Genomic DNA, 72,089 nt, shown 5'->3' with positions numbered 1-72,089 from the left:
TCGCTCCACTACGCCTCGCCAGCCCCTCGTTTGAGCTCGAGGAGCTCTCCTTCCCTCCCCTCCCCGCCATGGCCGCCGTCGGTGCCCGCTTAAATCCGAGCCAACCAAGCCCTCCCCTCCCTCCTGACCTCACCATAGCTCCACCCAGACCCCAGCAGTCCTCCCCGTGTCCTCGCCCCACCACCGGAGCCACCCTGGCCGCGTACCCCGAAGATCGCTGCCGCCTCTTCCTCTTTCTTCCTCTAACCGTCGCCGCCTCCCCACTCCTCCCCTGGGCTTGTTTTCCCCCTGGATGGATGCGGTGGGCTGCGCTGCGCTCGCCGGTGGCCTCCCCTTGGATAAGTGGACACGGTTTTTGCCGTCTATGCTTTCATCCACCGAAAGCATATTTCCCCGAGTGCGCGTTCTGTTTTTCTGTTAAGAGCCTGTTTGTGATGATTTTTATTACAAAGAGGACCCTGGTAGAAAAACAGCTATAACTTTTTACTCCCAACTCCAAATCAGGTGATTCCAAAGCCCACTTCTTCGTTTCGTCGAGCCCGTTCTGTTGGTATCATTTTCACCGTGTTTTGACATTCTGAAAATGACCATTTTTCCCTTGCGCTTTATCAGCCCCCTCCGAGAATGAACGCTTTCCGGTGATTCGTTCCGTGAGTTTCTTGCACTTTCTCCCGGTGATTTCTTCCACCCCAGGCAAGCCACACCCTCCATTTGCATGATTGTAATGCAGTGACATGGTTTATTGATTTGAACTTGTTTAAAATATTGCATTAGCTATGTGTGATCTGTTAATGGCATTTCTCGGGGTATTGATTAGAGCATGATATTGCCATGATATTGCTTGGAGTTCTTGGACTTATATTTTGATGATTATGTGGATGACATGTGCCTCTGGATTCTTAGTGGCTATTATGATTGTTTTCATGATGGTATCGGGTATTATTTTGGAGTATTACTTTGGATATCATGCTGCCATTGGATTATTAGTGGTTAGTATGATTATTTTCATGATGCTAGTTGATGTTCTGTTGCTTGGAGTATTATTTTCGGAGATGATGTTTACGTGTGGATCTTAGCCGAATAGCTTTATTCTTGTTATTGGAGTAGTAGGATTATTGTTCTCGGATTCATCATGACAATAGTGTTGTGCTACCCTTGGAGTATTTTGAGATGATGATATTATGCTTGGATTATTTGTTGGATATTGCTATGACTTGGATTGTTGATATCGGAGTATCAGTTATCACAGTTATATTTTTGGGGTAAATTCCGTCATTAAGTTGGTCAGGTGCCACCGAACCGGGCTTTTCCAGTGCAACCACATTTGCCTTTATGGGAAGGCCCTAATGCGGTCTATTGTCGTGCCTCTCGCCGGTGCCTCCAACAAGGGAAGGTTATGGTCGTGCGGTACCCTGGCCCGGTAAGCAGACATAACCTTGTGTGCCCGTAGTTGTTAGGCGCCTTTTTGTCCCCGTTTGGGACGTTTATGTTTTGGCCACGACGGTGGTCGTTGTGTCTTTGGTAGACACGGGGCCACCCAGGACTAAACCCAGAAGGGGTGTTGGTCGGAGTGGCCGGGAGAGTGTCATGGCAGTAGATCGGTTTTGTCGGAACGCCGTTGGTCCACCCGAATGGGAGTACGAGGCCATGGGTTATGTGGTGTGGGTAAAGTGCGCTACCTCTGCAGAGTGTATTTAATCTATCGATAGCCGCGTCCTCGCTCATGGGCATGGGTTCGTACTAGGTCACACCATTCGATCAACACTCACATGACGGAATGACTTATAGGTGATTTATATGATGATATATTGTGAGCAGTAACAGTTTGGCACGATGTTGATGATGATGTTGGAGACCAAGTGTTGGTCATGGTTGTGATCGCCGGAAAGATCACAGTTTGAGACCAAGTGTTGGTCATGGTAGTGATCGCCGGAAAGATCACCGTTTGGTTTTGATCACGAGTTGATCGAGATGGTATATTGCTTGGCCGGTTAGCCAAGAGAGATATGGTTATGGAGATCTGAGGTGGTGATTTATCAGCATTGTATTAGTTTCATCTCATGCTTAGTAGTTGCTTCATCATGGTAGCTGTTAATTAATTAACCTGTTAATGTTATGTTATTGTCTTTCCTTGATGTTTATGGTTGTTGTGAGCTTGCAAGTACATTCAATGTACTGACCTGGCATGTCATGCCAGATTGCAGGTGATGTCGTGATTGCTTGATTGCTTGTCGTGGTTTCCATTCATGCGAGCTAGATCGTGTCCCAGCCAGAGTCCCTTCGGAGTGGAGTTCACAACCTTCATCGTTGTTCCGCTGCTAGAAGTATTCCGCTGCTACGAGTTGTTCCGCTGCTAGCATAGAGCAAGTGTAGTATCGCAGGCGTAGTGTCACCGTGCTGATGTGCTTCTTTGTATCATCAGACCCTTGTATTATTATTCTTGTAATGAGAGCTAATTTGTTCTATGTCAAGCAGTGCCGTATTCCAGAGACTTCTCCTCGATCTCTGGGCTGGAATACAGGGCGTTCCGGTTTCTCTGAGCCGGGGTGCCACAGGCTTGGTATCAGAGCAGGTCTGGCTGTAGGACGCCCTAGTCAGCGCGAGCGGTAGAAATCGGTAGTACAGAGTCTGGCTTGTTTATTGCATTTCGTTGCTGCATTTGTTTGTTGCATAGCATGCATATAGCCTTAGTATTTATTGCTAACGGTTTATCTGCTGAGTGTAGCTGGCATCGGTTTGGATCCACTACAACTCAGCCTTTTGCATTTCTCCAGTTTTCTTTTCTTGCTTGTTCTTTGGTGTTTGGCATCATTTCCATCCCAGCGGAATGATGCCAAGTGATCCCGACAGTGTTTGCATAAATGGTGCTCAGGTATCGCGTCGAATTCCTTCCTTCAGCCCCATTTTGTTTCGGTGGTAGACATGCTTCTATCCCGGATTGTCCTTTTTATTTTGTCGTGTTGGCAACCCTTAATGATCTTAGTCATCACGAAAGGGCAATGCCAGCAGACTCAGTTTTCCCCCGCTATCCTTATTTCTTGGATGAGTATGGATATTTTCCGTCCGCTTGATAATAATGTGGTCGCGACATTCGTGTCCTGCTACATGGTTACCAAGTACGTCCTCGCCTCCGAACTAGTCCAGGTTGCTACCTGGCTAAGCTAGCACTTGGTGTAGTGCTGTTTACACCAATTCTTCCACACATTTATTCATCCTCGTGCACATCGTCACAGCATGCTAGATCGTAGAACCGGAGATCCCGCGAGATTTGTGTGCTTAAGTAGGCATGCATATTGTGTGACTAGCAGTAATATGTGACATTGATTGTGTGTGAATTGATTGTTGTTGTGTGCTTTTGTTTAGTTGAGTTTTCTTTTGCTTCCTTCTTTTTGGCCCCGGTGTTACATTATTTTTCCCCTATAAAGAGTTGCTCATCACTGACACCAGACTCGAAGAAGTAATATGGAGTTCGAATATTTGGAAACTCACCTAAACAGAATGGAATTCTCAGCCGACTGCAGTGAAATAGGGAATATCTGATCTTGGGGATGATAATCAATTTTGCATTAATATGCACTCCTCGCCACAGTACGGATAACTCAAGTCTACATCGGTACAAATCCTCACAACAGTAATGATCAAGTCAGCAACAAGACAAGTCAGGTACAAGTCCAACGGTATATTTTCAGACAGAGGTATGGATCATATACAAAGTTTTGGCTCAACAATGCATGATGCTTGAAATATGTTATCATCCGAAATAAAGTCAGAATGTGATATGCTCGAGGAAGACAGTCAAACCATTTTTCTCATGCAAATAATCAGCCCCAGAATATTATGGACGTGTGTGTAGATTTCAGTCTACATATTAGTATGCAGCTTTGGATGTAAGAAACTCAGTCTTCTTCCACACGTTATCGGAAGAAATTTATGATGCAAGGCTCCTAAATTTTCCTCGGCATGATATGTGAACAATTTCCGGCACACGATACCCGGTCTTTCTCAACAAGATACCTTGGTAAAAGCTTCTGACAGACGGAAATGAATCTTTCTCAATAAGCAAAACCTGAGGAGAAGCTTCTCAAGTACGGAACTCAAGCTTCTCTAGCACAATACTCAGGACAAGCTTCGTGCGTAAGCTATAGAGCCTTCTTCTACACGATACCCAGACAAAAGATTTGAGTAGAAGTTAACAAGTCTTCCTCAACAAGCTACTCGGATGGCTTCTCTCGTAATCCACCCAGTCCGCGTCAGTACCACAATATTGCACCATCCACGATTATATGAAGAGTTGCCAATATATGGCAGTACCGCTCAAGAACCAGACTTGCAATAATTTGGTCAAAGGTAAATTTCAGTCAAAACATATGCCTACCGCAAGGATCGAGTGTTCGGTGGCATATCCTTCTTATATATGGTGAGCATGTATCCCCAGTCATATCAGTCACTCATACGAGATGCGGCAAGGATCCAACAGATATACCTAAGGAAAGTAAGGATCCAACAACCTCACGAATCAGGCAAAGGAAAATAAGCAGAGATACATCTCATGAATTGCAAGGATCGACAAGATCTGGGGATGACATCACAGAATCCACAGTCTTGACAATGGTCATCACGGTCATTATTCCCGCACCAGACAAGGTGATATCATGAAACCTTGTCACCTTCTTGTATGATTGGCCTCAGCAATGAGCTCCATTCAACTACAAACCCCGGGTATATGTCATACGTGAGCGGACCTAGGTCAGAAAACAGGCACAAGGAATAATGTCAAAAATATTGCACTAATCACATCCCTGGTCATATGAAGAATCAAGGACATGTGTGGCCAAGTTATTTCAGTAAGGTATCCTGACAAAGAAAATCATGACCGTAAAAAGGGCGAGACTGACAGCAAAGGTATGATGATTTTTGCACGACCATCAGGGTCCGGATGCCCGAATCAGTTGGAGGCCGTAGTTCCATATGGATCCACAAAGGCATACCCTCAACGGCTTACTCTATTTACAAGGATTTTCATATTCCGCTGACCCGCTTGACATGGTTAGTGTGGAATATTCAAGTCTGTTCTGTCAGATCCAAGATTTCTTTTGCAACCTCAACAGTTTGACCTCAGCGGCAGTGTTAAAACATAGCACAACGTATTACCAAAGATGGGTATACCGACAAAATGAGAAAGTCAAAAGCCGAATAATCAGCTCAGCCCCGGTATACTCGCCGACGAAATCAAGAACACGGTCAGTCTGTCAGGAAAAGCATTTGTCCGTCAGCCCCCTGTCAGGCTAGTCTCAAGATGTAAATATTTGAGGTATGACACAGCTATAACTCCATACACCGTTATATTGCTGACGCCTGAAGGCAGTCAAATCACTGGTATATGCCACATGCTTGAGCCAAAGGAAATAAATCAAGATAAATCAGTGCCACTTATGAGTAGTCAGATCCCATCAAAAGATGGCCATGATTAATTCTCAGCATTTATTAAACCAGAAGGCCTGCATTTATTTGAAGCAACACCATGACAGAAGTAAAAAGGTTTTCATGACCAAAGAAAAATTTATGCTCGGATCCATTGGATATCACCGCAGATATGAGAAAATCACGTCAGCAAAATGAAGTGGTATATGAGCAAAAACCCATCAGAATTAGGGGAAAGGTGAAGCAAGCCACCCCAGAGCAAGGTAAGTTGATCATCTAAAATTCTTGGGGGAACAATAAATAAAGGAAAAAGGATACCTGAGTTGGAAACGGTATCCTCAAGACATACTGGTTCTCAGAGCAACTAAATCTCGAGGACGAGATTTCTTTAAGGGGGCAAGAGTTGTAACAGCCTGGATTTTGGCCCTTTTCTTTTTTTTTGATTTATTAGTTTTTGCTCTATTTTTCTTTTTGGAGTGGTTCTGTGGCCTTGCCACCTGGGAAATCATCTTCATTTCCTCTCCCAAGTGGCTCATCAGTCTCAACACATTGCCAAGATCATGTCACTCCACTGCTTGACCAAACCCTAAAATCTTTTTCTAGGGAATATTCCTTTTCTATTAAGGGAATAACCCTGTCTGCCCTAGGTTGTGAAGCAACCTATATTTCTGTCCATCCAAAAATTCCCAAATAATTCCCATAATTTGTTTGGGTCATATGTTGCTTAAATATGCCCAAACATCACCTTGGCCAGTTCAAAAATAATTCTCCAATAATTATTCTTCTATTATGCCCTAAATGGCACTTTGTGAAGGAAGTGTCATTTATATTTTTCCTAGTGGCTCCCAACCTTTTTGGCCATGCTTTTATGTCCAACTAATTGCCCCATGCACAAGTTCAACTTTATTTGCCCAGCCAATATTCCTCAGTGCTTTTTCAAAGTTTCTGTCAAACTGAAGGCTTTGTGAAGGAGGTACTAGCTAGGAGTATCCAAATGAGTTGAAATTTTGCGCACTCCTTAATGTGCTCATATCAACCCCCTCCACCCATTTGCAGCTCCATCCAACAATCTATGTGAGCACAGGAGCAAATCTTTGATTCTGGCAATATTTTCAGGTTGTGAAGCAAGTGTATTTTATATTGCTTCAAAACTCCTGATAAATTACCAGATCATTCTTATACCCAAATAACTTCTCTCCACCAAATTTGGAACCATTTAACCTAGCCAATATTTCTCCAAAATTATTGCAAGTTTCTGGACAGAAATGATGTTTGTGAAGCAAGTACCATTTTGGATTGTCCATTTGGTATGAGCTTTTTACATCATCTTTATATGTCCATATCATGAGGATTTGCAAAGTTGCATCCCATTCCATAACTCCATGTGAGTGCATCATCTTAATCTAGTTTCTGACCAGATTATGTGGTTGTTAAGCAACTACATTAAATCTTGATCCAAATCTTCTCATAGTTACCAGGATGAAAGTCCTTCTTACCCTAAACCTCCCAGGCAACTCCATTGACCCCAATCAAGTTTCTGTGGATCACCAGTGCACGTCCAAGTTTACTGAAGTAAACTTCAGAGCTTGATTACCATTTAACCGTAGCAGTTTTCACCGAACTACCACCGTAGTTGACACCTACCCTGGAAGGACTTACCACTAGACAACATGTTCAAGCCCATCTCCCCGGCTATATGCCAGTGCACGCGGTGACCGTGTTAATGGCACCACAGTGCACGCGCTCTGTGCACTGCGGCCGCGCCCAGTGGCTGTTTGTGCTTCGGCCCCTCCTCCTCTCGTCGTCTTCGCACGCGTGAGCATGTCCAACAGCTAGCCTGCATCGTCGGCGTCCCCCTGGACCCCTCTCCCCCTCCGGCAGCTTCCTCACCAACGCCTACCGACGCTCGCCGCCGAACGCCCACAGGGGCACAGTGCTCCGTTTGGCTCCAAGCTCACCTCGGCCTCTTCCTCTGCTCTCCGGCGTCGCCTACCCCTCTGTGAGCTCTGAATCAATAGCTCGTCGTGTTCCCGCGCCCTCCCGTGCTTGCTAGCCGTCGCCAGAGCCTCGGCCGGACGTGCCCGGCGGCACCCGAGCTCATCTCCCTCGCCCGGCTATAAATAGCCATCCCCGAGCCCTCCCGAGCACCTCACCAGCCTCCCCTCGCTCCACTACGCCTCGCCAGCCCCTCGTTTGAGCTCGCGGAGCTCTCCTGCCCTCCCCTCCCCGCCATGGCCGCCGTCGGTGCCCGCTTAAATCCGAGCCAACCAAGCCCTCCCCCTCCCTCCTGACCTCACCATAGCTCCACCCAGACCCCAGCAGTCCTCCCCGTGTCCTCACCCCACCACCGGAGCCACCATGGCCGCGTACCCCGAAGATCGCCGCCGCCTCTTCCTCTTTCTTCCTCCAACCGTCGCCGCCTCCCCACTCCTCCCCGGGGCTTGTTTTCCCCCTGGATGGATGCGGTGGGCTGCGCTGCGCTCGCCGGTGGCCTCCCCTTGGCCGGAGTTGGCCGGAGCCGCGAGGCCAGCGCCGATGCCGGCGCCCCTCCCTCTGTTCTGCGCCGCGTCGGGGAAGAAGAGAAGGAGCGGGAGGAGAGAGAGGAGGGACTTGACCCAGCTGGCCAGTGGGCCCGCGGCCCCACCTGTCGGCGGGTGGGCGTTGACCCTGCCTGCCTAGCTGGATAAGTGACGGGCCCCACAGCCCGTGGGACCCGCCCGTCAGCGACCCAGAGGCTGGCCCCGCCCCCTGCTGACGTGGATAAGTGGACACGGCTTTTACCGTGTACGCTTTCATCCACTGAAAGCGTATTTCCCCGAGTGCGCGTTCTGTTTTTCTGTTAAGAGCCTGTTTGTGATGATTTTTATTACAAAGAGGTCCCTGGAAGAACAACAGCTATCGGGTATTATTTTGGAGTATTACTTTGGATATCATGCTGCCATTGGATTATTAGTGGTTAGTATGATTATTTTCATGATGCTAGTTGATGTTCTGTTGCTTGGAGTATTATTTTCAGAGATGATGTTTACGTGTGGATCTTAGCCGAATAGCTTTATTCTTGTTATTGGAGTAGTAGGATTATTGTTCTCGGATTCATCATGACAGTAGTGTTGTGCTACCCTTGGAATATTTTGAGATGATGATATTATGCTTGGATTATTTGTTGGATATTGCTATGACTTGGATAGTTGATATCGGAGTATCAGTTATCACAGTTATATTTTTGTGGTAAATTCCGTCATTAAGTTGGTCAGGTGCCACCGGACCAGGCTTTTCCAGTGCAACCACATTTGCCTTTATGGGAAGGCCCTAATGCGGTCTATTGTGGTGCCTCTCGCCGGTGCCTCCAACAAGGGAAAGTTATGGTCGTGCGGTACCCTGGCCCGGTAAGCAGACATAACCTTGTGTGCCCGTAGTTGTTAGGCGCCTTTTTGTCCCCGTTTGGGACGTTTATGTTTTGGCCACGACGGTGGTCGTTGTGTCTTTGGTAGACACGGGGCCACCCAGGACTAAACCCAGAAGGGGTGTTGGTCGGAGTGGCTGGGAGAGTGTCATGGCAGTAGATCGGTTTTGTCGGAACGCCGTTGGTCCACCCGAATGGGAGTACGAGGCCATGGGTTATGTGGTGTGGGTAAAGTGTGCAACCTCTGCAGAGTGTATTTAATCTATCGATAGCCGCGTCCTCGGTCATGGGCATGGGTTCGTACTAGGTCACACCGTTCGATCAACACTCACATGACGGAATGACTTATAGGTGATTTATATGATGATATATTGTGAGCAGTAACAGTTTGGCACGATGTTGATGATGATGTTGGAGACCAAGTGTTGGTCATGGTTGTGATCGCCGGAAAGATCACAGTTTGAGACCAAGTGTTGGTCATGGTAGTGATCGCCGGAAAGATCACCGTTTGGTTTTGATCACGAGTTGATCGAGATGGTATATTGCTTGGCCGGTTAGCCAAGAGAGATATGGTTATGGAGATCTGAGATGGTGATTTATCAGCATTGTATTAGTTTCATCTCATGCTTAGTAGTTGCTTCATCATGGTAGCTGTTAATTAATTAACCTGTTAATGTTATGTTATTGTCTTGCCTTGATGTTTATGGTTGTTGTGAGCTTGCAAGTACATTCAATGTACTGACCTGGCATGTCATGCCAGATTGCAGGTGATGTCGTGATTGCTTGATTGCTTGTCGTGGTTTCCATTCGTGCGAGCTAGATCGTGTCCCAGCCCGAGTCCCTGCGGAGTGGAGTTCATCACCTTCATCGTTGTTCCGCTGCTAGAAGTATTCCGCTGCTACGAGTTGTTCCGCTGCTAGCATAGAGCAAGTGTAGTATCGCAGGCGTAGTGTCACCGTGCTGATGTGCTTCTTTGTAACATCAGACCCTTGTATTATTATTCTTGTAATAAGAGCTGATTTGTTCTATGTCAAGCAGTGCCGTATTCCAGAGACTTCTCCTCGATCTCTGGGCTGGAATACAGGGCGTTCCGGTTTCTCTGAGACAGGATGCCACACTTCGACAATCCAGAGCAGAGTCTTGGCAGAGTTCATTGCGGAATGGACCTCAACACCCAACGAAGAAATCCATGAGACCACTCTCCCTGGCAAGGAAGCAAGTCGCAACTAGATCATGTACTTTGACGGGGCTTTCTCGCTGCAAGGCGCCGGTGCTAGTGTGCTGCTCATCGCACCCACCGGAGAGCACCTCAAGTATGTAATCCAGATGCACTTTCCCAGGGAGATGTCCACAAACAACATTGCTGGATACGAGGGGTTGCTTGCCGGTCTCAGGATTGCGGCAGACCTCGGGGTTAAGAAGCTCATTGTCAGGGGTGATTCACAGCTTGTCGTGCGGCCAGTCAACAAAGATTATCAGAGCCCATTGATGGAGGCCTACGTAGATGAGGTGAGGAAGCTGGAAGAGCGCTTTGACGGTATACAAGCAGAGCACGTTCCCCGAGTGGAGAACAACATCGCCGATTAACTGTCGAAGCGCGCTGCCTTCAAACTACCTGTGGAACCAGGTACTTTTGTGCTTCGGTTAACTCAACCATCCGTTGAACCATCGACAGAGCAGAACAAGCAGAGGAAATCAGGCCCCGGCAAGTACTTTCCCGCCGAGCTCCCAGGAGCCGCCGGCAAGGATGCTACCGTGGACACTGAGCCATCTATGGGGCAACCGACCCCGGCAGGGCGCCAAGCCCTGGCCGTAGAGACAACCGCTCCCATGGCGGAGGAAATGCCTTTAGTCCTTGCCGTCGAGCCCCAGGCTCCGGCATGGGCACAACATACCGTCTGATTCCTCCAGACAGGGGAACTTCCTGAGGAGTAGGAAGAAGCGGAGAAAGTAGCCCGTTGGTCTACCATGTATCAGTTCATCGACGACGTCCTGTACAGAAAAACACCGAATGGTGTGAAATTGAAGTGCATTCCCCGGGAGGAAGGACTAGAGTTGTTGGCAGAGATACATGGAGGCATATGTGGCTCCCACATAGGGACGAGGGCCCTTGCCGGCAAGGCATTCCGGCAAGGTTTGTTCTGGCCCACTGCCCTCCAGGATGCAACAGCACTAGTAACCAGGTGTGAAGCGTGTCAGTTCCATTCGAAGAAGCTTCATCAACCAGCTCAAGCCCTTCAAACAATTCCTCTCTCCTGGCCATTCTCGGTCTGGGGGCTTGACATACTGGGCCCTTTCCCCCGCGCTGTCGGGGCTTTGAGCACTTGTACATTGCAATCGACAAGTTCACAAAGTGGCCGGAGGTGATAGCAGTGAGGAAGGTGACAACACAGTCAGCTGTCAAGTTCTTCAAGGGGCTAGTCTGCCATTTTGGTGTGCCAAACAGAGTCATCACCGACAACGGCACGTAGTTCACAAGCCACACCTTCATGCAATACATCCAGGACCTCGGCAGCAAGGTATGTTTCGCTTCCGTGGCACACCCATGGAGCAACGGCCAGGCGGAGAGGGCAAATGCTGAAGTACTGCAAGGCCTGAGAACAAAGACTTTTGACAAGCTGCACAAGAGCAGAAGGCGCTGGATTGATGAGTTGCCGGCGGTTCTTTGGTCAATCAGAATGACGCCAAATCAAACCACCGGCCAGACACCCTTTGCCCTGGTATATGGGGCAGAAGCAGTTCTCCCCACGGAACTCACATACGGGTCACTTCGAGTGCTCGCTTATGACAAGCTTGAGCAAGAGCAATTGCGGCAAGATGACGCAATGCTCCTTGAGGAAGATCGTCTTCGGGCGGCTGTGAGAGCAGCGTGCTACCAGCAAGCCTTGCGCCGCTACCATAGCCGAAAGGTTCATGCCCAAAGCTTTGAGGAAGGCAACCTTGTTCTTCGGCGCGTTCAATCGGCCAAGAATTCCAACAAGTTCACGCCGAAGTGGTAAGGCCCTTATCGGGTAATACGAGTCACCAGGTCCGGCACAGTCTGCCTGGAGACCGGAGATGCTATTCCGATGAGCAACTCCTAGAACATTGAACATCTTCGCAAGTTTTACCCATAAGGCGCGGTTGCCGGGCCCCCCGGCAAACCACCTTTTGTACAAGCCTTGCCAGCAAGGTATGTAACCCTCTGTACAAAGCCAGGCGCAGACCCTGAGCATAAATAAATGAAGTGCTGGCGCCCTAAGTTTTAGCATGCATGCTAGGTTAAGTCTCTCCATCGGTTAGGGTTGATAGTGCTCAGCGGCGACTAACCCCTAGCATAGAGGTCGAGTATGCGTTTCTCTATCCCTTTCCGTCCTCTTTGGTTCGCAGGGTACATGGACATTTTTGCTGAGCTGTTTGGAAGAAAGGGAACAAGCCGGCATTCCGGCCCTGGCAAGCCAAGGTCGTCGGGGGCTGCAGATACAAGAATCCAACCATGGCAAGCCAAGGCTGCCGGGGGGCTGCAGATTCAGATAAGTCTTTTATCCCCTATTGTACATTTTCGTATGAAGTTGGGACGTATGAAACCTAGTTTTATTCCTAGGCCACCGTGCTCCCCCTTTTTTTTCCTATACCCAAGAACTATTCCCTAGGTCGGAACTGGGTCGTAGTCGTAGTGACAAGGAAATAAACGAAGGGCCTAACTCTACTTCGCCCCTGCCTCCGCCAAGAGCGTGAGAATGGTCGAATGAAGTCAGGGGACGACAGGGCCTGCCGCCGGGCGACAATGTCTATCTTAAAAATAACAAGGATTCAATCCTTGGCATGGGCCTCGCTCACGCACAAAGAACCCGACAAGCACCCTTTTGCATTAAAAACATCCCATACAGGAACAGTTCATACGGAATGAAAAGCATGAGCAAGGGGATTACAAGTTTCAAATTCAACAAATGCCCGCAGGCTTACAAACTAAAAAGAGATAAGATGCCCATAATCCCTTTCTTGTCCCTCTCCTCAGAAGGTGGAACGAGATGGCAGGAGAGCAAAAAGAATGCCTAGGCGAAGTACGAGCAGCAGAAGATGAGGCAGCGGGCCGACAATACGCGATGAAGGCATCGGCGCCCGCGTACTCTGACATGGCGGCGTGCCACCCACCTTCTTCGTCTTCTTCGGCCGTCCTATGCCAGTCGCCCAAGGAGGCGACGGGGAATGCGCCGATGGAGAGCTTGACGAGGAAGGCCCTCGGCAGGGCGCGTGGCCAAGGGAGGGGCAACGCGGTCAGTCGGAGTCGAGGTCGACATCCCCCCGCACGACACCCTCATCATCGCTGTCGCTGTCCTCCTCGTCACTCCCGCTTGAGGAGGAATCTTCATCATCGGAGGAGCTCTCCACGCAACACTTTAGGTGAGTTCGAAGGTCCCCGAAGACCTTGACAGAGAGCAGGCCGTTAATTTGAAGTAGAAAATGAGCCCCGCCATCAAGCTGTGGACACGAGCGAAGGTCTTCCATCCGTGACGAAGGTACATGACGTGAGGAGCGGGAAAGTTGACGTCGACCCGCGTGCTGCCGTTCCGCAGCCCCTCATATGCAGCCTGAGGGTCTGCGGCGGGTCGAGCTCCATCTCCCGAGCGAATGGAGTAGGGAGACGAAGACGACAATGCGGTGGCCGGCGCAGCCTGATGAAGAACTCACGGGGCTGGTCCCCGACGCGGCCCTCCATTGGGGGAGGCATCACCGACGGAGGCAAGGCCGGTGCGCCGCCCCGCCCCCTCTTCCTCGAGCGCCACGGCGACCTCGGCCTCGCCCCCTCCCCCTTCCTCTCGTGGCCGGCTCCACCGTCGCATGCTCTTGGGAAGGAGGGACACGCTGTCGAGCAGAGACCCTCGCCGCCACCATCGAAGGGCCGGCGCCCCCTCTCGCCATGGCAGGTGGAAGGAAGGAGACGGGGTGGAAGGAGATGGATGATGAGAGAATGTGGGATGCCATCCCCCTCCCCCTCCCCCTCCATATAAAGGGGCGGGTCGGGGCCCGGCCGCCCCACTCAGCCAATCCGGCCTTCGGGGGCGCTGGGAATCAAGACCGACCCGCCGCTCCAATCAGCGACGGCCCGGTTTCCCGCCTGCCACCTTGGGGGCATGGGGGACACGTGGCGAGCAAGCGGAAATCTAGGGGACGGGCGAGGTGACCGTTCTCCACCCCGTGATCGTGGGGCGCGGATGCCTTGAAGACCACGACCCGAGTCCGCTCAGTAAATGAGTCGTGCCTCTGTGTTTTCTTCTTTTTATGGGGAAGGCGCGAGCCGCCTCTTTACTAGGATGTGACGCATGAGGGCAGCGGCCGCCCCACGCATGCCCCCCCCCCACGTCACACACGACCCTCCACGACGCGCGTTCAACACGGGTCGTGGGGAAGCGCAAGCGAGCAAAGAAATTACTGCGGTAAAATTCCCGCCCCGCCTGCCCGCGCACCGTTCTGGGCCGAGCCCAACAACGCGTTGCGCTTATGTGTAGCCCCGGCCCGGGGGCTCCTGTCGGTGTACAAAAGTAGGGGCTCTCCTTTTTACCCCTTTACTTGTGCACGGGCAGTCGGAGCCGCGCCCACGGCCACATTAAGCAGGGCAGAGGAGGGAAGCCGAAGGTGCAAGACAACCAAAGCAACGCCAAGATCAGAGACCACAAAGAGCAAAGGGGCGAGGCGGACTCCCCCGGCAAGGCCCTTGCCGTGCGGCCTCCGCGGCCCCGGCAAGAGCCTTGCCGGGGCAACTTGCCCGACGCCAGCGGGGCATGCCACCCTCGAGCCCTAGGGTTCCAACAACCACATTGGAATCAAGGCTCGGGAAGCACCTCCGTGGTGGCATGCAGATCTTTGTCAAGATCATAAACATAGGAGATCAGATGAGGACCAGAAGACGACGATCCTCGGCGAGATCCTTGCCGAGGAGATCCACGAAACCCCCGGCAAGACCCTTGCCGGGGACGACCACAATGCCGCAGCAAGACCCTCTCCGGGGCCCCGGCAAGGCCCTTGCCAAAGACACTTACGGGGCCATGGCCAGGCCCACGTCTACCAAGACTACACCGTCGCTCCCATACAGGAGCTAGCTCGACTAGCTGGGCAGGCACCTGCGTGGCAGCATGCAGCCTCTATGCCGACTCGGCAAGCACCTGCGTGGTGGCATGCAGTTCTTCGTGAAGACTCCGCCACCGCGCCAGCCCAGCAGCCAGCCAACGTGGCACTACAACGCCTCGTTAGCTCGGACGCGCGTCGCAGCCAGGCGAGGCGGCGACAGCTGGGACGAGCTTCCTTGCCGTCCCCGATAAAGCAAGAGGGGCACGTCGGCAACGCATTAAATGCGTTTGCCCGACGGTGCCAGAGGATAGACTCATCCACTATACACCTTTCCACCTCCTGTGTGCCACTGTGGCAACCCCTTTTGTCTATAAAAGGAGGCCCGAGGCGACCAGGAGAAGGATTCGGATCTTTTGAGCTACCCACGCACCGTAGCTAGCTCAAGAACACTCAAATACATACACCAAATCAGGGCTAGGGTTTTACGCATCCTCGCGGCCCGAACCTTGATAAACGATCTTTGTGCTTCCTGTCAGACCTGCTCTTTGCACAACCCTACGCCCGCCAACCGTAGACGGGATCCCAGTGATCCCATAGGTGTCGTTTCGTTCCCCGACATCCTTCTTGTTCTTCCTCTCATTTTCCTCCCTAGCATTAGTTGCTTTGGTGGGATTTGGGAGAGAAGGACTTGGGCACTCCGTGTGCCCTTGCATTTGGTCCATAGGTTTGAGTGCTCCACGGTGATACGTGGAAGTTACAAGTTGAGAAGCTTATTACTCTTGGGTCCTTGGTACCCTTGAGCTTGTTCCTCTTGGGTGCTTGGGCGCCCTAGACGGTTGGTGGTGTTCGGAGCTCAATCATTGTGGTGTAAAGCTCCGAGCAAGCGTCGGGGTCTCCAATTAGGTTGTGGAGATCGCCCCGAGCAATTTGACGGGTTTCGGTGACCACCCCCAAGGGTTGCCAAAGTGTACGGGTTCGGTGACCGCCCCCAAGGGTTGCCATTTGTACGGGTTCGGTGACCGCCCTCAAGGGTCCCTTAGTGGAATCACGGCATCTTGCATTGCGCAAGGGCGTGAGGAGATTACGGTGGCCCTAGTGGCTTCTTGGGGAGCATTGTGCCTCCACACCGCTCCAAACGGGGATTAGCATCCGCAAGGTTGTGAACTACGGGATACATCGTCGTCTCCACGTGCCTCGGTTATCTCTTACCCGAGCCCTTTACTTATGCACTTTACTTTGTGATAGCCATATTGTTTGTTGTCATATATCTTTCCATCACTTAGTTGTTTATCTTGCTTAGCATAAGTTGTTGGTGCACATAGGTGAGCCTAGTTGTTGTTGGTTTTGTGCTTGACAAATTAACTGCTAGGTTTATTCCGCATTTGTTCAAGCCTAAACCGTAATTATTTTAAAGTGCCTATTCACCCCCCCTCTAGGCGACATCCGCGATCCTTCAAAGTGCTCCGGCCGTTCACAGCTCCAACACTGAATCTAGCACACCGTGGCTCCTCAAGCATGTTCATGATCTGTTTGCCTCTCTCCACGAGGGGTCTGAGGACGAGTCCGACCATGAGAGCATCGAGTCTTGTGCAGAGGTTTTGATGGTTGGGTTAGAGCATAGCAAACCACCTGTTTTTGCAGGTGCCCGCGATGATCTTGGACAAGCATCGCGTGGGCACGCTAATGATGATCTGGAGAACGGCTGTTGGAATGAAGCTCTGGCCTTAGAGTCAATGCGCTTGGCCACCTTGGCCGAGCGCACGTGCCCCGAGCAGTTACATAAAACACTTGAAGATTGAGTGCGTCAACAGCCTAACTCCAGGAAGAATGGGAGGAAATTGTTTCTGAACAATCAGCCCCAAAATTATCGGGTGCTCCACACTCCGCTGCAGAATTTGGTAGCGGCAACCTGAACCACTGACTTCATCCAGCGGTCTGGTTCGGTGGCAGGTGAAGGGCTACGAGAGATCCAAGCATTACTGAAGACAGCTATGGCGCAGAACTCAGTTGTATCGCAGTCGCAAAACCGCATTCACGGTAGGTCAACTGTGCTGATACGGTTCAGTCAGCTCACAGTCTGATTGCGCCTGGGAGACGTAGACTGTCACTCCCTCCGAGGGATACATTGATAACCCACAAGTATAGGGGATCGCAACAGTTTTCGAGGGTATAGTATTCGACCAAATTTATTGATTCGACACAAGGGGAGCCAAAGAATATTCACGAGTATTAGAAGTTGAGTTGTCAATTCAACCACACCTGAAAGACGTAATATCTGCAGCAAAGTATTTAGTAGAAAAGTAGTATGGAAGTAATGGTAATAGTGGCAAAAGTAACAGTAGCAGTTTTGTAGTGATTGTAACATCAGTACCAACGAAAGTAACTTAGCAAAGATCAATATATGAAAAGCTCGTAGGCATTGGATCGGCAATGATAATTGCGGGTCATGAGAGAGGTGAGGGCTAACATTGTTCTCAGCTTATCTTGGCCGAGCTGGCGAGTGGCCACTCGTCCTGAATGTTGTGGTTGAATGCGGCTATTACCTCAGCATCTGGACAATCGACGATCTGGTTCTTCTTAGTGAGGAACCGATTCCAAAATTGTCGGGCTGACTCCCCGGGCTGTTGGACAACGTGGCTCAAGTCATCGGCATCTGGAGGCCGAACATAGGTGCCTTGAAAGTTAGCCCGGAAGGCGTCCTCGAGCTCTTCCCAGCTCCTAATGGAGTTTTCGGAGGCTGTTCAACTAGTGCCTTGCCGATCCTTTAAGCTTTAGTGGCAGATATTTAATGGTGTGGAGGTCATCTCCTCGGGCCATATGAATGTGGAGAAGGAAATCTTCGATCCACACATCTAGGTCAGTTGTCCCATCATATTGTTCTATCTTTATGGGTTTAAACCCCTCGGGGGGCTGATGCTGCATCACCTCATCTGCAAAACACATTGGGTGAGCGGCGCCTCTAACCCGGGCCACGTCGTGCGAGAGATCGGCTGTCATACGAGCATAGTGCTGCTCCCGAGCTCTATCATTCCTGTCGCGCTAGTCTTGGTGTCCATCTCGTCCAGCGGGCATGTGTCCTCTAGATCCATAAATGGATCTTGTCTATGTTGTCCTGGCGTTTATGTCATGCCGCAGATCATATGGATCCTCTGGCTGTAATGGCTCCTTGCCTGACCGGTGAGGGATCATTGGTGGGTTTTTGGCTTCTCCTGTCCTCGAGGGGGGCGGTCGGGCTGGTTTGCCTGAGTGCGTCTGGGGGGTATGGGTTCAAGGGCCTCATCATCGAATTGTGGAAGCAAGCGTCGCCATGGGTAGCTTTTGTTTTGATCCTGCTGCTGGTTGCCAAAGCCCTCTTCGGCTGCTAAGACCATCGTCCACCTATTGTTTAGGGTATCCTGCTCAGCCTTTAAGTTCTGCTGCTTCTTCTTCAGGCTTCGGGCGGTGGCTATGAGTTGACGTTTGAACAGTTCCTGATCCAGAGGGTCCAAGGCTATCCTCCTCTTCCGAAGGAGGGAGGTAGTTGTTGTCCTTGGAATCACCGTGGTCCTCGGGGTTGTCCTATTCCTCCGGGCCTTCAGGAGCGTCATAGTGTTGTTCGGGGGTGTTGTCGCGGAGCTCCTCCATATTGTTCGGAGTATCATCGTCTCTGATGTTGTTTGTGTCTGTGTTCAGGTTGTCTTCCCTGCCCTTCCCATGTCCCTTGGATCGCCTTCACTGGCGTCGGTGCTTGGATGAATCCTTACCGGGGTCATTGCCATCCTTTTTAGGGGTGTCGACCATGTAGACGTCGTAAGTGGAAGTGGCAGTCCACTTTCCCGTGTTGGGAGTGGGCGGGGAGGGAGCAGTATAGGTCATGACATCGATATCCTCGCCTATGTCGTCAGCCTCCTCGGAGGCGTAGTCCAGCATGTTGGTTAAGTCATCGACAATGGCTACTAAGTGGGTGGTGGGTGGGACGTAAAATTCCCTGTGGCTGGCTTCAAGTCCGATCTGATCATAAATCAAGGGTGGGCCATCCGTGATGCTCATCATCTGGATCCGATCTAACGTCTCGTTTAATAGCGAGAGATCAGCCCAATTCATACTCTGACATATTTCGGAGTTAACCTCCGGTATGCTAACATAGGGGTGCGTTCAGCCCAGGTTGACCCTTGGTCCTCGGACGCTAAGATCGGATCCAAGCTCGAAGCTAGATCCGAGATAGAGGCCGACCCAGAGATGGGATCGAGGGGGAGGTCCGAAGTTGAAGCTTTGGGATTACTGGGATCCTCGGTGTCGGGGTTCAAGAACGACACCTATAGGTGTTGGAAATATGCCCTAGAGGCAATAATAAAAGGTTATTATTATATTTCTTTGTTCATGATAATAGTCTATTATTCATGCTATAATTGTATTGTCCGGAAATCGTAATGCATGTGTGAATACATAGACCACAAAGTGTCCCTAGTAAGCCTCTAGTTGACTAGATCGTTGATCAACAAATAGTCATGGTTTCCTGACTATGGACATTGGATGTCATTGATAACGGGATCACATCATTAGGAGAATGATGTGATGGACAAGACCCAACCTAAGCATAGCATAAAAGATCGTGTAGTTTTGTTTGCTAGAGCTTTTCCAATGTCAAGTATCTTTTCCTTAGACCATGAGATCGTGCAACTCCCGGATACCGTAGGAGTGCTTTGGGTGTGCCAAACGTCACAACGTAACTGGGTGACTATAAAGGTGCATTACGGGTATCTCCGAAAGTGTCTGTTGGGTTGGCACGGATCGAGACTGGGATTTGTCACTCCGTGTGACGGAGAGGTATCTCTGGGCCCACTCGGTAATGCATCATCATAATGAGCTCAATGTGACTAAGGCGTTAGTCACGAGATCATGCATTGCGGTACGAGTAAAGAGACTTGCCGGTAACGAGATTGAACAAGGTATTGGGATACCGACGATCGAATCTCGGGCAAGTAACATACCGATTGACAAAGGGAATTGCATACGGATTGATTGAATCCTCGACACCGTGGTTCATCCGATGAGATCATCGTGGAGCATGTGGGAGCCAACATGGGTATCCAGATCCCGCTGTTGGTTATTGACCGGAGAGGCGTCTCGGTCATGTCTGCATGTCTCCCGAACCCGTAGGGTCTACACACTTAAGGTCCGGTGACGCTAGGGTTGTAGAGATATATGTATGCGGAAACCCGAAAGTTGTTCGGAGTCCCGGATGAGATCCCGGATGTCACGAGAGGTTCCGGAATGGTCGGGAGGTGAAGAATTATATATATGAAGTCCAGTTTCGGCCACCGGGAGAGTTTCGGGGGTTACCGGTATTGTACCGGGACCACCGGAAGGGTCCCGGGGGTCCACCGGGTGGGGCCACCTATCCCGGAGGGCCCCGTGGGCTGAAAGCGGAAGGGAACCAGCCCTTAGTGGCCTGGGGCGCCCCCCTTGGGCCTCCCCCCATGCGCCTAGGGTTGGGAACCCTAGGGGGGAGTTCCCCCTTGCCTTGGGGGGCAAGGCACCCTTTCCCCCCCTTGTGGCCGCCGCCCCCCCTTGGATCTCATCTCCAGGGCTGGCGCACCCCCCAGGGGCCTATATAAAGGGGGGAGGGAGGGCAGCACATAACAGCCTTGGGCGCCTCCCTCCTCCCCTGCAACACCTCTCTCTCTCTCTTGCAGAAGCTTAGCGAAGCCCTGCCGAGACCCGCTACATCCACCACCACGCCGTCGTGCTACTGGATCTCCATCAACCTCTCCTTTCCCCTTGCTGGATCAAGAAGGAGGAGACGTCGCTGCACTGTACGTGTGTTGAACGCGGAGGTGCCATCTGTTCAGCACTCGGTCATTGGTGATTTGGATCACGGCGAGTACGACTCCGTCATCCACATTCATTGGAACGCTTCCGCTCGCGATCTACAAGGGTATGTAGATGCACTCCCTTCCCCTCGTTGCTAGTATACTCCATAGATGCATCTTGGTGAACGTAGGAAAATTTTAAATTATGCTACGATTCCCATCAATAGGATCACAGGGAATCCCTACTACAGTTGCCGGGGCGCGGGGCTGTAAAAGGAGCGGGTTTAGATGATCAACGCGGGGGAATTTTATCCAGGTTCGGGCCGCAAGCGATGCATAATACCCTAATCTTGCTTTGGTGTATATTTGGTGTTCTTGAGATCTTGAACTAGTTGCGGTGCATGCCTAGCCCAAAAAGTCCGAATCCTCCCTCAGTACGCCTCGGGCCTCCTTTTATATGTCAAAGAGGCTACCACAGCGGCACACAGGAGGTGGAAAGTGTCTACAGTGTACAAGTTTATCTCTGACATCGTGGGACAAAACACATTAAATGTGTTGCCGACGTGTCCTCTTGCTTTATCGGGGACGGCAAGGAAGCTTGTCTCGTCCGTCGCTGCCTCGCCTCGCTTCGACACGCGTCTAAGCTGACGAGGCATGCAGTGCCACGCTGGCTGGCTGGCCGCTGCGCTGGTGCAGTGGCAGGATCTTCATGAAGATCCGTGTGCTACCACGCAGGTGCTTGCTTGGTTGGCCTAGGAGCTGCATGCTACCACGTAGGTACATGCCTAGTTGGCACGCTGGCTGCTGTGTCGGGACGGCCATGTGGTAGTGAAACCTTGGTAAGTGCGGGCCTGGTTGTGGCCCCGCAGATGTCCCCGGCAAGGGTCTTGCCGGGGTCTTGTGAGCGTCCCCGGCAAGGGTCTTGTCGGGGGCCTTCATCTTCTGGGTCTTATCTAATCTTGCAGGCCTTCAGTCTTCACAAAGATCTGCATACCACCATGCAGGCGCCTCCCGAGCCTTGGTTCCAATGTTGTCGATGGTGTCGGAACTCTCAGGCTCAAGGGTGGCGGTCTTGTTGGTGTTGGATAAGCTGCCCCCGGCAAGGCTCTTGCCGGGGCTGCGTAGGTCGTCCCCGGCAAGGCTCTTGCCAGGGGAAACCCACCTTCCCCCTTCGCTCTCCGCGCCTCTGGTCTCAGCGCAGCTCTGGTGGTCATGTATCTGGTTTCCTCTGCCCCGCCAAGCGTGGCCGCAGGTGTGGCTACAACTGCCCGTGCACAAGTAAAGGGGTACAGAAGGCCCCTACTTTTGTACACCGACAGGAGCCCCGGGGCCTGGGCCACATATAAGCGCAGAGCATTGTTGGGCCAGGCCCAGAATAGTGCGCAGGCACGCGTGGCAGAGTTTTACTGCGGTAACCCCTTCGCTAGTTGCGCTTCCCCACAACCCGTGTTGAATGCGTGACATGGGGGTCGTGCGTGGGGCGGTTGCTGCACGTCTGCGTCACATTGTGGTAAATGGTAAAGCGGCAGCCCACACCTTCCCCATAAAAAGGAAAAACCGTAGGCGTGTGATAATCCCCAAGTGCAGGGAATCATCGTAGCAATTTCCAAAGGTGGAAGTGATAAGTACGGAGTGTCGAAACCACAAGGAGCTAAAGGTAAGATCAATATTATCTCAAGCCTTATCTGCCACTGATACGACTCTACGTACACCAAACGTTTGCCTCCAACTAGAAACGAGAAATAAAACTATGTTGTGGGTATGAAGAGGATAACTTTGTATGATATCGGAGAACTAAAATATAAAAGTAGGTGTTGTTATCATAAAGTTAGAATATATATTACTAAATATTATAAATAGCGAGTGTGGAATAATGATGGGTCGGTGTGCGGAATTATCCCAGGCAGTCGTTAACAAGACCGGTAATCACTATTGCAATTTCATATGAGGGAGAGGCATAAGCTAACATAGTTTCTCTACTTGGATCATATGCACTTATGATTGGAACTCTAGAAAGCATCCGCAACTACTAAAGATCATTAAGGTAAAACCCAACCATAGCATTAAAGCATCAAGTCCTCTTTATTCCCATAGGCAACAACCCCCTTACTCAGGTTTGTGTTTCAGTCACTCACCAACCCACTATAAGCAAATCATGAACGTATTGCAACACCCTACAGCGGGAATCCCTCACGCTTGCGCGACACGGAGGGCACCATGGGACAGCACCAAAATAAAATATACAACTCGTACCAATCTAGATCATCAATCAACCCAAAGACAAGGGATATCTACTCAAAACATCATAGGATGGCAACACATCATTCGATCATAATATGTGGCATAAAGCACCATGTTCAACTAGGGATTACAGTGGGGTGCGGGAGAGTGGACCGCATAAAATAGATGAGGATGGTGATGATGATGGCGATGTTGATGAAGACGATCACCACGGTGATGATTCCCCTCCCGTTGGCACTCCGGCGCCACCGAGAGAGAGGAGGACAGGTTCTCCCCCTTGTGCTTCCTCCTCCATGGCCTCCCCCCTAGATGGGGAGAGGTTCTCCCTCTGGTCCTTAGCCTTCATGGCGATGATGGCCCCTCCGCGATCCCCCTCCATGGCCTCCGGTGATGATGGCCCTCTCCGGCAGGGTGCCAGAGAGGGCCTAGATTGATTTCTCGTGGCTACAGAGGCTTGCGGCGGCAGAACTTCCGATCTCGGTTAACTTCTGGGCGTTTCTGTATTTATAGGAATTCGTGGATAGCCCGGGACTCTTCTGGCCCAACTCTATTGCTCCGGGGGCTTCTTTTGGTCCATAAAAAATCAACAAAAATTGGCATGTTAATTGGACTCCGTTTGATATTCCTTTTCTGTAGAACTCAAAAACAAGGAAAAACAGAAACTGGCACTGGGCTCTAGGTTAATAGGTTAGTCCCAAAAATCATATAAAATGGCATATAAATGCATATAAAACATCTAAGATGGATAATATAATAGCATGAATACTTCATAAATTATAGATACGTTGGAGACGTATCAGCATCCCGAAGCTTCATTCCTGCTCGTCCTCGAGTAGGTAAATGAAAAAACAAATAATTTATGAAGTGTGAATGCTAGCAGGTGCACAAGTTTGATCAATGATAATTTCAATCACCTTTTCTAGCATCATTATATGCCATAACATTAGCTCATCTCATAAAACTTTTCGTGATCAAGTAACAAGCTATTCACATGTTAAAGTATAGATCATAAACATTCTTGAAAACTAACAAACAGTGCTCTTAGTCATCAAACAATTGCAATTCATCTTATTTTAAGGAAGGGTCTATGTCAGAGCTTTGATTTAGCAAACTCCGCATACTCAACTATCATTTAATCTTTCACAATTGCTAACACTCATGTGATATTTATGGGTTCAAGGTTTTAATCGGACACAGAGAAAGATAGGGGCTTATAGTTTCGCCTCCCCACCTTTTACCTCAAGGGTAATGTCACAATAATAACTCATGAAAACCTACATCCAAGTACATATATATATATCCGGATCACTCCAACACAAAGTGCTTGCCAAAGGAAAAAGTGTAAAAAAGAAAGGTGATGAACACCATGACTCTTGCATAAGGTAGAAGGTAAAAGTAAAAGATAGGCCCTTCGCAGAGGGAAGCAGAGGTTGTCATGCGCTTTTATGGTTGGATGCACAAAATCTTAATGCAAAAGAACGTCACTTTATATTCCCTCTTGTGATAGAGACCTTTATTATGCAGTCCGTCGCTTTTATTACTTCCCTATCACAAGTTTGTATAAAGCTTATTTTCTTCGCACTAATAGATCATACATATTTAGAGAGCAATTTTTATTGCATGGACCGATGACAACTTACTTGAAGGATCTTACTCAATCCATAGGTAGGTATGGTGGACTCTCATGGCAAAACTAGTTTAAGGGATATTTGGAAGCACAAGTAGTATCTCTACTTGGTTCAAAGAATTTGGCTAGCATAAGGGGGAAAGGCAAGCTCAGCATGTTGGATGATCCATGACAATATACTTTATTTCGGATATAAGAAAACATAACCCATTACGTTGTCTTTCTTGTCCAACATCAACCTTTTAGCATGTCATATTTTAATGAGTGCTCACAATTACAAAAGATGTCCAAGATAGTATATTTATATGTGAAATCTCTCTTCCTTCAATATTCTTTTATGAATTGTTCAAGTGACCAATTCTATGTTTGCTAACTTCCAATAAGTTTACTACCTATACTTATTATGTGTGAAGTCATTACTCCCCATGTTATAAGCATATGAAACATACATAAATTCAGATTTATGACATTCAATTCATCCAACCATTTACTCATAGGATATACGTGAAGCACGTGAGTAAATGACAAACTACTCCAAAAAGATACAAGTGAAGAACACCGAGTAGTCAAATAATTAACTAGCCATGGGAGGATTCTTTTTCATTCAATAATTCAGATCCGATGATTTTATTCAAACAGCAAGTAAAATTGAAAATACGCTCCAAGCAAAACACATATCATGTGACGAATAAAAATATAGCTCCGAGTAAGGTATACCGATAGTTCTGAAGACGAAAGTGGGGATGCCTTCCGGGGCATCCCCAAGCTTAGGCGCTTGAGTATCCTTGGAATATTTACTTGGGGTTCCTTGGGCACCCCCAAGCTTGAACTCTTGCCTCTCTTTATTCTTCTCACATCGGTAACTCCTCGTTCTTCGAACACTTCATCCACACAAAACTTTAACAAAAACTTTGTGAGATCCGTTAGTGTAATAAAAAAACTACCACTTTAAGGTACTGTAATGAACTCATTATTTATTTATATTGGTGTTAAACCTACTGTATTCCAACTTCTCTATGGTTCATACCCCCCGATACTAGCCATAGATTCATCAAAATAAGCAAACAACACACGAATAACAGAATCTGTCAAAAACAGGACAGTCTGTAGTAATCTGGAAGTTTAGTAAACTTCTGTAATTCCTAAAATTATGAAATAAATTTGACAATTTGAACAATTTGTACAGAAGTAATGTGCAAAAAGTTTCAGACCCATTTGACCTTCTAGTAAAAAAATGTAAAATCACGCACTACAGCCAAAGTTTCTGTTTTTGTTCTGCACATTGTAAACAAGCAATCTAATCATCCTAAAACCAAAGCTTAGCACATTGTTTTTATAATACAATGGATATATACAAGGGGATAATTATTTACAGAGAAACTTCCATGAAAAATTCTACATTGTTTCCGTGAGCATGAACACAAGTGCTCAGGGTCGACCCTCACTTCTTCAATGCATAACTTTCCAATCACTTCTCTTTTTTGAAAAACTTTTTAGGCATGAGAGGCAAGTAAATTTTTTTGTATTTTCATTCTTTAAATTTTTTTGTATGTTTCGCCCACAAACAAACAGAAACAAAAAGGAAAAAAATCTACTTAGTGGAGAAAGCAAACAAGCACACACGAGAATATCAACCCCACGCTATTGCTCCTCGGCAACGGCGCCAGAAAAGAGCTTGATAATCCCCAAGTGCAGGGAATCATCGTAGCAATTTCCAAAGGTGGAAGTGATAAGTATGGAGTGTCGAACCCACAAGGAGCTAAAGGTAAGATCAATATTCTCTCAAGGCTTATCTGCCACTGATACGACTCTACGTACACCGAACGTTTGCCTCCAACTAGAAACGAGAAATAAAACTACGTTGTGGGTATGAAGAGGATAACTTTGTATGATATCGGAGAGCTAAAATATATAAGTAGGTGCTATTATCATAAATTTAGAATATATTACTAAATATTATAAATAGCGAGTGTGGAATAATGATGGGTCGGTGTGCGGAATTATCCTAGGCAATCGTTAACAAGACCGGTAATCACTATTGCAATTTCATATGAGGGAGAGGCATAAGCTAACATACTTTCTCTACTTGGATCATATGCACTTATGATTGGAACTCTAGCAAGCATCCGCAACTACTAAAGATCATTAAGGTAAAACCCAACCATAGCATTAAAGCATCAAGTCCTCTTTATTCCCATACGCAACAACCCCCTTACTCGGGTTCGTGTTTCAGTCACTCACCAACCCACTATAAGCGAATCATGAACATATTGCAACACCCTACAGCGGGAATCCCTCACGCTTGTGCGAGACGGAGGGCACCATAGGACCGCACCAAAATAAAACATACAACTTGTACCAATCTAGATCATCAATCAACCCAAAGACAAGGGATATCTAGTCAAAACATCATAGGATGGAAACACATCATTCGATCATAATATGTGGCATAAAGCACCATGTTCAAGTAGGGATTACAGCGGGGTGCGCGAGAGTGGACCGCGTAAAATAGATGAGGATGGTGATGATGATGGTGATGTTGATGAAGACGATCACCACGGCGATGATTCCCCTCCCGATTGCACTCCGGCACCACCGAGAGAGAGGAGGAGAGGTTCTCCCCCTTGCGCTTCCTCCTCCATGGCCTCCCCCCCTAGATGGGGAGAGGTTCTCCCTCTGGTCATTGGCCTTCATGGCGATGATGGCCCCTCCGGGATCCTCCTCCATGGCCTCCGGTGATGATGGCCCTCTCCGGCAGGGTGCCATAGAGGGCCTAGATTGATTTCTCGTGGCTATAGAGGCTTGCGGCAGCGGAACTTCCGATCTCGATTAACGTCTGGGGGTTTCTGTATTTATAGGAATTTTTGGCGTTGGTTTCACGTCAGGGGGGTCTCCGAGTCGTCCACGAGGCAGGGGCCCACGCCCAGGGGATCGGGGCGCCCCCACCCTCGTGGACAGCCCGAGACTCTTCTGGCCCAACTCTTTTGCTCCAGGGGCTTCTTTTGGTCCATAAAAAATCAACAAAAATTGGCACGTCAATTGGACTCCGTTTGATATTCCTTTTCTGTAAAACTCAAAAACAAGGAAAAAACAGAAACTGGCACTGGGCTATAGGTTAATAGGTTAGTCCCAAAAATCATATAAAATAGCATATAAATGCATATAAAACATCTAAGATGGATAATATAATAGCATGAATACTTCATAAATTATAGATACGTTGGAGACGTATCATCGCGCTGCTCATTTACCCTATGTGCTTTTTTCAATCTCCGAACCGTTGTTCCCCCTTCTTCTTCCTCAAGCGCGTACCGAAGCTTCCACTTCTGCTCGCCGCCGCCGCGTCCCCCATTGCCTTCAATCCCTCATCCCTTCTTAACTGACATGGCGCCCAAGACGAGCAAGGGCAAGGGAGTGGCCAAGGACGACGGGGGGAAGGAGGCGCCGGGGGTCGACCTGGCTTAGCTGCGGATGCAGTTCACCCTCTTCACCTCATCGGTCGATGTGCTCATCCTCAGGATGGAGTTCAGGCCTCTATGGGGGAGGGAGATGACGGGGCACCCTGCCACGCACATCCTCCTATCCGACTTTGCCAAAGCTGGTCCGAATCGGTACCCCTTCATCGTCGATTACTTCTCCTGCGGGCTTTGCCCCCTTCCTCTGATTTCTTCAATGACGTCATGCACACCTACGGCTTCCATCTTCTGGACTTCACGCCGAACGCCGTGGCGTGCATTGCCCATCTCTGCGAGGGCTTTGCCGGGGTGCTCCCCAGTAAGGCGCTCTTCCGCCACTACTTTTCCCCTCGCATCCAGCCAGGGGGTGCCATCTCTTGCTGCATCGCCTGGATCCCGAGGACCCAGAGCAAGGGCACGTACCTAAAGGGTTCCCAGAAGGAGAGGTGGGACGAGTGGCAGGGTCGGTGGTGCTGGATCATAGAGGAAGATCCGCCGGAGTTCTACCGGGTCCGTCAGAGGCCACCGGTTCGCGACAAGGACTGGAGTGACCTCGACGCCGATGACGAGAAGCTCATGGTTGCCACCACCAGGATTCACCGCCTTACCTCGGCTAGGCTCACCCTCGAGATGATCGGGGCCGACTTCCTCCATCGCCGGATCGCCCCGCTGCATAACAAGGGAAGGCCGGCCTGGGATTTCAGGAACGCGGCCGATATCATGAGGCTCCGCCCTGGCCTGAAGCACAATTTCACGGTGTTGGGGCATGCCCATTTCTGCCAGAGGCTCTTTCATCTCAAGGTGAATGAGAACGGTGGGGTCGAGAGGACCGGCAAGGCCGAGAAGGTCGGCAAGGCCGTCAAGGCCGGCGGGTCTCTGTTTGGGTTACCGGCGGGGGTGGTCCCGTTGAGCAACAACTCTCGCTAGAGCGACATCATCGCCATGATGTCAGACTTCAACGCGCACGGCCTAGATCCAAGCTGGGCCGAGCCAGAAGTGGAACGGGTGCAGGAGTTCTTCGACAACCTGTCGGAGAGGTATATTCGTGACGAGCCGCTGCTCATCCGTGACACCACCAAGGCGGAGCTGGCATACATCGCCGCCAGGGTGCAGGAGGCGGCACTTGCCCAAGAGGTTGGCAGCTGCGGCACTGTGGAGGACGAGGCTGACACGGCCGCGGAGGAGAGGGAGTCCGCCGAGTGGGCGGTGCACGCCGGGGAGGCCAACAACGCTGGTGCTGGGGCTCCCCTTGTTGAAGACGTGGTCGAGGAGTCGACCGGGGAGGAGACCGAAGCGGAAGACTCCTCGCCCCCGGCAAGGAGGCGCGTCCTGCGATGGGCTAGCTCTGGCAAGCCGGTCCGACCCGGCAGGACCGCGCAAAGGCAACAGGCCCAGGCGCAGCCCGTGCGCCAGACAAGGGCCACGACAGCGAAGAAGAAGGCAGCGGCTGCCGCTTCTTCCTTGTCCAAGCGGCGCAGGACCCCATCCCCTTCTCCTCCCCCTTCGTACGGTGAACCCGAGGCCGATTTCAACCTCGGGTCCTTCAGCCCGAAGAGGAAGAGGGCGCCGGCGGAGGAGGAAGAGTAAGCATCTCGCCCTTTATCATTTCTGACTCCCAGCCCGTGTTGTTTCCCCTGACTTGATCTTGTCTTTGCAGGGAGACGGAGACATTGGCCCAGAGGGCGGCGAAGAGGGCCAACGCCTCGGCGGGCGACAAGCCCCCGGCGAGCACTTCGCGCACCTCGGAGGTGGTGGATATCGGCCCAGATGCCAGCCCTCGACGCAGCCCCTGCCTCATCCCCCAGCGTAAGTTCATTACTCGCTCCCCATCGACGGGCGATGGGGCACGAATCCTTGGTGCTGACCTTGCCGGGTTGGCAAGAGGAGAGCAGCAGCAGGAGGAGCCCATGAGGGCCACTCCCAACACACCGCCCCATCGACCACGCCGCCCAAATTGGCGTCCCCGGCAAGGGCAACCACCACCGAGCCCACGCACATGGAGGAGGAGGAGGCGGGCTTGGGTGCTGGTGGCTCCGTCCCGGCAACGAATGTTGGCGGGGAGCGAACCACTTCTCAGCTTGGCGCGGGTCAGCGGCCTGGCTCTCGTCCCTGTCTTCTTCTCTCTTTTTTTGTGTTCTGAACCTTGGCCTTGGCCTCGTTGCGTTCTCCTTTGTGGTTTCCAGACCCTCCCTCGATGGACCAGGAGGATATTGACATCGTCATCGGGGAGGTCGCCAAGGACGCCGAGGCCGAGTCAGTCAGGATCGCGGCTGAGGAGGCCGCCAAGTACACCACCAGGGAGGCCGGCGAGGGCCTTGCCGGGGAGGCCGGCAAGGCCACTACCGAGGAGGCCGGCAAGGCCGCCGCCGAGGAGGCCGGCAAGGCCGCCGCCGAGGAGGCCGCCAAGGCTACTACCGGGAGTCCGCCAAGGCTACTACCGGGAGGCCGCCAAGAAGCCTGCCGAGGAGGAGGTGGCCAACGACCAACCCTCCTCCTCTGCGGCCGCCGCGCCTCCCAAGTACCTGAAGGTGGGCGATGACTTGTTCCTCCCCCTCCCAGGGTCGGCAGACACCAGAGCGTCGGCCGAGGGGGAGGTCTTTGATGACGAGGTGCTCGCCACCGCCGGGCTCCAGGTTGTCGACGAACCGAGCGCCAGCCGCGACGGTTCCCAGGAGGAGGTCTTCGAGCCATGGGCGCCAACTTCCAGAATCTCCAAGCGCTCCACCGTGCCCGCCAAGACAAGGTGAAATCCAAGATGGCAGCGGTGGACAAGGCGGAGGCAGATTTTGAGGAGCGCGTCATCCAGACGCAACTTTGGTTTGGCGAGGCCCGGGATGAGCTTTGGGCTGCCCAGGGTGAGCTGGATGAGCGCAAGCGAGAGCTCATCCTGAAGCAGGCCGATGTCGAGAAGGCCCAGGAGGCGGCGAAGGCGCAGGCCGCCAAGGATGACGCTGCCCGGCAATAGTAGAAGGCTCTGCTGGACTCCCAGGAGGAAGACCTTGCCGCCCATGAGCAGGCGCTTGCCGCCACGCTCCACGGAAAGGATGAGGAAATCAAGAAGATCGTCGCACAGCGGACCCAGGAGTTGGGGTAGAGGCACAAGGAGGCACTCGATGCTCAGGCCCTGGACCACGCCGGCAAGGTGGAGAAGCTGGAGCTGGAGCTAGGGCAGCTAAAGAAAGAGATCTCAGCGCTGACGACGGAGAGGGACACAGCCAACCATACCCTGGCGGATGCGTAGGTCACCATCTCCGACAAGGCCAAGCTGCTCTCCGAAGCCAACGACTCCATCAACGACCTGAAGCTGAAACTGGACGGCTTGGAGGGGAAGCTTTCGGAGGTTGGGGCTCGTGAGGAGACCCTGAACAAGGCCCTGGAGGACGAGAAGCGGCTGCAGAGGGATGACGCCGCCGAGCACAAGGAGTATGCGAAGAGCGTAAACCTCTGGATCAGCCCCCTCGTCGACGTCGCCGGGAGGATCACCATGAAACTAGCCGCCATGGGCATGGCAAATATTAGGTACTCCCAGGAGCCGAACGTGAGCCCCAACTCCAGGTTGACCCTGTTCTTCGAGGGCGTCCTTGACACCCTGGAGCAGCTCCGCTCCAACTGAGCAGCCTATTTGGCCAACGAGTCCCGGAGGCTCTGCCAGGGCGCCCTGACCAAGGTGCTTACCAAGGTGGCGTTCTGGAACCCCAGCGTCGACTTCGCCGACGCGCTGGAGAGCTTGCCAGAGGGCACGGACCTCGCGGTGCTCGAGGAGCGTATCGAGCCCATCATCAGCTGCGTCGACGGAGTCATGAGGGTGGAGGGCCAGCGCCGAGACTAGGCACCCTGTTTCTCCTTGCCACCACGGGTTCATGCCCAAGACAATTTATCTCAAGTTAGAACCACGGCAATCATTGATGTAATATAACTCTGTAGTACTTTTAAATGAAGCATGCTATCTTCCTGTTCGTTCTTTCCTTGTATGTACCCACCCCACGCCTAGTTGGATAGGTTTGTCGGCGCGTAAGCCCATGCTATGGCGCTTTGAAGGACAAATCCTTAGCAGCCAGTCGGGGGCGCTTGCTGTCAGGCAAGCCACCCTGCCGTTCTCAGTGCAGCCGCTTGAATTGTTGAGCGGACTCGAAACAGAACAAGGGTGTTGCCAATAGCGGAAAGGTTCCATCGCGTATAGGTTTTCCGTACAAGGGGCAAGATTTTTCGAGGAAGATAACCTTATATTGAAAAGGAATTGCTCAAGGTTTTGCATGACTTAGCGTTTCCTGTTGCCACGCGGATGGTTGTTGCGGCTGCGGGTAGCACCGCTTCGCCTAGCTAATGGCACCAGAGCGTGGCTGATCGACGTTGCCTTCTTCTCTTGAGCCGTCACAACAAAGGAGTCGATGAACTGGCTTCAGAACCGGATTTTCACAGCTTGCGCCCCCTACCTGGCGCGCCAAAGATGTCGGGGTTCAAGAATGACACCTATGGGATCACAGGGAATCCCTACTACGGTTGTCGGGGCGCGGGGCTGCAAAAAGAGCGGGTTTAGAAGATCAACGCGGAGGAATTTTATCCAGGTTCGGGCCGCAAGCGATGCGTAATACCCTAATCCTGCTTTGGTGTATATTTGGTGTTTTTGAGATCTAGAACTAGCTGCGGTGCATGCCTAGACCAAAAAGTCTGAATCCTCCCTCAGTACGCCTCGGGCCTCCTTTTATATGTCAAAGGGGCTGCCACAGCGGCACACAGGAGGTGGAAAGTGTCTACATTGTACAAGTTTATCTCTGACATCATGGGACAAAATGCATTAAATGCGTTGCCGATGTGTCCTCTTGCTTTATCGGGGACGGCAAGGAAGCTTGTCTCGTCCGTCGCCGCCTTGCCTCGCTTCGACGCCCGTCCAAGCTGACGAGGCATGCAGTGCCACGCTGGCTGGCTGGCCGCTACGCTGGTGGGGTGGCAGGGTCTTCATGAAGATCCGTGTGCCACCATGCAGGTGCTTGCTTGGTTGGCCTAGGAGCTGCATGCTACCACGTAGGTACATGCCTAGTTGGCAGGCTGGCTGCTGCGTCGGGACGGCCATGTGGTAGTGAAACCTTGGTAAGTGCGGGCCTGGTTGTAGCCCCGCAGATGTCCCCAACAAGGGTCTTGCCGGGGTCTTGTGAGCGTCCCCGGCAAGGGTCTTGCCGGGGGCCTTCGTCTTCTGGTTCTTATCTAATCTTGCAGGCCTTCAGTCTTCACAAAGATCTGCATACCAGCATGGAGGCGCCTCCCGAGCCTTGGTTCCAATGTTGTCGATGGTGTCGGAACTCTCAGGCTGAAGGGTGGCGGTCTTGTTGGTGTTGGATAAGCTGCCCTCGGCAAGGCTCTTGCCGGGGCAGCATAGGTCGTCCCCGGCAAGGCTCTTGCCGGGGGAAACCCACCTTGCCCCTTCGCTCTCCGCGCCTCTGGTCTCAGCACAGCTTTGGTGGTCTTGTATCTGGCTTCCTCTGCCCCACCAAGCGTGGTCGCAGGTGTGGCTACTGTTGGAGATCGTTGCAGAAATTAAAAAAATTCTATGCATCACCAAGAACAATCTATGGAGTCTTCTAGCAATGAGAGGGAAAAGAGTGCATCTACATACCCTTGTAGATCGCGAGCGGAAGCGTTCAAGTGAACGGGGTTGATGGAGTCGTACTCGTCGTGATCCAAATCACCGATGACCGAGCGCCGAACGGACGGCACCTCCGCGTTCAACACACGTACGGTTGGGGAAGACGTCTCCTCCTTCTTGATCCAGCAAGGGGAGGGAGAGGTTGATGGAGATCCAGCAGCATGACAGCGTGGTGGTGGAAGCAGTGGGGATCTCGGCAGGGCTTCGCCAAGCTCAGCGAGAGGGAGAGGTGTCACGGGAGGGAGAGGGAGGCGCCAGGGGCTTGGGGTGCTGCTCCCATGCGCCTCCCCACTATATATAGGGGTGGAGGGGGCTGGTTTCTTGCCCTCCAAGTCCATTGGGGCGTTGGCAAAGGTGGGGGAAAGAAATCCCATCATTTCCCTTCCCCACCGATTGTTATCCCCCTTTTTTAGGGATCTTGATCTTATCCCTTCGGGATATGATCTTATTCCTTCTAAGGTGGGATCTTGGTGCGCCTTGACCAGGGGTGTGGGGCCTTGCCCCCACTACCCACGTTCATGTGGGTCCCCCCATGCAGGTGGGCCCCACTTCGGAACCTTCTAGAACCTTCCCGGTACAATATCGAAAAATCCCGAACATTTTCCGGTGGCCAAAATAGGACTTCCCATATATAAATCTTTACCTCCGGAACTCCTTGTGATGTCCGGGATCTCATCCGGGACTGCGAACAACTTTCGGTTAACCGCATACTAATATCTCTACAACTCTAGCGTCACCGAACCTTAAGTGTGTAGACCCTACGGGTTCGGGAGACATGCAGACATGACCGAGACGACTCTCCGGTCAATAACCAACAGCGGGATCTGGATACCCATGTTGGCTCCCACATGTTCCACGATGATCTCATCGGATGAACCACGATGTCGAGGATTCAATCAATCCCGTATACAATTCCCTTTGTCAATCGGTACGTTACTTGCCCGAGATTCGATCGTCGGTATCCCAATACCTTGTTCAATCTCGTTACCGTCAAGTCACTTTACTCGTAACGTAATGCATGATCCCGTGACCAAACACTTGGTCACATTGAGCTCATTATGATGATGCATTACCGAGTGGGCCCAGAGATACCTCTCCGTCATACGGAGTAACAAATCCCAGTCTCGATTTGTGCCAACCCAACAGACACTTTCGGAGATACCTGTAGTGCACCTTTATAGCCACCAAGTTACGTTGTGACGCTTGGCACACCCAAAGCACTCCTATGGTATCCGGGAGTTGCACAATCTCATGGTCTAAGGAAATGATACTTGACATTTGGAAAAGCTCTAGCAAACGAACTACACGATCTTGTGCTATGCTTAGGATTGGGTCTTGTCCATCACATCATTCTCCTAATGATGTGATCCTGTTATCAATGACATCCAATGTCCATAGTCAGGAAACCATGACTATCTGTTGATCAACGAGCTAGTCAACTAGAGGCTCACTAGGGACATGTTGTGGTATATGTATTCACACATGTATTACGATTTCCTATTAACACAATTATAGCATGAACAATAGACAATTATCATGAACAAGGAAATATAATAATAACCATTTTATTATTGCCTCTAGGGCATATTTCCAACAGTCTCCCACTTGCACTAGAGTCAATAATCTAGTTACATTGTGATGAATCGAACACCCATAGAGTTCTGGTGTTGATCATGTTTTGCTCTAGGGAGAGGTTTAGTCAACGGATCTGCTACATTCAGGTCCGTATGTACTTTACAAATATCTATGTCTCCATTTTGAACATTTTCATGAATGAAGTTGAAGCGACGCTTGATATGCCAGGTCTTCCTGTGAAACCTGGGCTCCTTGGCAAGGGCAATAGCTCCAGTGTTGTCACAGAAGAGAGTCATCAGGCCCGACGCATTGGGAATAACTCCTAGGTCGGTAATGAACTCCTTCACCCGGATTGCTTCTTGTGCTGCCTCTGAGGCCGCCATGTATTCCGCTTCACATGTAGATCCCGCCACAACGCTTTGCTTGCAACTGCACCAGCTTATTGCCCCACCATTCAAAATATACACGTATCCGGTTTGTGACTTAGAGTCATCCAGATCTGTGTCGAAACTAGCATCGACGTAACCCTTTACGACGAGCTCTTCGTCACCTCCATAAACGAGAAACATATCCTTAGTCCTCTTCAGGTACTTCAGGATATTCTTGACCGCTGTCCAGTGTTCCATGCCGAGATTACTTTGGTACCTTCCTACCAAACTTATGGCAAGGTTTACATCAGGTCTGGTACACAGCATGGCATACGTAATAGACCCTATGGCCGAGGCATAGGGGACGACACTCATCTTTTCTCTATCTTCTGCCGTGGTCGGGCATTGAGCCGTGCTCAATTGCACACCTTGCAATACAGGCAAGAACCCCTTCTTGGACTGATCCATATTGAACTTCTTCAATATCTTGTCAAGGTACGTACTTTGTGAAAGACCAATGAGGCGTCTTGATCTATCTCTATAGATCTTGATGCCTAATATATTAGCAGCTTCTCCAAGGTCCTTCATTGAAAAACACTTGTTCAAGTAGGCCTTTATGCTTCCCAAGAATTCTATATCATTTCCCATCAACAGTATGTCATCCACATATAACATGAGAAATGCTTCAGAGCTCCCACTCACTTTCTTGTAAACACAGGCTTCTCCATAAGTCTGTGTAAACCCAAATGCTTTGATCATCTCATCAAATCGAATGTTCCAACTCCGAGATGCTTGCACCAGCCCATAGATGGAGCGCTGGAGCTTGCATACCTTGTTAGCACTCTTAGGATCGACAAAACCTTCCGGCTGCATCATATACAATTCTTCCTTAAGAAAGCCGTTAAGGAATGCCGTTTTGACGTCCATTTGCCATATCTCATAATCATAGTATGCGGCAATTGCTAACATGATTCGGACGGACTTCAGCTTCGCTACGGGTGAGAAAGTCTCATCGTAGTTAACCCCTTGAACTTGTCGATAACCCTTAGCGACAAGTCGAGCTTTATAGATGGTCACATTACCATCCGCGTCTGTCTTCTTCTTAAAGATCCATTTGTTTTCTATCGCTCGCCGATCATCGGGCAAGTCTGTCAAAGTCCACACTTTGTTTTCATACATGGATCCTATCTCGGATTGCATGGCTTCAAGCCATTTGTCGGAATCTGGGCCCGCCATTGCTTCTTCATAGTTCGAAGGTTCACCGTTGTCTAACAACATGATTTCCAAGACAGGGTTGCCGTACCACTCTGGCGTGGAACGTGTCCTTGTGGACCTACGAAGTTCAGTAGGAGCTTGATCCGAAGTACCTTGATCATCATCATCATTAACTTCCTCTCTAGTCGGTGCAGGCACCACAGGAACATCTTCCTGAGCTGCGCTACTTTCCGGTTCAAGAGGTAGTACTTCATCAAGTTCCACTTTCCTCCCACTTACTTCTTTCAAGAGAAACTCTTTCTCCAGAAAGGACCCGTTCTTGGCAACAAAGATCTTGCGTTCGGATCTGAGGTAGAAGGTATACCCAATGGTTTCCTTAGGGTATCCTATGAAGCCGCATTTTTCCGACTTGGGTTCGAGCTTTTCAGGTGAAGTTTCTTGAAATAAGCATCGCATCCCCAAACTTTTAGAAACGACAGCTTAGGTTTCTTCCCAAACCATAATTCATACGGTGTCGTCTCAACGGATTTCGACGGAGCCCTATTTAAAGTGAATGCGGCAGTCTCTAAAGCATAGCCCCAAAATGAGAGCGGTAGCTCGGTAAGAGACATCATAGATCGCACCATATCCAATAGAGTGCGATTACGATGTTCGGACACACCATTTCACTGAGGTGTTCCAGGCGGCGTGAGTTGTGAAACTATTCCACATTTCCTTAAGTGTGTGCCAAATTCGTGACTTAAATATTCCCCTCCACGATCTGATCGTAGGAACTTTATTTTCCTGTCACGTTGATTCTCAACCTCACTCTGAAATTCCTTGAACTTTTCAAAGGTCTCAGACTTGTGTTTCATTAGGTAGACATACCCATATGTACTCAAGTCATCAGTGAGAGTGAGAACATAACGATAGCAACCGCGAGCCTCAACACTCATTGGACCGCACACATCAGTATGTATGATTTCCAATAAGTTGGTTGCTCGCTCCATTGTTCCGGAGAACGGAGTCTTGGTCATCTTACCCATGAGGCATGGTTCGCACGTGTCAAATGATTCGTAATCAAGAGACTCCAAAAGTCCATCTGCATGGAGCTTCTTCATGCGTTTGACACCAATGTGACCAAGACGGCAGTGCCACAAGTATGTGGGACTATCATTATCAACCTTACATCTTTTGGTATTCACACTATGAATATGTGTAACACTACGTTCGAGATTCATTAAGAATAAACCATTAACCAGCAGGGCATGACCATAAAACATATCTCTCATATAAATAGGACAACCATTATTCTCGGATTTAACTGAGTAGCCATCTCGAATTAAACGAGATCCTGATACAATGTTCATGCTCAAAGCTGGCACTAAATAACAATTATTGAGGTTTAAAGCTAATCCCGTAGGTAAATGTAGAGGTAGCGCGCCGACGGCGATCACATCAACCTTGGAACCATTCCCAACGCGCATCGTCACCTCGTCCTTTGCCAGTCTCCGTTTATTCCGCAGCTCCTGCTTTGAGTTACAAATATGAGCAACTGCACCGGTATCAAATACCCAGGAGCTACTACGAGTGCTGGTAAGGTACACATCAATAACATGTATATCACATATACCTTTGGTGTTGCCGGCCTTCTTGTCCGCCAAGTACTTGGGGCAGTTCCGCTTCCAGTGACCACTTCCCTTGCAATAAAAGCACTCAGTCTCAGGCTTGGGTCCATTCTTTGGCTTCTTCCCGGCAACTGGCTTACCGGGCGCGGCAACTCCCTTGCCGTCCTTCTTGAAGTTCTTCTTACCCTTGCCTTTCTTGAACTTAGTGGTTTTATTCACCATCAACACTTGATGTTCCTTTTTGATCTCCACCTCCGCTGATTTCAGCATTGAATATACCTCAGGAATGGTCTTTTCCATCCCCTGCATATTGAAGTTCATCACAAAGCTCTTGTAGCTCGGTGGAAGCGACTGAAGGATTCTGTCAATGACCGCGTCATCCGGGAGATTAACTCCCAGCTGAGTCAAGCGGTTGTGTAACCCAGACATTTTGAGTATGTGCTCACTGACAGAACTATTTTCCTCCATCTTACAACTGAAGAACATGTCGGAGACTTCATATCTCTCGACCCGGGCATGAGCTTGGAAAACCATTTTCAGCTCTTCGAACATCTCATATGCTCCGTGTTGCTCAAAACGCTTTTGGAGCCCCGGTTCTAAGCTGTAAAGCATGCCGCACTGAACGAGGGAGTAATCATCAGCACGCTGCTGCCAAGCGTTCATAACGTCTTGGTTCTCTGGGATGGGTGCGTCACCTAGCGGTGCTTCTAGGACATAATCTTTCTTGGCAGCAATGAGGATGATCCTCAGGTTCCGTACCCAGTCCGTATAGTTGCTGCCATCATCTTTCGGCTTGGTTTTCACTAGGAACGCGTTGAAGTTGAGGGCAACATTAGCGTGGGCCATTTGATCTACAAGACATATTGTAAAGATTTTAGACTAAGTTCATCTAATCAAATTATTCAATGAACTCCCACTCAGATAGACATCCCTCTAGTCATCTAACTGAAACATGATCCGAGTCAACTAGGCCGTGTCCGATCATCACATGAGACGGACTAGTCAACATCGGTGAACATCTTCATGTTGATCGTATCTTCTATACGACTCATGTTCGACTTTTCAGTCTCTTGTGTTTCGAGGCCATGTCTGTACATGCTAGGCTCGTCAAGTCAACCTAAGTGTATTGCGTGCGTAAATCTGGCTTACACCCGTTGTATGCAAATGTTAGAACCTATCACACCCGATCATCACGTGGTGCTTCGGAACAACGAACCTTCACAACGGTGCAAAGTTAGGGGGAACACTTTCTTGAAATTTTAGCGAGGGATCATCTTATTTATGCTACCGTCGTTCTAAGCAAATAAGATGTAAAACATGATAAACATCACATGCAATCAAATAGTGACATGATATGGCCAGTATCATATTGCTCCTTTGATCTCCATCTTCGGGGCGCCATGATCATCTTCGTCACTGGCATGACACCATGATCTCCATCATCGTGTCTTCATGAAGTTGTCACGCCAACGATTACTTCTACTTCTATGGCTAACGTGTTTAGCAATAAAGTAAAGTAATTTACATGGCGTTATTCAATGACACGCAGGTCATACAAAAATAAAGACAACTCCTATGGCTCCTGCCGGTTGTCATACTCATCGACATGCAAGTCGTGATTCCTATTACAAGAACATGATCAATCTCATACATCACATATATTTCATTCATCACATCCTTTTGGCCATATCACATCACAAGGCATATGCTGCAAAAACAAGTTAGACGTCCTCTATTTGTTGTTGCATGTTTTTACGTGGCTTCTATAGGTTTCTAGCAAGAACATTTCTTACCTACGTAAAACCACAACGTGATATGCCAATTTCTATTTACCCTTCATAAGGACCCTTTTCATCGAATCCGATCCGACTAAAGTGGGAGAGACAGACACCCGCTAGCCACCTTATGCAACTAGTGCATGTCAGTCGGTGGAACCTGTCTCACATAAGCGTACGTGTAAGGTCGGTCCGGGCCGCTTCATCCCATGATGCCGCCGAAACAAGATAAGACTAGTAGTGGCAAGAAAATTTACAACATCTACGCCCACAACAAGTCTGTGTTCTACTCGTGCATAGAAACTACGCATAGACCTAGCTCATGATGCCACTGTTGGAGATCGTTGCAGAAATTAAAAAAAATTCTACGCATCACCAAGAACAATCTATGGAGTCTTCTAGCAACGAGAGGGAAAAGAGTGCATCTACATACCCTTGTAGATCGCGAGCGGAAGCGTTCAAGTGAACGGGGTTGATGGAGTCGTACTCGTCGTGATCCAAATCACCGATGACCGAACGCCGAACGGACGGCACCTCCGCGTTCAACACACGTACGGTTGGGGAAGACATCTCCTCCTTATTGATCCAGCAAGGGGAGGGAGAGGTTGATGGAGATCCAGCAGCACGACGGTGTGCTGGTGGAAGCAGCGGGGATCTCGGCAGGGCTTCGCCAAGCTCAGCGAGAGGGAGAGGTGTCACGGGAGGGAGAGGGAGGCGCCAGGGGCTTGGGGTGCTGCTTCCATGCGCCTCCCCACTATATATAGGGGTGGAGGGGGCTGGTTTCTTGCCCTCCAAGTCCATTGGGGCGTTGGCAAAGGTGGGGGAAAGAAATCCCATCATTTCCCTTCCCCACCGATTGTTATCCCCCTTTTTTAGGGATCTTGATCTTATCCCTTCGGGATATGATCTTATTCCTTCTAAGGTGGGATCTTGGTGCGCCTTGACCAGGGGTGTGGGGCCTTGCCCCCACTACCCATGTTCATGTGGGTCCCCCCATGCAGGTGGGCCCCACTTCGGAACCTTCTAGAACCTTCCCGGTACAATACCGAAAAATCCCGAACATTTTCCGGTGGCCAAAATAGGACTTCCCATATATAAATCTTTACCTCCGGACCATTCTGGAACTCCTCGTGATGTCCGGGATCTCATCCAGGACTGCGAACAACTTTCGGTTAACCGCATACTAATATCTCTACAACTCTAGAGTCACCAAACCTTAAGTGTGTAGACCCTACGGGTTCGGGAGACATGCAGACATGACCGAGACGACTCTCCGGTCAATAACCAAAAGCGGGATATGGATACCCATGTTGGCTCCCACATGTTCCACGATGATCTCATCGGATGAACCACGATGTCGAGGATTCAATCAATCTCGTATACAATTCCCTTTGTCAATCGGTACGTTACTTGCCCGAGATTCGATCGTCGGTATCCCAATACCTTGTTCAATCTCGTTACCGACAAGTCACTTTACTCGTACCGTAATGCATGATCCCGTGACCAAACACTTGGTCACATTGAGCTCATTATGATGATGCATTACCGAGTGGGCCTAGAGATACCTCTCCGTCATACGGAGTAACAAATCCCAGTCTCGATTCGTGCCAACCCAACAGACACTTTTGGAGATACCCGTAGTGCACCTTTATAGCCACCAAGTTACGTTGTGACGTTTGGCACACCCAAAGCACTCCTATGGTATCCGGGAGTTGCACAATCTCATGGTCTAAGGAAATGATACTTGACATTTGGAAAAGCTCTAGCAAACGAACTACACGATCTTGTGCTATGCTTAGGATTGGGTCTTGTCCATCACATCATTCTCCTAATGATGTGATCCCGTTATCAATGACATCCAATGTCCATAGTCAGGAAACCATGACTATCTGTTGATCAACGAGCTAGTCAACTAGAGGCTCACTAGGGACATGTTGTGGTCTATGTATTCACACATGTATTACGATTTCCGGATAACACAATTGTAGCATGAACAATAGACAATTATCATGAACAAGGAAATATAATAATAACCATTTTATTATTGCCTCTAGGGCATATTTCCAACAGCTACAACTACCCGTGCACAAGTAAAGGGGTACAAAAGGCCCCTACTTTTGTACACCGACACTCGGGTAAATCTAAAAACCCAGTAAGGATCAGATCGCCCCGAGCATCGGTGATGTACTCCAGGTTGCCGAACCTGATTTCCTCCTCAGGGGCGAAACTATCGATCTAGTCAAGGTAACCAGTCGGGTTGGCATGTAGAACGATGCCGCCAAACGCGAAGAGCTGGCTGGGGACGAAGACGTCTCCGGTGCAGATGCCATCGCCGATGACTAAGCGAGTCATCGATCTTGTGACGATCCTGTAGTGGAATTCTTAATGAAAGCACCAATGTCAGTGTCAAAACCGGTGGATCTCGGGTAGGGGGTCCCGAGCTGTGGATCTTGGATCATGGGTAACAGGGAACGTAGAGACATTGTTTACCCAGGTTCGAGCCCTCTCGAGGAGGTAAAACCCTACGTCCTGCTTGGTTGTATTCATGTGTTTGTATGACAATTCACTACAGAAAAAAGACACATCCGTGACATTTTGGGCCGAACGAAAATCTTTTCTGTCATACTTATGACACTTCTATGATGATAATTGTGACAAAACACGGTATCATCATAGATGTGGTGGGGTCCTACTTTTATGACAAAAATTCATGACAAAAAATGGGCTTTTCATCCTGGGCGGGCCGGAGACGCAGCTGCATGACATTCTTTGGGCCGTCCATGATGGAAAAAAACGTGGAAGAAGCGAGGGCGAGGAAAATATCGGGGGTCCCCGGTTACGGTGGGTGGTCGGGGGCCGAGCGATGCGCGTTTCTCTCGTACGTACGCGCGTGTGTGCGAGGCGTTTGGCTCTAACTGAACCCGAGCGAGGCATTGGGCTCTAACTGAACCCGAGCGATTGCACTGCAGGCTACACGTTACTGAACCCGAGTGATCAATCGATGGCTGTTAACTGAACCTGATCGAGCGATTCCTTCGCTACTGGTGCTTACTGAAGCCGATCGATGCTGCCTCTGGATGAACAGTGAGCGTTGCTGGGGGGTTTGGATGAACAGTTCCCGGTGGGGGTGGATGAACAGGACCCCGTGGCGTTGCCTCTGGATGAACAGTGAGCGTTGCTGGGGGGGTTTGGATGAACAGTTCCTGGTGGGGGTGGATGAACAGGACCCCGATCGTTCGACCCGGTTGGGGCTGGATGAACAGGACCCCGTGGAGGGCAGGATGAACAGGGCCACCCCATGGAGGGTAGGATGAACAATAGATGGTGGAGGGCTGGATGAACAGTAGCCCGTGGAGGGGTGGTTGAACAGGAGCCCGTGGAGAGGGCTGGTTGAACAATAGCCGGTGGAGTAGCGCGCGGTGGAGGCTGGATGAACAGGAGCCCCGTGGATGAACAGTCGCAGGTGGAGGCTGGAAGAGGTCGACGGTGGATGAACAGTAGCCCGTGGAGGCTCGAGGGGGTCGACGCTGGAGATGAACAGTATCCCGTGGAGTCCCGTTTTGCGGTACGCCACACCCCTCCCGATTAACAGGACCCCATTTCGACCGTAGCGCTCCAACACAAGTCTGTTTCCTCCGTTTTGCGGTACGCCACACCCCTCCCGATCAACAGGACCCCCGTTTCGACCGTGGAGGTCCGTTTCCTCCGTTTTGCGGTACGCCAGACCCCTCCCGATGAACAGGATCCCGTTTCGAACGTGGCCGGTCGAACACAAGGCCGTTTCCTCCGTTCTGCGTTATGCCAGGCCTCGTTTGCATCGGCTGTTCCGTCCAAGCCCTCTCGATGAACACGACGACGCATTCCGTTCCGACCCAGCCGGTTGGCTCCCCATGAACATGACGACGACGCAGTTTCTCCGTTCCGACCCAGCCATGTAAATGAGCCCTGGCCGTATGTATGCGTGAGTAGGCGTTCGAGACCCTGCCCGTATGTACATACGTGGTCGTATTTTCTTTCTTGCACCCTGGCCGCTGTACGTACGTGTACATGCTACGTGCGCGCCTCTACAACGACCAGTATGTACGTACACGTTCGCGACCAGAATGACAACGGTACGTACGCTTCGACCAGGTGGGTCCCGACTGTCAGGCACTTCCTTGCATGCGAAGATGTAGCTGGTGGGTCCCAGCAGTCAGGGGGGCGAATCATTTTTTTTGCCCGGACGCACTTCCTTGCGTGCGAAGATGTAGCTGGTGGGTCCCAGCAGTCAGGGGGAATTTTTTTTTCAAGAAATACGGTGGCCCGTCCGGTGGGTCCCCGCTGTCAGGTGGAGGAATAATTATTTTGCGCGTAATAAGGAGGCACTTCCTTGCTGCGGCCGTGGACCCAGCTGTCAGCCTCTCCACGTACAGTCCACGTTCGATGGAAGTCGTTCCTTGACCACGTTGACCATGCCGCGCCGAGAGCACCAGGACGGTGGACGACGGAGAGGCCTAGGAAGGGGACGACGCGGAGCCGGGGAAGACGCGGCAGTGGATGCCCACGCGTAGAGGAGTATGAGGGTTCACTGGTTCGCTGCGGTGTGAGGCTGCCGTCGCTGCAAAATAACAGGGGATGTGGGTGAGTGGAGGGATGGCCTGGCCAGCGGTGGGAGTAGTAGGGGCGGTGAGGCCTCCGCCGCATCACAGCCGGCCACGGGAGGCAGGAGCACGAGGCACGACCGGCGTTGGTTTGGGCGGCTGGAGCAAGAAGACCAGAGGTGGAAGAAGCACTACGACCGTTGGATGGACATCGTACGGTCACTGGAGCTAGAATCGTGCATATTGACTTAGTTGACAAAGCCCTCCGTCCCCGTCAACTTAGTAGGCCCACAAGTCAGCCTGCCACTATACTGGGTCCCACCTAGCAGGGGGGTATTCATTTTTTTGTGCGTAACAAGGAGGCACTTCCTTGCGTGCGAAGATATAGCTGGTGGGTCCAAGCTATCAGCGACGGTAACGTTTTTTCGCGAAATACAGAGGCCCTTTCGGTGGGTCCCAGATGTCAGGTGGAGGAATCATTATTTTGCGTGTAATAAGGAGGCATTTCCTTGCGTGCGGCCGTGGACCCAGCTGTCAGCCTCTCCACGTACAGTCCACTTCAGATGCATGTCGGTCGTTGACCATGTTGACCAGGCCGCGCCGGGAGCACCAGGGTGGTGGACGACGGCGAGGCCTAGGAAGGGAACGACACGGAGGCAGGGAAGACTCGGCAGTTGTTTCCCACGCGGAGGGGAGTACGACTGTACGAGGGTTTACTGGTTTGTCTGCCGTCGCCGGAGAAGAACAGTTGGTGTGGCTGAGTAGAGGGATGGCTAGGCCAGCGATGGGAGTATGGTGGGGCGGTGAGGCCTGCGCGGCAGCATAGCCGGCCGCGGGGAGGAGGGAGCACGCAGTCCCGCCGGCGCTTGTTTCAGTGGCTGGAGCAGGAAGAGCAGAGATTGAAGAAGCACGACGGCCGTTGGATGGAAATCCAACAGTCACTGCTTGTGCGTCAACCTTTTTTTTAGGAAAGCCTCAAATCTGTGGAAAACAGCATACAACCCATCTGCCATTATTTCTAATAATTTACATCCCATTTGCTAATTCTTAAGGTTTTTTTTGGAGCCCATATTCTTTTTGTTAGCATTACAACCCATATTGTGGCCACGGTTAAAAAATTATACGAAATTTTGCATATTTCGGTGCAGTCCGAACTGTTTTTAATCCCGAAATTTCGAGTGACATTCAAACTGATTTTAAAAATAAATGTATATCAATATAAAATCCTACAAATTGTCCATGCATAAAAATCAATGCAATTTAAAATCTCAAAATGAAAAAAAGAAATTTGAAACTAACTGCCGGTTTGATGTGTTTTAAAAATGTACAGCCCATTTCTCATTACTGATAGGCCATTTTCTCGGCCAGCCGAATGAAGCTCTCCTAGTCTTGAAAGATTTGCAGCCCAACAGGCCTGACAAAGTGACTTACTTGGCAAATAACAAAAAATTGGGCTATGGCCGTGGACCCAGCTGCCAGCCTCTCAATGTACAGTACTCTTCCGATGGAAGTCGGTCGTTGACCACATTGACCACGCTGCACCGAGAGCACCAAGGCGGTGGACGGCGGCGAGGCCTAGGAAGGGGATGGCGCGGAGCCGGGGAAGACGCGGCAGTGGATGCCCACGCGGAGAGGAGTACGAGGGTTCACTGGTTCAGCTGCGGCGTGAGGCTGCCGTCACCGTAGAATAACATGGGGTGTGGGTGAGTAGAGGGATGCCCTGGCCAGCGGTGGGAGTAGTAGGGGCCGGTGAGGCCTCCGCGGCATCACAGCCGGGCACGGGTGGCAGGAGCACGCGGCACGACCGGTGCTGCTTTGGGCAGCTGGAGCAAGAAGACCAGAGGTTGAAGAAGCATTGTGGCCGTTGGATGGACATTGTACGGTCACTGGAGCTAGAATCGTTCATATTGACTAAGTTGACAAAGCCCTCCGTCCCCGTCAACTTAGTAGGCCCACAAGTCAGCCACCCACTATGGTGGGTCCCAGCTAGCAGCGGGTATTCATTTTTTTGTGCGTAATAAGGAGGCACTTCCTTGCGTGCGAAGATATAGCTGGTGGGTCCGACCTGTCAGCGGGGGGAACGTTTTTATCGCGAAATACAGAAGCCCTTCCCACGTACAGTGCGTAATAAGGAGGAACTTTCCTTGCGTGCAACCATGGACCTCGTGGGTCCCAGCCGTCAGGCTCTCCACATACAGTCCTCTTCCGATGACTCTCGTATGTTGACCATGCCGCGCCGAGCGCACCGACGCGGTGGACGACGGCGAGGCCCCAGACTAGAACGACCCGGAGATGGGGAAGACGCGGCAGTGGAGTTGCAGACGGAGAGGAGTGGGAAACTTGACTAGTTCGGGTGCGGGGTGGGCCTACACTCGGCAGAGAATAACAGGAGGTGTGGAGTGGAGGGATTGCCTGGCCCTCGACGGGGTAGCGTTTCGCTGAGGAGCGCAAAAAAAAAGCCGCTGGACGCCGGAGGCTGGAGCAGGCGGTCCCGGCAGCGCTGGGGGAAGAAGACGAGAGATTGAAGAAGAATGCCGGCCGTTGGATGTAAATCCAACGCCTTCTTAGGCTTCGACCTACTGGCCCACATGTCAGCCAGTCCATTTGTTTTTTTAGTCCATTTGGTGGGCTGGGTGAAACAATGATGTAGCATCTATGCAGCCCGTTTATATGTATGGCAGAATTTAAAGCCCATTTGCATTTTTATCGAAATCCGCGGACTTGCTGGGCTGGGCGAAAATATCATGTTGGGCTAGACGGAGAAATGTTATAAAAACATAAACACATGATTGCACGTCTATTACTGCATGGGTCAATAGAATCTTTGCAAGCTTATGTACGCAATCACTAGGAGTTAACTTGCCAAGTTATATATAAACAATTATTATTATTATTTTGTAAGAACTTTCAACTTACGAAATGAAATATCATTTAAATTTGATGAGTTAATAGTACGTGGGGTATTATTATTTTTTAGGCTAGACGTGGGACAGTTGAGTTGGTTCTAGGAAAAAGTACTGGAGAAAACTCTGTTTACATCGAAAAAGAAAGTGGGAGAAAATTCAGATATAGGATTAATGAAAACGAAAAATAGAACTGAGCTGTATAGGAAGAGGACGAAAGATTGAACAAAATAAAGAAATACAAATGGATAGGTGGTTGGTCCCATATGTCTGTGTACGAGACCTGCTAGGTCCACCTGAGGAGGGGAATATGTTGGGAGGAAGGAGATTCAAAGCACGGCAGCCGAGTGAACTAGTTTTTTTAACGGACAAGTGAACTAGTTACATACATAAGCAAATAGCCACTAAAAAAGCAAACAAGTTAATGGGTTCTTAAAAGATTTTTTTTGGACAAAACAGATAATTACGACACTTAGGCTAATGCATGAAACACTCAGATGATAAAGGTGCTTATAAACAGATAAAGTACAACATCTAGACCTTCCTGGCACGCTTGATCATGAGGCTGCGGCTGTCCATGTACTCGTCGGTTACGTGAAGCAGACACACCCTCATATCCAAGATCTGCCTATACATGTCGTAGCATGCGTATGCATCCTTGGCCGCGTAGGTTATGTAGGCTAGATTCAGAGGTACCTCCCACGATTTCAGGTCCTTGGTATCATTGTCTTCTTTCATGTTGGCGTATCAAGGGTCGATGATGGTCTCGGCGAGGTCAACCACAACCACGGAGTCCTTCTCCTGCCAGTTGCTGATGATCTTGTATTGCTTCTGGATGTCGACAAGCTTGTTGCACCAGATGGCTGAATCGTCGCGTTCTTCCTTCTCTCCACCGTAGCAAAGGTGCAGTCGGCGCTGCCGATAAAACGGGCAAATGCTCCAGAACCTCTGATGGCCCTACAGAAGTGGTAGATGAGAACCTCGTCCCGCACACATACCTGGGCGACGGCGATCCGCTGGTCCCTGTCAGGAGACGAATGGATGGGCACAAGGTCTAGTCCTGCAACCTTGTGCTTTCTCGTCCTGTAGGTACTGCTTGAACTCGGCGAGGCAGAGCTTCACTGAGTCCGGATCATTGGTGTACATCACATTCAACTTGGTGCAGCCATAGGACTGAACGGCGAACTCAAAGGGGAACTCCTTGCTGAAGTCCATATCCAGCAGGCTCACCCCTCGGATCGCCATTGGAGTCTCTTCAAGTGAACGAGTGTGTAGGCGGCGGCAACAGTTCGTTTTTCAGCTCTTGGGGAACTAGATTCAACAGTAAACTGAGTGTGTACAGGCGACAACAGTTACTACCCCTCCCTCGTCCGCTGCACGCCCGGCAGAAGATGCACCCTCGGTGCATTCAAACGCCTCCATTAAGAAACCTACTCCGGCCACACGTCGGTTCACGAGCGGGTCTGTATTGGTCCTGTAATAACAGGAGTTAGTGGTCACTTTACTTAAATTTAATTAGCTTTAATAGAAATTTATACTTAAAACAAGCAATGCATTGGCTCGTTCTATCAGTGCCACAGGATCAACATGCACAACAATTAGAATTATTATTCTCAGGACGCACACGATCAGCACATTTGTCGCACTTTCACAAAGATAATACTACCAAGTTTGAACTGTTTGTTATGGTTGTTGTCCTCTGCATCATCATGCCGTGTTTCCCAGCTTGCAAGATTCAGAACCAACAAATAAGATCCAAATAATAAGTACAACAAAGATGCCTACACATCTCATTGATTCCCATCTTGCAAGATTCCGAACCAACAAATAAGATCCAAATAATAAGTACAACAAAGATGCCTACACATCTCATTGATTCCCAGCTTGCAAGATTCAGAACCAACAAATAAGATTCAAATAATAAGTACAACAAAGATGCCTACACATCTCATTGATTCCCAGCTTGCAAGATTCAGAACCAACCCATTAGAGCCTTTTGATAAAGTGAATATCGGGATTGAATCCATCTTGGCTAGCCATGTCATACAATCAAAGAACATGGTGAATGCTCTTGACCGTCACAACATCTGTAGTTGAGTATTCCTGTTTGCACACCACAAACCAGGAGAGCTTGATTTCACTTTAATAGTGGCCTCCTTTACTCAACCTGCATCTCCACTAGGATGAGGCCTGCCTGGAGTTCCATGATTCAATTCATGCGCCTTTTTCTGCAGTTCACCTGAAATGAAGCAAAGATTGCATCATTCAGCTAGCAAGAAGTACTTGCTCTCGTGAGCTGGCAGGTTCTTCTTTAGTAGTTGCACCAAAATTGAGGAACATTAAGGTTGGTTGTCTGGCTCATGTAAGGTGCAACTATAATTTTCTTATCCTTTTGTGTAGTTCCACTAAAATAAAGTGTCATTGTGGTGACAGTGATGGCTCATCTTGCAAAGGCTAATAAAATGTTGCACGAGATTACCAGCAGAACTTGACGGAGATTTTGGAAACTCCAATCACCATTTTGTGCAGTTCCACCAAAATTGAGAGATGTTGCCCATGTGACATTTTAGTTGAACTGCACAAGACACTCATTCCAAAAAAAAGTGTTTTGTGCAGTTCACCAAAAGGTCACAATAGCAACAAGGTGAAATGGATATCCCTATCTGCACAAAAAGATAGAAAGTAAACAATTGCTGGTCAATAAGAATATATGAAACATATACGAAATGAAAAGAAGCATCTTTATTATGTTCATGGCAATCAAGCAAGGACAGTAGAAATTTTAAAACGTCAGCAATGCTTCATGTTACCAGAAGCATTACGATCAACAATGAGATTCCTCAAATATGGGATTACTTTAATGGTGGCATTGCTTGTTTACCAGATACAGTAAATCAACAACAGCTAAAGAGTTGGTTTAAGGGCATGGGACCGTGGGGACACCAGGACACTGAGCAGCGTAAAGGAGCAACTTACTTATCATACTGGGGAAAACAGCAGGAGTGCCATTTGTAACACAGTTTAATTGCATCTTATCACTGGAGGCATTAGATTAACAATAATGCTGGTTAGACATGTCCCTAAGGTAACAGTGTGATCGCTTCATTTTACATGCGCCCTTACATTAACAACAGCAAAAGGTTGGTATAAGGACATGCGACAGTGGACGCATCAGCACAATGTACCTACAAGGAGGCATAAAGTGGTGATGCAGAGTTTGTTCATGCTATGTGAGGGCAGCAAATCTAATCCTGGCGACCTTTTACTATGTGAGAGCAGCAAACCTAATCCTTGAGACCTTGTACTATGTGAGGGCAGCAAATCTAATCCTGGAGACCATTTACTATGTGAGGGCAGCAAATCTAATCCTGGAGACCTTTTACTATGTGAGGGCAGCAAATCTAATCCTCAGACCTTTTACTATGTGAGGGCAGCAATTCTAGTCCTGGAGACCTTTTACTATGTGAGGGCAACAAATCTAATCCTGGACATACTCTGTTGACTTGTCCACCAGCTGCCACTTTCTATCCTTTTCTCAACCAATAATAGATCTGTTCCTTATCCAGTTTGTACTGCGTTTTCCCATTATTTCCCTTTTCAACATAGAGACCGGTTGGGTATCCGGTCTCTACTACTTTCACCATATTATTTCCTCTTTGAATCAAGTCCTAGATTCATGCTACAACTTTCCCCCTTTCTTCGTTGTTTGAACAAAGCCCTAGATTTGAATGCAGGAAGTAGCTTTACCTCTAATAATACTAAAAATTTAGGTGGCTTTGGAAGAGCTGATGGGAGTAGAAAAAGATGCACATGCAGACACATGGGGAGCTAGGGCAGTAGAGCAAGGCCGCTTTCGAAGAACTTATACCTGAGGGTCGTTGGGATGTCGGCGGCGGCAGGTCGGATCTGCGGACAATATGGCAGGGAGGAAGAAGGGTCGGAGGACCACCCGAGCCGGCGCTGTGTCGGAGAGAATGGCACGGACAGAGGATCGGGCCCATCCGGCAGCTGTGGGTTTCCTCCCTCGCCGGTGATGACCACGTGAACGATGCACCTAGTCCTCTACACACACCAGCCGAAGGGATCCGGCCGGATCTGTGACCAGCGGTGAGCAGAGAGAAAATGTCGCTACCGCTGTCTTGTTTATATCTGGAGAGGATGAGAGAATGAAGAGAGCAACCCTAGTAAAGCAAGCGCTCAGGCCCCTGCGTACATATATAGTGGACTGATTATCTTTTTCTCTCCACAACAAGCGTTTCAATTTGTGTACGTGGCATTAAAGAAAAGAAACTCTCTATTTAAGGTGACTACCTGTACGACTCCTACTTACTAGTAGTAGTAGTAGTATTGTTCACTTGTGCTCCCCGACCCTCCATTCATTGAACAACCCCACGGGTGAATAAACATACAGTACTAGTATTTATATAGAACGAACAAGCTCGAACTATTTTCGCGTAGTTAAAAGTTGAGGGCGAGGCTTTTCCCGGGCAGTACGCGCGGCAGTTTTTGTGTAGGCGGTTTGACAGAGAGGCGAGGAGGGTGAGGGAGTAGAGGATTCAACTTACTTACTGCTGGAAAGGTCGGGTTGTGCGATTTGAACTCAACTAACCCAAAAATATCCAAACAGGAGGGTTAGTTTGAACCCAACTAACCCAAAAATATCCAAAGAGGAGGGTTAGTTTGGGTTACTGTTTGGATCCACGTGTTAGAGTTAGTTTGGGTTAGTTTGAACTCAACTAACCCAAAAAAATCTAACCCACCCAAGAGGTGCTTATTTGGGTTAGTTCTTCTTGGGACACTAAAAACACATTTTTTCTCTCGCTCTCCCCGCAGCAGATCCCTCCCCACTTCCTCGAAGCTTCTCGTCCTCTCCCTCCCTCCCTCCCTCTCGCACCGCCCATGAAGGTACCTCGCCGTATCCGCGCTCCATCTAACCCTATCATCCAAACACCTCTTTCGCTAGAGTTACTTCAGGGTTAGTTCAGGATTAGAATCTAACTCTAACCTTTAACTGAGTTAGAGTATCCAAACAGGGCCTTTGAGAGAGACGAGGAGGGAGAAGCGATATGGGCTGCTGGATTACTAGAGATAGGTGTCGCACGGAAGCCAAGAAATATGGTGATAGCGTGGGTTAGCCATGTACTAGTATGATGTAACTACACTGGGCTGCCGTGTTTCGTACTCTTCCAGTCCACTGTGGAGATGGTTGGTTGATTTTATATCACTGAATAATATAAAATATTATGAGTGCAGACGCTCCACCCCGAGGTTCCTTGCTCCTTCTCGGTTTTCGGGAATCTATGTTCTTCCACTCTATTTTTTTTACGTGAGCTTTGTTCATCCTTTTGCCAACACGCGACACATCTAGCATCAAGGTGCACGTGTCATGCAAGGATCGTTCCATATATATGAAGAACACGTGGGACTAGAACTACGAGACGGACATGTACCCAGGAGTGGACGTGCGAACCTGTGTAACGTAGCGCAGTAAGTGAAGTAGAAAGGCACAAATAGTATGAACATGCGTGGCATATAGGCATTTGTCTCTTACTACCACTAAATGTTGTACGTGCAATGCCCGGTGATGTTATGGAGTACATGACTAAGTACTCTACTACTACTATATTAATTGGAGGCACATATTAGGTTTTATATTTGTTTACGTGTATGCCCCGAGACCTTCCAACTAGACGTGTCTTTCTCTCCGGGTCGCACTTTGTATCGTTCATACCACTAGCACAGTAGTACTACTACGTGTGGTCTCCAACCCAGAAGTGGAGACGCTCTAGCATGCTGTTCATGTCCCACTCCTTTCACTGACGTGTGCGACATCCAGCACGCGCCGTGTGTTTGGCACTCCTTCGTCGTAAGAGTTGAAATGCTAGCATTCATTAGAAATAAAAAATAAATATAAATCACCAGTGATACTATACCACGCGGTTTCCTTGCTCCTCAATATCGGAAAGAATACTTCCGCTCGCCGACATGTGGGTGTGACGCCCCCGATTTGACCGTACACTAATCATGCACGCAAATGTGTACGATCAAGATCAGGGACTCACGGGAAGATATCACAACACAACTCTAAAACATAAATAAGTCATACAAGCATCATAATACAAGCCAGGGGCCTCGAGGGCTCGAATACAAGTGCTCGATCACAGACGAGTCAGCGGAAGCAACAATATCTGAGTACAGACATAAGTTAAACAAGTTTGCCTTAAGAAGGCTAGCACAAACTGGGATACAGATCGAACGAGGCGCAGGCCTCCTGCCTGGGATCCTCCTAACTACTCCTGGTCATCGTCAGCGGACTGCACGTAGTAGTAGGCACCTCCAGTGTCGTAGGAGTCGTCGTCGACGGTGGCGTCTGGCTCCTGGACTCCAGCATCTGGTTGCGACAACCAGATAGAAAGGAGAGGGGGAAAAGAGGGAGAGAAGCAACCGTGAGTACTCATCCAAAGTACTCGCAAGCAAGGAGCTACACTACATATGCATGGGTATATGTGTAAAGGGGCATATCAGTGGGCTGAACTGCAGAATGCTAGAATAAGAGGGGGATAGCTAATCCTCTCGAAGACTACGCTTCTGGCCATCTCCATCTTGCAGCTTGTAGAAGAGAGTAGGTTGAAGTCCTCCAAGTAGCATCGTATAGCATAAACCTACCCGGCGATCCCCTCCTCGTCGCCCTGTTAGAGAGCGATCACCAGGTTGTATCTGGCACTTGGAAGGGTGTATTTTATTCAGTATCCAGTTCTAGTTGTCATAAGGTCAAGGTACAACTCCGGGTCGTCCTTTTACCGAGGGACACAGCTATTCGAATAGATAAACTTCCCTGCAGGGGTGCACCACATAACCCAACACGCTCGATTCCATTTGGCCGGACACACTTTTCTGGGTCATGCCCGGCCTCGTAAGATCAACACGTCGCAGCCCCACCTAGGCTCAACAGAGAGGTCAGCACGCCGGTCTAAACCTATGCGCGCAGGGGTCTGGGCCCATCGCCCTATGCACACCTGCACGTTGCGTACGCGGCCGGAAGCAGACCTAGCCCCCTTAATACAAGCGCGAGCTTACGGTCCAATGCGGCGCGCGCCACTCAGTCGCTGACGTCAAAAGAGCTTCGGCTGATACCACGACGTCGGGATACCCATAACTACTCCCGCGTAGATGGCTAGTGCGTATAGACCAAATGGCCAGACTCAGATCAAATACCCAGATCTCGTTAAGCGTGTTAAGTATCTGCGAACGCCGACCAGGGCCAGGCCCACCTCTCTCCTAGGTGGTCTCAACCTGCCCTGTCGCTTCGCCATAAAGTAACAGTCGGGGGCCGTCAGGAACCCAGGCCCACCTCTACCGGGGTGGAGCCACCTGTCCTTTCAGCCCCCTCATCAGAATCACTTGCGGGTACTCAACGAGCCGACCCGACTTTAGTCACCACATGTGTCATGTATATAATGTATATAGTATATACTCGTGATCACCTCCCGAAGTGATCACGGCCCAGTAGTATAGCATGGCAGACGGACAAGAATGTAGGGCCACTGATGGAACACTAGCATCCTATACTAAGCAGTAGGATAGCAGGTAAGGGTAACAACTGTAGCAACAATGACAGGCTATGCATCAGGATAGGATTAACGGAAAGCAGTAACATGCTACACTATTCTAATGCAAGCGGTAGAGAGTAGAGTAGGCGATATCTGGTGATCAAGGGGGGGGGCTTGCCTGGTTTTTCTAGCAAGTAGGAGGGGTCGTCGGTGACGTAGTCGACCAAAGGGGCATCAGCATCGTCACGGGGTCTACCGGAGAAGAAGAGGGGGGAAGAAACAGTAAATACGGAGCAAACAAAGCATCAAAAAACATAACGAGGCAATATGCGGTGCTAGGTACGCCCTAACACGGTAGTAAGTGATACCGGCGAAGGGGGGAAACATCCGGGAAAGTATCCCCGGTGTTTCGCGTTTTCGGACAGATGAACCAGAGGTGAAATGTTACAGGTTTGCTATGCTACGGATGTGTGGCGGGCGAACGGGCTGCGTATTCGGACTCGTCTCGTCGTTCTGAGCAACTTTCATGTACAAAGTTTTTTCATCCGAGCTACGGAATATTTTATATGAATTTACAAAGTATAAAAGTATATTTGGAATTATTATTTATTTGAAATAAAAAGGGGATTTTTCTATGTGTACTCACTATTGTACCCAGCCACATAGGCTGAGAGGCTGACAGTGGGACACCTGGGAGCTGACTCAGCAGTCAATAGTCAAAGTGTTGACTGGAGTCAAACGTGAACAGTGTTGTGGATCCCACATGTCATTGACTATAGTTAAATTAAAAGGTTATTTAGATGGGGGGCCACTGTCATTGGGCCATTAGGCTAATTAACACCTAACAAACCTAATTAGTACTAGCAAATTAGAACGGGGCCGGCCTTAGTGGACAGAACCCAGCCGGCCTCATCGTGGCTGTGCATACACGCACAAGCACACAGCGGCTACGGCCAGTAGCTCGAGCGGCCGGGGGTTCAGGGAGGCGACGGGCAGCGGCGCAGGCGGGCGCGGCGAGGCCGCGGCCGGCACACGCGCAGTAGGGGGCCAGGCAAGCGGCAGTAGCAGCAGCGTAGCGCAACAACAGCAGCACAACAACGCATTGAGCAGCAGGCTACAGGAGCAGGGAGCAACAGCCAAGAACAGCACGTACGCGTACGCGGAAGCGGAGCTCCGGCCATGGCGGTGTTTGACACGTAGGGGCATGGATCGAGGGGGAAAAGTAGGGGAATCGACAGAGAAGCTCACGGGGAGGCTCGTGCACATGGTCAAGGAAGCCGGGGTGGTCCGTTGGGGTGGCAAACGATGGCGCGATGCGGCGACCATGGGCGAAGATGAGGACGATGTCGAGGCTACGGGCCATCCTAGCTCGAGCCCTTCGGCGTGGTGATGGAGCCGACCACGACGGAGCTCCCAGTCATCTTCTCGCGACGAGGGGAGGCCGGTGGCTGCCGGATCGACGCGGCGCGGCCATGGATGCAGACGGTCGAGATCGGGATCGAGCGTGGGGGACGTTGTAGAAGAGGGGAAGTGGCTAGGGTTCGGCGGGGGGGTTGTGGGTGTCCTCCTTATCCTCTCTAGGGCACTCGAGAGGAGCAGGTGTCGGTCATCCGGCCGTGGCGCCGTGGGATGGCCGCCACGCCATGGCCCCTGCCTTCTCCTCTGTACAGGAGAAAGAGGAAAGGCCTGTGGTGGGCTGGGCCGTGCACTATAGCACTGGGCCTGTAGTGTACAGTGTGCACTTAGCCCCTATTCCTTCTTCTAATTTTCTGTTTAGTATTTTCTCCACCGTTTTGTATTTTAATTTAATCCAAATAAGTTTTGTTGAACACAAAACTTGTCACATAAATAATAGGCAATGTTTTGAGCTAGCACACACGATTTCAAGTGGTTTGTAAATACAAAAACATTCATTTATTTTGAAATGGCTAATTTATTTGTTGTTGGACCACTTATTAATTTCCTAGGGATTTATCTGTGAGTCAAATGAAGTTGGTACCATCATGGCAATGATTAGGGGAATTCATAGAATAGTGTGAACATTTTAGTTTTATTGTTTGAAAACTTTTGTTGTTTGCCAATAATTCAAATTAGAATTTTAATTGTTTTGAACTAACGCGAGATTAGCAACAGCAATCGAGGTGACGTGGCATCATTAGCAGGGGATTACTGTAGCTTAATTATCCAGGCGTCACAATTCTCCTCCACTACAAGAAATCTCGTCCCGAGATTTAAGAGGGGAGTAAGGGGGGAAGGTCTGGTTATGAAATTCTAACGAATCTCCTCGGTCTTCGTTACTCTTCTCGAAGAAGTTGATCCATTACGTTGATGTCTTCATTTCTCTGCTTCAAGTCACCATGTTCAAGTCGTCATCCTTTCTTCGGGAACTCCATCGTACTTACGAAAGAATAAAGGGTGGTTATTCCAGAAGAACGGACCTCTGCAAGGTTGATTACTTGGTAGCTAACATCGGGGAAAGGTGGCGGGAAGTAATTCTCGCACTGAAACTTAAGATAATTTCGAGGGCAAAGTAAGAAGGTACCTTGAGAAGTTTAAGCGGGTAGGCAATCGTTCGATGCCTGAACAAAGTGTGAAAGGGGTCCAGAGTAACGAGAATAAGTATTGCGTTTGACACCAAAGTATAATACTAGGAAGATGATCCATGAATTATATACGAAATCAAGCGCGAGGAATAATTTTGGCAACATGGGGGTACAGGAGAGTCAGGTTTCGATCCTGTGGAACTGTGGGTTATGGGCCCACCATGTGGGTTAAAAGTAGGAAGGGCGGTGACATCTTGCACGATCATGATAGCAAGGCATGTCAGAGGGTAGCCTGTCAGTTATATGTCAGCAACATCGTCGATACCAAGGGCGAGGGACAAAGAGAAACATTTTCCTGCTCGTTGAAACGAGGCGGACCATTAGGCAAAGTTCTCATCCATCGGTGGTTACCGAAATGTCACCAACAATAGTAACAGGGGCTTGCTGACAGAATTGTACACCGAGGTGTTTACATAAGCAGGAGAATATTACTGCTTAGATCATATAGACCACAAGAAAGGTTAAACCAAACAATGGAAAGGAAATTATGATTATCAAATTAAACAAAACAATGGAAAGGAAAATGTGATTAAACATGCCTTTCAGGGGTATATCCTTCCCAAGGGCAAGCAGAACATGATATCCACGACAGGATATAATGTAGAAAATCCTTTAGGTAAGGGGAGGGAAATTTCATGACATTACCCATACAGCGGTGTTTGGATAATTGAGCAGGAAACATTTAGCATTGGGCTTCAAATGTTCCTGTTGAAAATCGGAGTACCATAGACATGCTTCGAGATAGCATTGACATGGTCAACAGGTGAAGATCAGACTTTGGAAATAAAAAGGATCCATCAGGAACAACCTATAGAATAAGTCTTACAATTTCCTCACGGAAGAATGACTAACCTTGCCAAAAAGGAAACTATAACAATAGGTCCTCCAGCCAGGTGTGTTAGGCATGACATCACCTTACCGGGTCATAAATAGGCCAATGTTATAACTCTTGGAAATATGTTCCAACCATCATATCTGACCGAGATTCAGATCTGATTGATGTCAGGATAACTCAGACTCAGGATGCCTGAGAAGAAAAGGTGCAACACAAATTGTCGACACGACATCGAAGATTTTCGGGAGATGAACTATGGAAGCGAGTTCCAAACAAGGGTTCATAATTAAATCAAGGAGAGGTGAGGAGGTGACTGATTGACTCAGCGACAATCCATTGAGATTTCCAAAAGATGGATTTCCACCACTATGTGAACAAGGAGATAACATTAGCTAGATCGAATGACTTAATGATGTATGCTCGAGGAAAACATACACAGTTAAACATTGGTTGAAATGTGCACCCGAAATATGGGCTAGGTAGCACAATCAATGTTCGAATGATGATTCATTAAGCCATAGACGTAGAATGAAACTATAGACCAATGACTTCAAAACAATAGGGTTGCTAGAAGTTTAGAATTTACACATCACAGACCATTTGTTGGTATTCCTTTTAGAAACAACACGGGGACCAAGAAAGAATGGTGATGGGGAGAAGTATCACTGTACCAAGATGTCATGCGAGGTGGTGAAATTCTTACGACATACTTGACATAAAATATGGTAATACTCCACGGTAGAACATAACATAGGTTGGATAGCAGGGAAATCAAGATACAACACAAAATATGAACAAGTTTGTGTTGAGGGGAGGCAAGAATGTTGTCGATGATAACACAATTCATCGAGGGGCAAGGATGGTATTTCTCATCCTGAATTTCAACACACAACTTGGAAGAAGTCAAATTGTTGACAATGATCACGACAAGTTTGTCGAGAGGTTTTCAAGAAGATGTAATTGATCGACGATGACATCAAGTCAAAGGAATGATGAAAGCGAAAGGTTATTGCAACCACGGTTAGGACACAAACTCGCAATCAAGTTTGCAGTTCAAGGAGAAGTGATATGACGAGGAAGATCGACGCAAGATTAGCTCACTGTCGAAATTTGTGTGCTGGGAAGGTCCGGGTAGCACAGTTAAAAAGTTTGCACGATAATGATATAGCCGATAAGGCTAGGAATGACTTGAAGGATTATTAAACTCGTAAGCAACAAGAATTTCTTAGAGTTATTGAATCGGAGTGCGGAATCGATTCGCTTATCGGTGTTCTCGAGTGACTAATAACTCAGAGCCCGTGGAAAATTGGAATCAGTGAGAATGTAGCACTTTATGAAAAACTCATAAGAAGTTATGCAGTTCCATGATAATCTCGAGATACCAGGGGGTAATACTCGACGACAGATCAAGGTAAAGGTTGGACTAGGGTATTGCCCTGCAGAAGACAAGTGCTCAAACTTGCACGAGAAACGGAATCAAGGAGAAACAAGGTCGGAACCACGTCCACGGATACCAGATGAACTTATTACAAGGGGGTAATTATTATAAGAGAAGCTTCCATGATAGGATCTACATCGTGTCCATGGGCATGAACACAAAGGTTCAAGGTCGACTCCCATTTCTTCAATGCATAACCTTCCATTCGCCTCTCGTATTTGATAATGACATTAGTTGTCGAAAGTTTTACCTGGTGAAATACCAGATGAGTATGGCCCGTGAAATCTTTCGGGCTCACATAGATTAGGTAAGGCATTGGTTCAACCCATCGAGGCATCTTAGGAACATATACCACAAATATATTTTTTTTGGAGTAATTAACACAAGCTCGAAAGTAGAGCATGGTTCACAAAGCAGAGGATACAATTTACCAAAGGCATCATGTATCCGAGGAAAAGCTCACAAGCTTATTTAATATGAAGGACATTGTCGGATAAAATCCGACAAAAGGGTCTGGTGGTCCACAAGGGATCTGATGTGAGCATCAGTACTCAACAAGAGGAAGAAAGAATGCAAGGAGATCAGACTATAGAAACAACTGACTAACTCAAAAGCTCAAATGCAAAGGAATTATGAATTCCAAGACAAGGGATCAGAAGCAATGCTCTGATTAGGGATGGATAAGTTGAATAGCCTTAGGGGTACAATCGATGACGATTTGATTGGTCGAGATCCAGCTCATGTTAAAGATGTCTGAACCGGAAGGATGAATTCTAGGATCTGATTGAGGATTGCGAGCATTCGCAACATATTGAATCAATGGACTCAAAAAGATAATGACAAAGGGTGCCAATAAGATTTCGAGGTTTATGGGATTAATCATAATGCTAGTAAGCAAGAATTTCAAGAGCAACAGGCTCCTGAAGATTTTCGGAAGATCGAATGATATTTTGAACACTTTTGTGAAATACTTGAATCAACTGGGGATGAGCGGATACTCGGTAAGGGCGAGTATTATCCGTAGGGGTATTCAGGTGACAAAGAACAGCAAGGTAGTAAGCTCAAGGGATTCTCGGAACAACAGAGAGAATTTCGGGATATCTTGTAATAACAAGATCATCTGGGAAACATTGTATGAATGGCGAGTATACGTGGTTATCCATAGGAGTTTATCGATGAAAGGGAATTGTAAAAGCGATGAACACAAGTTCTCGGGTTATCAGCGGAGAGTATCTTCAGGGTCTTCACGTGCAACAGACGACCATCAGTAATAAGGGGCTCTCCGGGTGAAAGTGATAACGAGATCCTAATGTTAGATTTAGTAAAATCATTTAACCCGAATAGAAGAGAGATCAGAGTCCCAGAGTATAGGCAAGGAGTAAAAGATCCTAATACCACCCAATGACGACGTGGGCCCATAAGACACACAGCCATGTTAGTAAAAGTTTTGTAATGTCTAGACTCGACTTCGGCCAAGGAGTGTGGAAAGGGGGATTCCTACAAGCAGTTGGCTCTGATACCAACTTGTGACGCCCCCGATTTGACCGTACACTAATCATGCACGCAAATGTGTACGATCAAGATCAGGGACTCACGGGAAGATATCACAACACAACTCTAAAACATAAATAAGTCATACAAGCATCATAATACAAGCCAGGGGCCTCGAGGGCTCGAATACAAGTGCTCGATCACAGACGAGTCAGCGGAAGCAACAATATCTGAGTACAGGCATAAGTTAAACAAGTTTGCCTTAAGAAGGCTAGCACAAACTGGGATACAGATCGAACGAGGCGCAGGCCTCCTGCCTGGGATCCTCCTAACTACTCCTGGTCGTCGTCAGCGGACTGCACGTAGTAGTAGGCACCTCCAGTGTCGTAGGAGTCATCGTCGACGGTGGCGTCTGGCTCCTGGACTCCAGCATCTGGTTGCGACAACCAGATAGAAAGGAGAGGGGGAAAAGAGGGAGAGAAGCAACCATGAGTACTCATCCAAAGTACTCGCAAGCAAGGAGCTACACTACATATGCATGGGTATATGTGTAAAGGGGCATATCAGTGGGCTGAACTGCAGAATGCCAGAATAAGAGGGGGATAGCTAATCCTGTCGAAGACTACGCTTCTGGCCATCTCCATCTTGCAGCTTGTAGAAGAGAGTAGGTTGAAGTCCTCCAAGTAGCATCGTATAGCATAAACCTACCCGGCGATCCCCTCCTCGTCGCCCTGTTAGAGAGCGATCACCGGGTTGTATCTGGCACTTGGAAGGGTGTATTTTATTCAGTATCCAGTTCTAGTTGTCATAAGGTCAAGGTACAAATCCGGGTCGTCCTTTTACCGAGGGACACGGCTATTCGAATAGATAAACTTCCCTGCAGGGGTGCACCACATAACCCAACACGCTCGATCCCATTTGGCCGGACACACTTTTCTGGGTCATGCCCGGCCTCGTAAGATCAACACGTCGCAGCCCCACCTAGGCTCAACAGAGAGGTCAGCACGCCGGTCTAAACCTATGCGCGCAGGGGTCTGGGCCCATCGCCCTATGCACACCTGCACGTTGCGTACGCGGCCGGAAGCAGACCTAGCCCCCTTAATACAAGCGCGAGCTTACGGTCCAATGCGGCACGCGCCACTCAGTCGCTGACGTCAAAAGAGCTTCGGCTGATACCACGACATCGGGATACCCATAACTACTCCCGCGTAGATGGCTAGTGCGTATAGACCAAATGGCCAGACTCAGATCAAATACCCAGATCTCGTTAAGCGTGTTAAGTATCTGCGAACGCCGACCAGGGCCAGGCCCACCTCTCTCCTAGGTGGTCTCAACCTGCCCTGTCACTTCGCCATAAAGTAACAGTCGGGGGCCGTCAGGAACCCAGGCCCACCTCTACCGGGGTGGAGCCACCTGTCCTTTCAGCCCCCTCATCAGAATCACTTGCGGGTACTCAACGAGCCAACCCGACTTTAGTCACCACATATCTCATGTATATAATGTTTATAGTATATACCCGTGATCACCTCCCGAAGTGATCACGGCCCAGTAGTATAGCATGGTAGACGGACAAGAGTGTAGGGCCACTGATGGAACACTAGCATCCTATACTAAGCAGTAGGATAGCAGGTAAGGGTAACAACTGTAGCAACAATGACAGGCTATGCATCAGGATAGGATTAACGGAAAGCAGTAACATGCTACACTATTCTAATGCAAGCGGTAGAGAGTAGAGTAGGCGATATCTGGTGATCAAGGGGGGGCTTGCCTGGTTGCTCTGGCAAGTAGGAGGGGTCGTCGGTGACGTAGTCGACCACAGGGGCATCAGCATCGTCACGGGGTCTACCGGAGAAGAAGAGGGGGGAAGAAACAGTAAATACGGAGCAAACAAAGCATCACAAAACATAACGAGGCAATATGCGGTGCTAGGTATGCCCTAACACGGTAGTAAGTGATACCGGCGAAGGGGGGAAACATCCGGGAAAGTATCCCCGGTGTTTCGCGTTTTCGGACAGATGAACCAGAGGTGAAATGTTACAGGTTTGCTATGCTACGGATGTGTGGCGGGCAAACGGGCTGCGTATTCGGACTCGTCTCGTCGTTCTGAGCAACTTTCATGTACAAAGTTTTTTCATCCGAGCTACGGAATATTTTATATGAATTTACAAAGTTTAAAGGAATATTTGGAATTATTATTTATTTGAAATAAAAAGGGGATTTTTCTATGTGTACCCACTATTGTACCCAGCCACATAGGCTGAGAGGCTGACAGTGGGACACCTGGGAGCTGACTCAGCAGTCAATAGTCAAAGAGTTGACTGGAGTCAAATGTGAACAGTGTTGTGGATCCCACATGTCATTGACTATAGTTAAATTAAAAGGTTATTTAGATGGGGGGCCACTGTCATTGGGCCATTAGGCTAATTAACACCTAACAAACCTAATTAGTACTAGCAAATTAGAACGGGGCCGGCCTTAGTGGACAGAACCCAGCCGGCCTCATCGTGGCTGTGCATACACGCACAAGCACACAGCGGCTACGGCCAGTAGTTCGAGCGGCCGGGGGTTCAGGGAGGCGACGGGCAGCGGCGCAGGCGGGCGCGGCGAGGCCGCGGCCGGCACACGCGCAGTAGGGGGCCAGGCAAGCGGCAGTAGCAGCAGCGTAGCGCAACAACAGCAGCAACAACACATTGAGCAGCAGGCTACAGGAGCAGGGAGCAACAGCCAAGAACAGCACGTACGCGTACGCGGAAGCGGAGCTCCGGCCATGGCGGTGTTTGACACGTAGGGGCACGGATCAAGGGGGAAAAGTAGGGGAATCGACAGAGAAGCTCACGGGGAGGCTCGTGCACATGGTCAAGGAAGCCGGGGTGGTCCGTTGGGGTGGCAAACGATGGCGCGATGCGGCGACCGTGGGCGAAGATGAGGACGATGTCGAGGCTACGGGCCATCCTAGCTCGAGCCCTTCGGCGTGGTGATGGAGCCGACCACGACGGAGCTCCCAGTCATCTTCTCGCGACGAGGGGAGGCCGGTGGCTGCCGGATCGATGCGGCGCGGCCATGGATGCAGACGGTCGAGATCGGGATCGAGCGTGGGGGACGATGTAGAAGAGGGGAAGTGGCTAGGGTTCGGCAGGGGGGTCGTGGGTGTCCTCCTTATCCTCTCTAAGGCACTCGAGAGGAGCATGTGTCGGTCATCCGGCCATGGCGCCGTGGGATGGCCGCCACGCCATGGCCCCTGCCTTCTCCTCTGTACAGGAGAAAGAGGAAAGGCCTGTGGTGGGCTGGGCCGTGCACTATAGCACTGGGCCTGTAGTGTACAGTGTGCACTTAGCCCCTGTTCCTTCTTCTAATTTTCTGTTTAGTATTTTCTCCACCGTTTTGTATTTTAATTTAATCCAAATAAGTTTTGTTGAACACAAAACTTGTCACATAAATAATAGGCAATGTTTTGAGCTAGCACACACGATTTCAAGTGGTTTGTAAATACAAAAACATTCATTTATTTTGAAATGGCTAATTTATTTGTTGTTGGACCACTTATTAATTTCCTAGGGATTTATCTGTGAGTCAAATGAAGTTGGTACCATCATGGCAATGATTAGGGGAATTCATAGAATAGTGTGAACATTTTAGTTTTATTGTTTGAAAACTTTTGTTGTTTGCCAATAATTCAAATTAGAATTTTAATTGTTTTGAACTAACGCGAGATTAGCAACAGCAATCGAGGTGACGTGGCATCATTAGCAGGGGATTACTGTAGCTTAATTATCCGGGCGTCACAGTGGGACATCGACCATCCTGGTCCACTTGCCATGTCCTCAGAACTCCAAGGGAGACTCACCCCGGTCGTCGCACCGCAGTAATTACTAATGAGCCGTCAAAACACAGGCCCAACCTTACCCACTGTGAAGTTGCTCGGATGAAGGAACCATCATGACTTTGAATTCCGCTTCTTGAAGAAAACTACTGTACCAGCAGTACTGCTAGCTACAGTAGTTACTCCAGCAAAGGCCTCCTTTGCTTCATAGGATAGGAATTTTATAGGAATATCAAAATCATAGGAAGTGAGATGATATGCATCTCAATTCCTATAGAGAAAGATATGCCATTTGATGCATAGGATAGGAATTTTTCCATTGAGTCTAGTCTAATGTACTGGTAATTTGCTCTAAAAACTACAATAGTAACTAGTAGTACTATTACATGCTCGTAATTAATTAAACAAATGTACGGGAGACACAGACACACACACTAACTACTAATCCCTCCTTTCCGGTTTATAGGGCTTATCTCAAAATTTTAGTTTTTCCATTTTATAAGGCTCAATTTGGTTGTTCCCCATCACATGTTTAGATTCCAACGTGCATTAAATCATTACATGCAAGTATTAAGAGAAAATTGACCAATGCATGTAATTTATGCATGCATGCATTGCAATTAATGCATTAGTAAACATACTTTTTTGAGGAAAACAAGAGCATTAATTGGGTGCTTTTGCAAACTACAAAAAGTATTCCACCACACACCATCTACCTTGGTTGGTGAGATTTTTGAATTGAGCCTTATAAAACGGAAAGGAGGGAGTAGTACTACTACTTCTCACATGCTGGCCAGACGCCGTCGTTCTCCTTCCCGGCTTTGTCGGCGACACCCCACCGTGCTTGGATCTCCGCCGACCTCTCCCCAGCAGCGCGTGCATCCTCTTCTTTCTTGCGGCGGCGGGCCTCTCTTTTCTTGAGTGCTTTCTGACTTTTCCGCTCCCTCTATGCGGCTTTGGCCGCCTCTTGCTCTACCGCCCATTCGACCTTGGCAGCTTCAAATTCCGCCCACATAGGTGTGATGTCGCGAGCGGCGATGAACTCGGCACGGCGGGATGCCACCGCTTGCCTACCATTCTGTGTGCGGTCGTGGGCGGCGAGGAACTCGGCGCCGCGGGATGCCATCGCTTCCTTACTGGTTAGTGTGCAACGCGGTGGCATGAACGACGCTTGGTGACAGCTTTGGGGTGGAGTGGCCGGACAACCGTAAAGTGCATTGGTTTGTCAAGAGCTCAAGGACAGAAGACGAAGGAAATTTGGATTCCCCTTCAATCCTGGTCATTTATTACCGAGTAAAATGCATTGGCGGTCATTGAACTTGTCTTGATAGCTCACTTTGATCATTGTATACGAGATATGGTGATTATACGGTCACTGGCTCAGCGTATAGCTCCGTATTTGTCTGGTTGACCAGTCAAACAGTCCGCATGCGCCTCATCTGCTCGTATTCTTTATCTATCTATCTATGAGGGCCTACCTGTTAGTGGAGAAAGAAATAAAAACCAAAATTATGCATATGTGACATTACTGTTTAGACGTTTGCTGGAGGCCTCCGCGAACACCGAGCATGTATTCCCCTGGATCAACACCAATGGTCGTACTCGTGACTCGGCGCCTTGCTCATGTATATCGTCCATCACAACGACAATCTATAAAATAGCCTAGCTAGAGAGGGTACTATGGTGCGGAGTATGTACTATTGTGAGCAACCGATCATAGTGCCACTGCACACGAGTGTGTGTCTGATCGATTCGTCCATTATTCGTAAGTTATGTATGGTTGTGTGGTATCTAATGGTGGTCGTCGAATGCTAGCTGGCGACAAGAGCGGTTGCATGGACGCCTGGTTGTCAATACGTGCCGCATACGCTTCAAAGGCTCGTCATCCATGAGTTCACATTTTACCACCACGCCAGCGTCTGACCGCCCTGGCCTACCGAAACCCCTTTCATCGCTAGCGCGCGCTTCCCGCCTGAAACGATCACCGTCTCTCCAGAATGTCAATGCCGCATTCACCGGCCTTAATTGCAGGTGCAGTTGGTGTGTCACTGACATGCGAGCCTAATGCCCGTTGGGCCCACATGTCAGTGAGACAAAGCACCTGCGGTTAAGTCACTGAAGCAGCGTCCGCATTCACGCCCGACGCGACCTCTCACTGGCGCCGGCATTGCAGCAGCGCGACGGCCGAGAGAGCGCCACCCGCGCGGCATCCCGGTGCAAGAGATTGCTCCGAGTTACACCACGGCTACCGACGAACCTACTCCGGTGCCAGCCGTTCATCCGTCTGCCGCGGCTCATTGCCATTCCCCCGCTATCTTAACTTGAGCCCCAGCTCCCAGCCATAGCCAAAGACCCACACTCATTCTCCTTGGGTCCCTTCCTTCTGTTGGCACCACTCCAACCATGGCCTCCGGGCACTCCAAAGCTCTCTTGGACGTACTGTCGCAGGAGCAGACGCAGGACATCGGTGGCTCCGCTCCGGGCGCGCTCCAAAGCTCTCTTGGACGTACTCTCGTAGGAGCAGACGAAGGAGATCGCCGGCTCCCCCCCGGCCGCCCTCCGCCGCCACGACCACGAAGTCGGCGCGCGTGCGCGGGCGCAGCTGGCAGCGAGGAAGAGTAGTACACGGTAGGTCGCCACCGCTCTGGTCCCAGGAAGGCCACCACTCCTCCACTCAGTCGACGCCAAGCTTGGTGGGATAAAAATCGGCGGCCGATTAACCGCTTGACGGCGACGTGGAGGCGGAAATCTACATAACCTTGTGCTCCGGAGGAGGAGGTTATCGAGGCGGATAAGGAGGAGGCAAAGGCAATGGCGGCTTTCTCGGGTTCAGGGCCGGACATGGTGGTCGGGGCCTGGCGATCGTTTAGATTAGGTTTACAGTAGGTTTTAGTACGGTTTGTGCGAAATATGTAATGAATTTCGTCCAGTTTATAGGAAAAGTTCTCGAAATGTAATGAATTTCATCTGGTCAATTTGAAATTTGCTTTTTTGCACGAATTTCGTCCGGTTAGTTCATATAGTTGTCGAAAGGTATGCGGGCAGCATTGGATGGCATCCACCAGTGTCCTCGGACAGATGCCGCTGTAAATTTTAGGGCCAGCGCTGGAGATGCCCTAACTATCATGCTATAATCGCTAACAGTGCTCCATTATTTCACAGGGAATAGTTATCCCTCAATCAAAATCAGATCCGCCGTGTTTCGCACTCCTCCCATGTAAGAGTGTAGACTCTTGCTTACATAAAAATGGAGCAAGTGTACAACACTGTAGCACGTCATATCACTCAAACTAGCCCGCCTAACGCGCGGGAAAGCACAGCCCATGTCATTTTGTTCTGGATTTCTATAAATCAATCGCACGAAAATGTTACGCTTTGCAAGTTCAAAAGGAAAAGGCGGCACACTTACAACTCGTACGCGTCGCGTTCACGTCGCACCCCGACAGTCCGGCTCACACGCCGCTCACCAGAGGGGACACGCATTGTCTTGCATTTTCACTGACATGTGGGACTACAATTGAATAAACCGTCGATAGCCGAAATCTAATCGCTCGGCGGGCGTCGGCTGAGAGGAGAGAGACGGGGGAGGGAGAAGAGATCGCCCGCCCGCCGTGCACGAACTCCAAGAAATATGTGGTGATAATGTGAGGTGGGCCATGCGGGAGTCCGCACCGCTTCCAAGGCCGCTTCTTACCGCCCTGGCCCACCAGAACCCCTCCCCCACCCCACCACCTCCCCGCACGTGCTCCCCCTCAGAGGCGAGCTGCCCACATTCATAGCAAGTACTACCAGTAAAATTCTGGGCTATAAAGGTCATGTACAATGGTTGATAAGATAGTCTTATCATAATTCTTGCATGTAATTTAGAGATGACAAAAAAACATGTGTACAATGGATCATCACTTAGCCTTATCTTCAATAACTAGTTATTCCTAAAAACATGGTGAAACATATTGTGCTAAGAGATCATCTCTTGTCTTCTCGACAAGCCCACTTATGTGGAGGAGAGAGAGGCATTGACAAATTCAAGGAGTGGGATCTGCAGGAGCTCGTCTCTACACGTGCTCCTAGGTATAAAAAACTAATTCTAAAAGAAGAGGCATAAAAAACAATTGTGTCTAAAAAAAGAAAGGTAAAAAACATTTGAGAGGAAATAGATACAGAGAAAGTGAGAAAAAGTTGTAACCTTATAGTCAACACTATGGTAGTATTACATGAGGAAGGAGGGAGTGGTGCACATGCCAAGTTCACTAGGCTGCCGTGTTTCACACTCCTCCGTCATAACAGTGGAGACAATAGGTTTCATCAAAAATAAACAATGAATACTCGTTGCTCGTCCATTATATCAGAAAGAATACTTTCATTCGCCGACATGCGGGACGTCGACCATCCTGGTCCACCTGCCATGCACAAAATTATCCTGGTCCACCCCAGTCGTAGCGCAGGCTCAACCTTTCCCACTGTAAGTTAGTCGGACGAAGGAACCATCATGACTTCGTTGAATTCTGCTTCTTCAAGAAAACTTACTCTACCCGTAGTACTGCTACCACACGCGAAGACTGGACGGCACTGTACCACGTCATACCACTAAAACCCACTAGGCCAAACTAGCCCGCCTAGGATCTGTACTCCCTCCGTTTCAAAGTTAGTAGTAAAAAGTTGACTCATCTATTTTGAAATGGAGGGACGTCTCTGTACTGCTATGATTTTGTGTTGTACGTCTCTGTACTTTTGCTACGATTTTCCTAACCTATGAACCAAATGAGGCCTAAATGTATCCGTGTCGACTATTGTCTGATCGATCACTAAGCCTACAATTTTAGGAGCTTGGCCTGTTGGTCGATCAACGACGGATCAGTATAAGCGTACCACGAGCTCATCAGCCCCAACATTTCTCTTCGGTGAGTGTTTTGCAAGTACTATAGCTCGCACAGTAGCTAGCCTACTAACACCAAGAATCATCAAATAAGCCCTGCTGATATGATAAACAGTTCAAAATTACATCTAAGCATGCCATATATTACATCAAAAGCTGGTGAGGATACATCTGTTTCCATAACTCGGAGAGGGTTCGCATGATTCACTATCAAACAAAAGTACTAGCAAGTACCGCCCACACAAGACAGTGCACTAGCCCTAAGATGGTTTGATAACACACATCGTTCTAGTAGTTAAACACAGGGCAATGCAAACTACCCTGAAGGATTAGCGCGACCAACTATTTCTTGTCATCGATCTCTCGGGCAATGACCACGGCATGGACAGCGGCATGGGAATCGATCTCTGGGGCGATGTCCACAGGATTGACCGCGACATCGGAATCGATCTCCGGGGCGATGTCCACAGGATGGTCAGCGACATCGGAATCGATCTTCGGGGCGATGCCAATAGGACGGACCGCGACATCGAAAACGATCTCTGGGGCGTTGTCCACAGGACGGGCCGCGACATCGGAATCATCAAGGACGTCCACCGGCACCTGCACAACCCTAACATATTAGCAAGCACATTGCAAATAATCAAAACCACAACTTTCATTTTTTACCTTGTGTAGCTCACCGGGGGATCCCATCCCTCCGGGGGCCATCTCCTCGTCCTCGATGGGGGCCATCACCTTGCCAGGGGAATACTGCTTCTCAATGGTGACTATCTCCTCAAACTCGGCCTTGAGCCGCGCAAAGGTGGCCATCAGAGTTTCTGGGGTAGGCACGATGGGGCCCTTGCTGTTCTTCCAGCTTTCTTTGAGGAGTTCGTCCGCCAACGTCGTCAACTCTTTGGCCAGTGCTTGTTTCTTGGAGTTCTTCATCTCCATGGGTTGGCCCGCCAACATGGTCAACTCGTTGGTCGGTGCTCGCTTCCTGGAGATCGCTGTCTCCAGTGGGTTGTCCGCCGGAAACTCTTTGCCTAGTGCTCCAGGATCCATCAATGAACTGACAAACAAAAAGCAATCGAAAGGAAACCACAATCGCAATGAAAACGGGAAAAGAATAGGCTGTGAGAATCGGTCGGTGCTTTGCAAAAAGAAGATTCTTGGAATGAAAATATAGCAGCATCACTGATTCGCCCACCTTTCCTTCGTCGGTACAGAAGAAAAATGGCAGAAGTGAGTAGCCTGGAGTGAGGTTTTCTTCAAGAAAGGGGAGAAAGGGCTTCAACGAGCATTCCAGTGAAATGATGGTTGCTTCGTCCAGTCCAACTTCGAGGCCACTTTACCACTGCTGGTAAAGGTGTGGGTTTTGTGATATGACGGGTCATGACAGCCACACCGGGGTGACCGATGAGTTTTGACTGTAGCACCTCGCTGTGATTTGGTGGATGGCACGCGGGCCCGTATGCTTTGATGTCCCGCATGTAGATAGAGCGGCTAGTCATATAGGAGTGGTCAATATTGTGCACCGCGACCAAGGCGGAGAGGAAAACGAGAAAACTACGTAATTAATGCATGAGTTTAATTAGGGTAATTTTGTAAAGTACGAGATACATTCCTCCAATCGCAAAATGCCTTGGTTGATGAGATTTGAGATTTGAGCCCTATAAACCGGAAGGGAGATTTGAGATACTGCACGCGGTGTAGTCTAGTCACTTGTTGGAATCTCTAGTATACCGCATGATTCTTTGCTTCTTCTTACTACTACATACTACTTCGCCGACATTTGGGACAGCCAGCAGCATCCGGGTCAATGTAATACGTGTCATGCACC

Source organism: Triticum aestivum, chromosome 1D (assembly GCF_018294505.1).
Source record: "Triticum aestivum cultivar Chinese Spring chromosome 1D, IWGSC CS RefSeq v2.1, whole genome shotgun sequence".
Taxonomy (NCBI): Eukaryota; Viridiplantae; Streptophyta; class Magnoliopsida; order Poales; family Poaceae; genus Triticum; species Triticum aestivum.
Note: the sequence above shows the minus strand (reverse complement) of the source record.